The sequence below is a fragment of the Diadema antillarum genome, unplaced genomic scaffold, assembly GCF_040938485.1.
Source record: "Diadema antillarum isolate AM-2024a unplaced genomic scaffold, OU_Dant_1.0 seq00000382_RagTag, whole genome shotgun sequence".
In the NCBI taxonomy this organism is placed as follows: domain Eukaryota; kingdom Metazoa; phylum Echinodermata; class Echinoidea; order Diadematoida; family Diadematidae; genus Diadema; species Diadema antillarum.
The window spans coordinates 377,568-441,333 of record NW_027271380.1 but is presented as its reverse complement, the minus strand read 5'-3'; the positions used below and the strand labels follow the sequence as shown (position 1 = coordinate 441,333).

The 63,766-nt window shown below is 37.0% G+C and overlaps 1 protein-coding gene across 1 annotated transcript; it reads right to left on the bottom strand.

Moving 5' to 3' along the window:
* Nucleotides 1-3,345: 3,345 nt before the first annotated feature.
* LOC139731634 (uncharacterized) lies at nt 3,346-18,533 on the bottom strand. The gene is made up of 3 exons (XM_071642525.1): nt 18,035-18,533; nt 3,753-3,937; nt 3,346-3,483 (listed from the first exon to the last, which is right to left on the bottom strand). Exons 1-3 carry the CDS (start codon nt 18,531-18,533, stop codon nt 3,346-3,348), a joined length of 822 nt encoding a protein of 273 aa, XP_071498626.1.
* Between the last annotated feature and the right edge of the window lie 45,233 nt (nt 18,534-63,766).

The window sequence follows — 63,766 nt, the reverse complement described above, 5'->3', positions numbered from 1 at the left end:
ATGAAAGGCATTATGCAAACTGCACATTGGTTTATGCAAAGTCATGATTCACTTCTTTTTATCTCGGTAATGCAATCTACACTCTATATAGGTATCGTATGTAGCACTTCAAGATATTGGAATAAATTGATCTTGAGCGTCAAATCCACTTGTTGTGCACTGATTAATGTTCATACCATAAAAACTTATCAGATGGCATCACGAATAATAATTATGTTTTGACGCATGCGTGAATGTTGTCAGTCTATCCGTGTTGGAAACTGTTACAAAATTACCGTGGTAGTTAAGTGACACGACCTAAAAATGCATAGGGTCCTCATGCAGTACATAATACACGTGCGCTCGCTATGCATATGTCGTTTATACTTATATTGACACCATTAACCACGTACAATATATATAGATATAATATATATATATATATATATATATATATACGTGTGTGTGTGTATGTGTGTGTGTATATATATATATACATATATATATATGTGTGTGTATATATATATATATATGTGTGTGTGTGTGTGTGTGTGTGTGTGTGTGTGTGTGTGTGTGTGTTTGTGTGTATATATAGGTGTATAGGCCTATATATAGTATGTGTTGTGTCATCAAGTCGGAGATCATAACAGGAAGAGAAAAAGCACCCGAACGCATGTAAAGCCTACTTTGGCAATAATCGACCTTTACAGTTATCAACATATAATTAAAAGAAATAAAAAAAAAGTTTTGCTTGTATCGTATAGAGCAAATCATATATTGATTTTAAACTTAAAATTTGACAACTTCATATCTGACAAATATAATCAGTGTATGATTATGTATATGAAGAGTTTGTTCGCAAAAACCGATAAGTCCATTTTTGGAGATTTTGAAGTACGCTCTCTGTCATAAAGTACAAAATAATACCTTTTAAATGATATATTGGTCACTACACATAAAGGTACATTTTTGAAGTTATGGTCAAAAGAAGCAAAAGTTTTCTTATTATTTTCTTTATCTTTCTTGACCTTTAATCGCAAATATCTCCATTTGGCAAATATGGACATATCGGTTTTTGCAAAGAAATTCTTCATATATATATATATATATATATATATATATATATATATGGTATATTCATAAATATGATATTTCCAACATTATGGCTTTTGAGATGATGCATTACGTATTTTCCCATATAAGAATACAACAAAAAATCAATTTAACAAAGTTATCATGTATATAATATTTGAACAGTGGATGATATCATATTCATGGAAACAGATAAATGATTTACTTTAAATGCATACCATTGTTTTTCTTGATGATAACAAATAAATACATTATAGGCATATGTATGTATGTATGTATGTATATATATATATATATATATATATATATATATATAATATTTAACTAATTAAGTACGGTATGAATATACATATTCATACCGTACTTAATTAATTTTATTGCACAGTAAGGCAGGACGCTTGGCTACATGAATAATTGATTCCTTAGTATTTATTACACATTTCAATGAAACAGGCCGCTATAACTCAGTGATTGGCACATTGCATGAACACGAGTATAAGATACATTGTGATTATCCAAATGTAAATGGATTGACATTATTTTCAAAATAATGATAAATTATGTACATCAGTGACAAACAATGGCCTTTTCGACACAGGGAAAAATACAAAAGACGTAATGCCCACATTATTTTGCTTGGAAAGCACAAAATTCCATCACGGAGAGGTTAGAAATCGTAAAAGAAGATTTGTACAATATGATATAGTAATAAAAATGGCAAAAAAAAAATCAATATGCATGCTTCATAAAAAACCCAAACTTTGTTCAGTTCTTCCCATAATGCATCAATATTTCCCTGATATATTACAAGTTGCCATTTATTATCAAAACCCACTATTTCAGTATTAAAGACGTTATATACAAAACTATCCAACATGCGCCTCTCTGCGTCCTTAACACAGACATATTGAAATAATTGAGAAACGATCAAACTTCATTATCACTGGAAACATAAATCCGTCATATTATACGTTACAATTAATGCCTCACGTTGGAACCATACTCAGACATCATCAAAAAAAAAAAAAACGTAAACTGGAGTGAGCATAATTATTTTGTAAGCATTTGCTTTTTCTTATTGTTATTCATTCCTTTCAATTCAACTTTGATATAAACTTCTTTCTTTCTTTCTTTTCCACTAGAATATCCAAAGAAATATGTGATATATGACAAACATTTTATCGAATGATACACAGGTAGCAAATAATAACAACACTCGGTGGTACCTGTTCTTTCTTTTTTTTTGTAAGTTCTTGTTGTTGTTGTATGTGCATTTTTTCTCCTTTCTTGTACTTCTAATGCCTTCTGTTTCACCATCCGCAAATCCTGCTTAAGACCTTTTAACACTCTTCCCATTGTTTGTCTTCGGTTTCTTTCTATATACGGTATTCTGAACATCCTGTTATTTTGTTTTCTTTTTACACTGTGAGTCTATTTATGTTTACAAAAATTACGAGCTAATTCCAAGACGGGGAAGGGGAGAGACAGGAAAATTGGCCGGAGGAAGTATGAGACATACAGATAGATTGAAAGAGAAAGAGAGAGAGAGAGAGAGAGAAAGAAAGAGAGAGAGATGGACAATAATAACTCTGATTTGCTCCGAATTTTTTCTCTCACACGAGTATGTAATTAATGTATACCTACAACCATGACAGCTCGTTTTGCGACTACACTATACACCGTGTAGCCCTCCAACTCAGCACATCGTTACGCAGTCTGGGAGTAGTTGTAACCAGTGGTTTACTTCAATAAGTGCAACGAACCCGAATGTTCGCCTTCCAGAGGAGATAGATATAAGGCATTTTTACAGTATGTTGGAATATGGACTGCGCATTACAATGTACTTGCTCAATACGTAAGTATAATTAATATATGGTATAGCTTGTAAGCAAGCAACCACGAAGCGACTTCTTTGTGTCCCTGCCTGTTGTATCACTAGTGACAAACAGAATCCGATGTATGCTTGTTAGACCTCCGCCATTGAACGCTAATCATGACTTTCGAGCAGAAAAAAAAAAAAACAGAATCAAAAGCGTCACTCCAAAACAGTCTGGTAAGGTACTTTAATAAACAAACCATTGTGGCAGTAGTCATTGGAGATATGGACATTTTGCTTTCCTGGACATAACAGTGTTGTCTCCAACTTTTACTACGATAGTAGCTTATTGGCTGTAAGGCACATAATTTGTTTTAATAGAGTCTTTGTGAGTATTGTCTGTATCACATTAATGTAATGCCCCTCTAAAAGAAAACAACTCAAGACGATGCAAAGAGTTACATGTGATCGGTTCCCGCCAGGTAGTACTTGGAGCCAAGGGCCTGTTTTTCTCGCTCAAGCTGTTCCTGGTCCGATCTCTCCCGCTCGGTCATCTTCTTCAGTTTCATCCGCCGATTCTGGAACCAAATCTTGACCTAGCGAAATGACAGATAAGACAGGTGAATGAATGTGTGTAAGCAAGCACCATGGGACAGACAGCTTTAAGTATGTTAAGACATCTTAAAATCTTTATTGCAACTGGCAAAGGCATAGTAAATATATGGCGACCGCGCTCGCTCCGGACGCAGTTATTATGTATCATGTGTTCAGCATACTAGTACTCGCGCGCAACTGGGACAGCACAGCTTAATCAGTTAATGGCGGGTGCTCTGCAAGGTCAGATTGGTCCATAGGGTTCACTGACCTGTCTCTCGGAAAGATGTAGGGCCTCGGCGATTCTGGTCCGTCTGTCCCTCGTCAGGTACATGTTCTCCTGGAACGCCTTCTCCAGCTCGATGATCTGCAGCTTCGAGTACGGCCGCCGCTTGGTGCGCCTGACCGAACTGGACGATGAGGGCGGGACCCAGCCACTCCCATGATTCGATGAGGCTGTGACGAGAGATATAGATCGATAATTATGCAAAGCACTTTGGTTTATTCGTTGTAGTAATCATTGTTGGACTGAGAATGATAGCTGGACTGAAAATGATTGCTAGAGACTTATTCCGTGTGTGATGGGACTACAAGGGGATCAGAAGATTTTGTTTTAATGGAAAAACTACGAGACGGCTATACCCCTCTTTTCCCGGTTGAGTGGGCCCAAATGGACTCCTTGGAAAGAATAGAGCATGCTGTCACTGGATGTAACCATAATATTCGTATTTTATGTTTTCAGGAGTGTATTATTGTTCTGTCTGGTCTATAGTAGTCCTCAGTTCTCCACTGTGAATACTATCATAATTATACTACTCGTGCATTTACTCGTTCTTAATGTGTGGACTGATGTACTGTGTAGCACTATTGAGGCAAGCAGATGCTGAAGACTCCATGTGAATCGTACGAGCGAACGATGTTCATTGTGAGTGAATGCAGCACATATCCCCCGGATCGTCATTCAGTCCAGTGCACTACAATCCCTATGTTGTTTCTTACGCCTTATATACATTGGTAATATGATATACGAGAGATTTAAATCAAATCAATATCTTGATATTTGTTTCGTAATGTTACACACGTACACGTTTCTACATGCGTTCAATATTACCTTGAGTGTGTTAGGTTTCTTTCGTTATGTTCTCCATAACGAAGATTTCACCTTAAAGGGGATGGCTAGTACCTGATTAGTGGGAATCAGTGGGAATGCTGGGGGTGATTGTTCCAATCCTTGTGGGATTCATTTAAGAGTACATTATACCTATTGTTCTGTGAAAATTATTTGCTTCAGAATGGTCTCATGTTCAAGTAATATGTAGTTTAATGTTTCCAGGTTAGCATGCCTGTACAGTGTCGGAGCGATCGTCAACGGCCTGTTAACATCGCCCCGATACTGTACAGGCATGCTAACCTGGAAACATTAAACTGCACATTACTTGAATATGAGACCATTCTGAAGCAAATAATTTTCACACAACAATTATAATGTACCTTTAATGAATCCCACAAGGATTAATTGGAATAATCATCCCCACTAGCATTCAAACTGATTCCCACTGATACTAGCCATCCCCTTTAATGGTGTGTTGGTGGATTTTTTTTTCTTTCTCTCTCTTTCTCTCCCTCTCTTTCTCCGAGTGGACTGGTTATATTATCATTACATAGTAACTACCAGCACTATTTGCCTCTTTGCAATGGTATGATTTTTTTCCTCGTCTATTCTCATAATATACTCCTCTTCAGTTATGGCGTAGTATCGAAAATCTCTTTTGTCATGCTCCGTTCATACAACGATGTCCACATCAATTTATGATTAGCATGCAGCGCAAAAAAAAAAATGCCATCTGCACTCTTGAAGAGGGAAAATCAAAGGATAAACATATGAAAAGGGCAACAGTTGACCCAAAAAATAAAGATAATGAATATCCAGCGATTCTGAGCATACGGCTTCATTCCACTCAGGCACAATAAACCCTTGTGGTGGTGATTTTGGCTTTTTAAATTGCTCGCAGTTAGAACGCACTCTCAGTTGAGGTGTATTATACTTTCCAGCTCAAGGTTTGTTTCTTTTTTTTTTCCAGTTTTGGTTTTGTTTTGTTTTTTGTTTGTTTGGTTGTTTCTTTCTTCTTTTTTTTTTTTTTGGGGGGGGGTATCTCTATTGGTGGATATTCCTGTATGTTGTTGTTCTTCAATGTATACATTTACACAGGTTCTTAGAAATCATTGACATTGAAAATATTATAAATAACGCACATTCGCATACTTTTCAATAACATTGTCTGCTCGTCTCGCGATAAGACGCCAAATTAATGTGACTTTTCTTTTGGATTCTTGTCAAGAGCGAAGTGAAGGTATCATTAATGTTATTGTCATATGTGACCCTGCAACACAAAACGAACAAAAAGTCGCCAGACGTGGATTTTTTTTTTTAGTTAAGGGCAGATTCCGAAGCAGACTCTGAGCTTTAAAATTATGTATAACGCAATTCAAATGGACTCCCCTAACCTACCTAAATACTGGAAAGAAAGCACACACTCTGGAAAAGTGTGAACTGAGAAAAGAGGCTCCGAAGTACAGGGTCTATTCAAGCGCTTTTAAAATCTTTCAAATATCCGTGCTAGCTGTGCGATGAAAGGGACAAAACACAGGATGTCAACCACCGGAGCAACAACAATGAAGAAATTATCAGATTAAGCTGAAATTGAGAATGTACTATTAACACATTATGTCCATGACTAAGGCTAATTTTCACAGAAGTACTTCGAAGCATTATCTTATCAAAAGTTATTAGACTTGAAAGTGAAGAGTGTGTAAAGGATTTCAAGAAATGAAGGGGGGCTCTACAGTCTAATACAAACCTGATCCTTCTACTCTCCCCAAAGAAGGGGTTGTAGAAAAACTGCTGAAAACACACTTTCCCATTCGTGTTATGGTCCAAAACTTAAGAATAATGTAAAATAAAGATAGCTCTTTAAGAAAATATGAAAAACTCAAGATTAATTTAGTTGACCCATTTCACATGTTTTGAGTCCTCACGTAAAATCAAGGGGTGTGACTTTTTGTTTGTTTTGTGATGCAAGGTCACATAGTTTCTTGTCCATTAAACGTAAGCAATAACTTTGACGTTAGCGTGTTTTTTTTTTTTTTGTCATAAGGAAAAGTTGATTAACTTTACTAATATGCGCTGAAAACTGAAATCTTCACAAGGCAATTTCGGGGTTGGCTACAGCTCACAATACCTTGAGTACTTCGTGTAGTACCTTGCTTGATTGGTGATTTAGTTACTTAGCATAGGGTGATTCTCATTTTTTTTATGGCTGTCCATTATAAGGACGAATTCCCGGAAAAGAAAAACCGTTCTCACATGTGCAAAATTGCTTATTAAAATCGATCTCTCGTCGACTGAGTTTTTACTACGCATTCTAGGCCATGTTTGCGTCCGCTCAATTTACGACGCAGCGAGTCACGCCTATACTTGATGCAGTGATCATGAAGTATGGGGCGGCATTTTACTTTGTTTGACTATAGGCAGCGTCTCCGCGTCATTCAAATCTGCTTTGCAACATGACGCGGGGAGTGATCTATGAGGAGAACGGTCAGCACAGTCGTTGTCTAAAGCTCCGCGTCGCAAATCTAAAGCTACATAATATTAAATACATTGCTGCGACGCATGTATTGTCGGCAGTGTTTGATAGCTATCTTCATCTTCTTATGAGATGTATCATCATCCTGTTGGACTGGCTTTCTGTGGACCGCCTTGGAGATCGAGAACGTCATTTAACAATTTGTGTGCTACATTTATAACCTGTCCATAAGTTTGTGTGTTCAATTTGTACGCTTTTGACACATTGGCACACATTAATGGTTAAGAGGTATCCAACAAGTAGCTGTTTTGGCTTTCATTTACGTCGCAAACCCAAGCATTGATATTCTTTCTTTAGAAAATTCAGCGGAAGATTTGGGTCCCACTCGATAGTTTCCACGAAATCCAGTTGCCCAGAACGAATTACTTTGGTAACTAATCCCTTTACTGCAACAATTACAAAATATAATGTTTTATGGAATTGTTTCCTATTATATCCGTTACTTTCCTTCCGAATATCTATCATACTTCAGTTTGTGTAAATGGAATGGTTAATAAAACATTTATTATAGTATAAGATACGCCATTTGGTCAAGATCTTGATATATCATCATTCCTGTAACAAATGCGAACATAATATGCAGTGCATGTTCAAGTCACATCAGTTTAACCCTCTAACTTAATATGTGAATTAATCCCTTATAATTTATTATATACAACGCTGTGCATTTTTCTAAGCAATCAGCACTCATTGCACACAAAAGGTTAAGTCGTATTCAAAGTAGGGGTTTTTCCTGGATGTTTTTGCCGTATGAGAACGGAAAATTTAAACGTTCGACTGGTACGAGTGAGGACAGGTGCCTTACATCACTTCTTACTGTGGAATGGAAAGATGTATTTTATTGTTTGACTTTCTCCTAATCTACAAACCAACACTGATGCATATAACAGAGGGGATAGGAAACTTTGCAGGTACCAAACAAACGCTCTGCAAAGACCTGTTGTGCAGTATAAAAAGAAACAAAAGCAAAAACCAAAGCAAAACAAAAATAGAAAAGAACAAAATTCTGATCTGAGTTAAAAATTGCTGGTAGGCGCATCATCTTAGGATTTCAATGTATACAGAGCAAAGGGAAGAATAGTACATGGAGTACAAATGGTCGCGTATTGTGGATGCAGTTTAAAAACAGCACTGAACATGCTTCGAAAAGGTTTTTCCCCTTTCAGTGGTGTTTAAACTCGTTACGATAATGTTTAATGATTCCCATTCATCCCTCTATACTGCTTCCCGTGGTTTTAATGTTTTAGCTGCTGTAGATTGCGGCTATACATGTCGCTTTCTTGTTAGCATTCCGTATGCATGTTCGTGTACAACAACAACATGGGCTATTCGAGAACAATTAGTCCTCAGAGTCATGACAACTCGCTTTCCAGAAGCAGTCAGATGATTAGGAGAGCTGAAGAAAAGAATAATCGGCTGCTCTAAAGTCTATCATCGATATGATATGCAAATGAGCTCTGATATCGACCAATCGCAGAGAGAGGGGGACAAGGCTATTACTGTCGGAAACAGTGCTTGTTTATGTAGTTTTTAAGAAATATAAAACGCGCTCTCGATCATTTCGTGTATTTTTGCTTTCAATTTCTGCTGGATATTTTTTTTTTTGTCACGAAAAACGTTATTTGAAAACAAACAAACAAACAAACAAATTTACCTCAAGACATGTGTTAATTACACCAGAATCGTTGGAAGGACCCGTAAGTGCAACACAATAACGAAAACGTGATATACACGGAAGAGCTGATTGTGAGTATATCTGCAGTCATATTGCTCTCAGGAGCCTTTTCCGTTCACACGCCCTGCCCTTCAAGTTGTTATTGTTGAGCGATTGTCCCTAACCCTGGCAAGAAAGTGGGGCAACTCGGAAATTTGTAATGACGTTGAGTTCTTTGATTGACAAAATTAGAAAAAAAAAATGAACTTAGCTGATTTATCTCCAAGCACATAAAAACCCATATATCATACATCATGCAACTGTCGAAACCTCATTATGTATGTATTTGTAAATGTATTATTATAATGGCTATATGATCATTACATCAATGGGTCTGCGTTAGTTTATCTAATTGTTGTATATTAGGTAAATGGACACACCCATTGCGTGTAATCTCTCTGGTCATTTCGTATTTAAACATATAAGACTTTCTTTACCTCTACAAACGCTTTGTTGAATACAGTGCACAACTGTCTAAAACAGTTTGTTTATTATGCGTCATTTATTCTTGTTAAATAAAGAGAAAGCATTTTTTTCGTTCGCTCATTCGTTCCTAGCTCTTCGTGCGAACGATTGCTCACGTACATTTGCTGTGTGATTTCACTGCTTATACCCCATGATATTTAGAAATAGCCAAAGCAAGCTGATACGTATACGTGAACGTCACATTATGTGACCGGCATAATTATCACGTAACAAAACTCCACAACAAAGTTCTGAGGTTTCAAATCCTTATATGAAACGATATTGCCCCAAATATGAAATACAGTGCCCTCCCGTTATAACAATCACCGTTATAACGAAATTCAGGTTACAACGAAATAAAGATTCAGACCACAGCATTATGCTTTCTTTTTTATTGTATAATCGTTCGGTTAAAGCGAAATTTCGATACATAGAAAATTGCCGGCCCAGAGGACTTCGTTATTACGGTAGTCCACTGCAGTCCTTAAAAAAAAAATCGCCTTTGCAGAATGGCAGTCTTCTATAATGAAGAGACTTCAGAACTTTCCTGTGCGAATAAGGAAACAAAACAAACACAAACACGTCACAAACAGCAGTGAATGGATTGATATACAAACAAACACTACATGACAGTCAATTTCAACGGCTTTTCTGTTTAGATCACACGCCAAACCTTTGCGAAAGTGTTTTTTATATTCTGATTTCAGATAAGCGAGCTAGGCAGGTGACACAAAATGAATTAAAGCTATAAAATTGCCAAGGCCATCCCAGCTCGTATCAGCGAGACTTTCAACTTTATTATACTTTATATGAGTGCACTCCATTCGCACTCTCTCAATGCTATACGTTTGGTGACCCTCACCTCAAAATGTATACTTTCGAAAAGTGCGCCTTACACGGTGAGAAACTACTACACCAAAGTTATATTACTGTTCGTGTTTTGTTTTGCTTCGTCGTGTTTTGTTTTTGTTTTTTCAGGGGTGGGGGTAGGGGGTTAACGTCTTTAAAAAAAAAAATGCTGCTCGTTCATCCTGTACTCAGACCTCGGTAGGGCGTATCAGGTATCCAGATATAATACGAGACTCGATACCCGTGTAGTGAAAGAAGCGGGCTTGCAGGTTGGCGATGTGCTTGTTATCAGGACGCCAAATGCCGACACACAATATCACAATTACTGATAAAACTTAACGTCTGTAACATGATGGCCCTGGAGTATCAGCTTTCATTAAAATGAGCGTCCTTATAGCAATTGCATTCTCCTCCAGTAGGTGCATAGTACATGCAATGCAAAGCTTCGCGGGGAAAAAAAAAAAACTACACCCAAGATACTCTATACGTTTTATGGCATTGTCAAGAGCACGGAGTCTACGGTGGGAGGCTAGAAAAGGTAACTATAAAAATGTTATACACTTCATAAACCGATGTGCAGAGCAATGAGTGTTAAGTGATATGGATCTAATGAGGAATTACGACCATTAACGTCAAATAGTGTAGTAGCGGTGTGTCAAAGTTAATATACCGTATTCAAGACACACCTGTTCATGTAAACGGGCGCGTTCATAAAACTATAGGAGCTTATTAGCTGATATCCTTTAGTACATCAATACCACGTTTAAGTGCCGCAGGCTATAAAATTAAGGGGGAACACACTAAATAGATAAATCTGGATTTATTACTGCCAATCTACAGACAGGTTTTGTGTAATTGCGACAAATTACGATCTAATTACAAAGCATTATGATGGTCATAGAGAATAAAAGCCAGCATTTTTTCATCGTTGAGCAGTGATTTATCGGTGCGACTTTATGTTTCAGGTTATTTGTTTTATCATTCTTTTTTTTTTCTTTATTTTACTTTTATGGCTCGTGTACTCCTGTAAACGTTATAACATTTGGTTATGACGTTCGTATTCTTTTACGCTGGAAATGAAAACATCTACTTATTCAGGGTGTCTGGCCCATTTTTTTTTTTTTTTTTTTACGTTTTGCTTTTCCTAGATTGATTTTGTCTCTGTACACACTCCGATAGATTATCGAGACTTAAGGAGGAAGGGAGGAGAAACGTAAGATTTTAGAATTTTTCCTTTATTCGACAGTGTTTTACTAAGAATTTGAAACAAGTGGAAGAAACTCGTATGTGTTGAGATGCTTGTGGGATAGCATACCTGCAGTGTCTGGAAGCTAAAAACAAGACATTAATACATGCTTGAGTGACACAGCTTTTAGTAAATAGAGAGAATGTCATTATTGTCCGAGACCTTGAATCAGCATGATGCATTGTAAGAACAAATTAGCAAGATGTAGAAAGTTGAATGCATTTTTTTTTTCAGAAACATGTATTACTCTGTGATGCAGGGGAAGTGAAGGGGAAGTGTATTGTTACCATGATTAGGCGTTGGTTGATTCTAATGAAGCCTGAACCGTGCTTTCGAGGGGATCGGGTAATTTCTTTTTATTTCATGGGTTTTTGTTTGTTTATTCAGTCTAAATCTTTAATTCAATCCAATTCATTACTTCAACTCCCATTCAGAATTTGACATATTCTATTGACTGATTTGAATGCATCCAGGAACTTAATCTTTAGGTAAAGTTCACAGTGTAAAGTTCTGAATACATATGATATTTATTTTTGGTTACTACTGTTTGACTAGATTATGTTTACTACCAATGTAATTTGTGGAAAAACTTGATGAATTAAATATCGAAGAGGTTCATACTGATCAGCTTTCACATCTGATGGTTACATGAACTGCAAAGTATGTTCTTGGGCCTACAATTCGATTGTCAGTCCTAGAAAAATCATATACAATTTCAATTTACTCCCCGTAGTGTTTACACTTCATCAATCAGTTTAATGTTAGATGTCTGCGACTCACAAAATATGCAAAACGACGCATCCATTTAAAAGTGAATACCAGCCAACAAAAAAAAAAAATAGAAATGAAAATAATCACCAGTATTTCGTTGGGTATGTACAGGGCATGACACAAATATACTGCGAGATGAAAATCATTCTGACAGCAAATTGAATAAAGTCTGGTAGGTCAATCTGAAATACACTTAAAGGGGATGGCTAGTAACCGATCAGTGGGAATCAAAGAGAATGCTGAGGGATGATTGTTCCAATCCTTGTGGGATTCATTTAAGAGTACATTATATATCTACTGTTGTGTGAAAATTATTTGCTTCAGAATGGTCTCATATTTAAGTAATGTAAAGATTAATGCCCCGTCACTGACCAGGGACGCTTACCTGGAAACATTAAACTGCAAATTACTTGAATATGAGACCATTCTGAGGCAAATAATTTTCACACAAGAATAGATATATAATGTACTCTTAAATGAACCCCACAAGGATTGGAACAATCATCCTCCAGCATTCCCACTGATTCCCACTGATCAGTTACTAGCCATCCCCTTTAACGGAGAGCACCCAAGAAGCCTTGAAATTCAACAGTAATCTATTTTTTTTCTCAGTTTCTTGATTGGATTGGATGGGATTGGATTGGATTGGATTGGATTGGATTGGATTAGATTGGATTGGATTGGATTAGATTAGATTGGATTGGATTTGATTGGATTGGAATGGATTGGATTGGATTATGGTTTATTGAAACAAACATCCAAAGTAGTAGCCCGACAGGTAAATCATAATGCATCACATTATTTCAACAATGACAAATACCGATTACATTAACATGACAAATATACAGCTTCATTTCAGTCATCATCATTATCATCATCAAATCCCTGTTCTTCTTTTTCTCTTTCTCTTCTCGTGTTCCTATTTTTTTTTCTTCTTCTTCAGCATTTCTCCTTTTTTTCTCTCTTCTTTTTCTTGTTTTCGAGCATTATTCTTTAGATGTAGAAACTTGGACCACGCATTCCTTCCGATTTGACGTCCGTTTTATTGTCCATAAAAGAAAGATTTAGTTTTCCTACCTAATGCCACTCACACACACGCCGTCTCAAGCAAAGAATGGCGTCATTAATGATATCAATGAGCAAGAACGCATTGTGCTACGACAAGGGATAACGTCATGCATGTCGATATGAGGGTAAGCACTAAATCCCTCTGGTACATTCCACCGGGTCATTGCCACACATGAAAGTTTCATTACACAGGAGACTGCCGTTATCATATCAATTTTTTGAGGAAGTATTTTATGTTAACTGAATGAATTCTTCATTTCACGACTGAAAATTGGGTCCACGCCATTTCTCGGAAGAGTATCAGCCTTGTCACGTGGTATCAGCGTCTGGCTCTGTGAAACTTTACTTTCAGACGTGAAGACTTTCAGCCACTATTCTGTTGTATTGCACATACAAGGATTACGCAAAATAAAAACTTGCACGTCTTAATATCAGCACGTGTGTCACATGATCAACTTTTGATGTGATGTAAGTGTAACACAATATCTGCTTCATGCGTAGACAGGAATTCAAGGCTCAAATTACTGACGAAAAATAGACGACGTCAAAAAAAAAGATATTGGAAATGTGTTTCAACATAACCCTAAATCCATCTTTTGGTATTAAGAAAGGTCTTCCTTGTTATACAATTGCAACTTATACAATTGCAACTGATTACATCTGAAAAGGAAAGAATCATATTAAAGTGGAAGAAGCATAGACGTCTTAAAATCATTTGTAGTAAACTCTGAAAATCATCACTTGGAGCTTACATATATTCTACAAGCTTCTGCTTTTTATTATGTTCCTCATTATTACATATCATTCGTATTTGCTTATAACATATTTGCTTACTTCCATCTCAAATTCACTATTTTGTGCTGTACGTCTCACTTCATATCAACTAGAATATAAAGTTAATGTGGAATATTATACAATAAATGGATATTGTATTGATCACATATATTTTTCCAACTTTATTTTCACAATTCACATGCTGCTTCATACCAAATACATGCATGATAATGAAAAATACATTATGAAAAACTAAAATTAACACCAAAAACTATGGTATCTTGATCTTCCAAAGAGTAGTTAACGAACAATCGCCTCACAAACATATTTAACCTTTATAACAAGAATAACACAGAGAAAAGCATAATATATTATGTCCAGCAGTTTTTACTTAAATTAGAATCACTTAAGCTTGTATAAATCTCTTGTTTTCAGCTTCCAAACACTGCGTGTATGCTATCGCATAAAAATCTTAAGACATTTGTGTTTCTTCCACTTGTTTCAAACTTTCATTGAAATACTATGGAATTATTATAAAGGTAACGATTTTAGAACCTTCTCTTTTTCCTCCTTCCCCATTTTTAAAAGTCTCGACAAGCTTTGAGAACCACAGGACATTCTTTGATAGCAAAGGATATAAATCTTTATCTTGAAGTAATTTGAAAAAGGTGAAATGTTTTGAAGCTGTAAGTTAAGCTCAGCAGAAACTTTTATAAAAGGTGATGACATCTCTGGATCATAGTCGAAAAAATATCGTAGCCATTGGTAGCTGATTTCAATGACCGGGAAACTCTTTGATTTTGTCACCATACAAAGCTTTAACACTTCGTTGGCTTGTTTGTTTGTTTATTTGTTAGTTGGTTGGTTCGTTGGTTTGTTGTTGATTTTTCTTTCTTTGAGTTTACTGTATTAATCGTAAAAACATGTCAATATGGAGTGGAGATTCTGTGCATGAAAAAATAATTAATGAAAAATTTGTAATGTTTATTTTACTTCAAAGAAAAAAAAAATCTACACTATCTTCCTTGTTCCACCGTACCAATGGTACAGGGCCAATACCTTCATTTCTTCATTTCTCCGTTTTCAACACCATCATTAAAAGTAGATCTGAAGATAAAGTTCCCTGACGAAACACACAATTAATAGGAGAACGTGAGTCAACGTACATGACGTAATGTCGTCAATTTTTACAACTACGTAATGAGGTCATGCATACAAGTGGCATTAAAGCTGTCTCAAATTTTCTTTTCAATCCGCTACAATTAAATAAAGGCGTGTTTTCATTTGCCGCTATATAAAGATAAAAGTGATTGCTAAATTACAAAAATAATGCAAAATGGGGAACAGCCATCCCGATTGAAGCAGTCCACTGGTTACAAAATCTTTATAAAGTTGTATAAATAGAAAAAAAAAAGTTCTGTACTATAAATGTAAATTGAATGCTTCGGAAGCATTTCGTCTGAAATATGTTAAATATAAGAAAGAAATATAAGAAATGGTAACAATTATATTAAGACAAGAACGGATTGTTCATTTCTTATCACAAATAAATTCAAATAAAATGATACACAGGATTTATGAAAGATAATACAGTTCTGAATAACTTTCAAATCAATAAAATTTCTTACTCAAGATATGAGAATATAGTTGCTGAGGACAATAATGATAAAGTAAAGAATTTTAATGATTATCTTGTTAGTATCTATTGGGCCCAAGTTAGCTAAATATGTTCCACGTGTTAACAACTTTTTGAAGAAGGTCTTGGTAATGTAAATATCAACTCTTTAGTTTGTTGTTGTTGTTGTTGTTTTTGCCCCAATAAATTCCCACATAAAAAGATTGAAAATATAGACAATGATATAAAAATAGAAAGAACACTTGGGTAGACGAAGTAGATAATTTACTGGAACGGAGCGTCTTTCCCAGTATGTTGAAACAAGCCAGTGGGTTGTCCCACGAAATATGAAAATAGCAGAGGTTATCCCAGTGTTTAAAAAAATGGCCACGTTTTAGGATCTTGTTAATGATATTCTATACCATTAATCTCTCCTGTTTCTAGAACACTCGAAAAATTGCTTATACACGAACTTTTTTTTCCTTTTTGGTGCACTTTTATATCTTATCAAGCTCAAAAATGTGTTTTTCGCCAGAAACATAACACGGCCGGTGCTATTATAGATTCTTTCGGCAATTGATAATTATATGCACGCCACTGGTACATACCGCGACCTGTCCAAGGCTCATGAGCTCATTATTCTAAAAATCTAAATGTTGTAGGTCCAAAAAATAGGTCCTCTTTTAGAAGTTTGAATCAAAATCAAATTTAAGTGGTCCACAACCACAGGGCAATCAACGCTAACTTACAGCCCTGAAAAATCTCTCCTTTTTTTTTGGATAATTTGCATTCATTTCTATAATATTCATTTATTTATACATAGTGTTCTTTCGTTGTAGGTCTCAATTTATCAGTGGTAGATGTATGATTACTCACAGTGTATCCATTGTACGTACCGGCATGAACTAAGAAATTTCAGGATGGAGTTATTCGCTATTCTCCCCCATCAACCGACACACCCCTATTCTTAATGATGAAAACCACCAAATAGATTAACATAAAAAAGAGGAAAATATTCCCCATAGAACGATACAAAACTGACAAAAATTGGATAAGAAATAAGAAAGATATGACATTTTGAAATTTCAGGTTTTTTTCGGAAAACATTTCTTGACCATTACTTATGAATATTGAAATCAGCAAGTTTACAATCTCATGCTCTCACAATTTCTTGTTATATTTCGTATACAGAAATGACAAAAAATTTCATAATTCAGCTGTATGAATATAAAACTTGCCTCAAAACCACCCAAAATAAAAAAGAAAAAATGTTACTCTGATATATCTTGGTAGGGAACATTATTTTACTTGTATTATCTAGAAATTACATATTTTCCGTATTTCATATTTAACACATATGAAAAACATGGAGGGTATGGCATTATCAACATGCTCCTTTAATATTCATAAGAAATGGTCAAGAAGTGTTTTCCGGGAAAAATGCCATTTCAAAATGTCATATCATTTTATCTTCTCAGATTTTGGTAATTTTCTGTAGTTCTGTAGGGAATGATTTTCTCTTTCTTTTGAACTTTATACATATTTTTTGTGGAATTCCTCTTTTTAAATAGCATGGCGAGTTGGGTTGAAAGCAAAGATGAATTTGGAATTGCTCTTTGTTTTAGACCTTTGATACGTATATTAAGCTGAAGAGAGTCTCAGATTAAGTTATCTTGCGGCAATTATCCTCCTCTGATCTTTAGAATCTCCACAAATGAACATTTATGATCAATGCATCGCCCTAGGTCTACAGTCTCATGCGTAAAATCCGAACCTAAACGGCTCATACCCTCGAAAGCTTCACTCGAGAATGTGGACACAGTGCAGTCGTTTCTATTTTACAGGTAATTATCTATGAGATGAAAGTGTGATTTGGATAAAAGAACAGCCCCCCCCCCCCCCGCCACACGCACACACATACACACTCACACCTTAGAAATAAAAACATCCCGTGGCCTTTGCATAATGACACAGATATTTATTCGGTCAGGTGTAATGACGAATGATGGATTGTGTAGAGAGAGAGAGAGAGAGAGAGCGAGGAGAGAAAGTTTAATTGCAAAAACAGACGAATCTTTTTATATCGAATTGAGATAAATGAGAGAGTAAAGCTTCTGAATAATAAAGAAAGTAATCAAAGTGTATGTGATGATTTTAATGATATATCAAAAATGTCTATTGTTATTCAAAAGGTTCTTCTCTATTTCACGAAGACATCATTATAAAAGCATTGAAAGTGACATCTATCTGTTTTTACATTTAAACTCTTCATAATTATCATATCAAATATTGTGTACTGGGTTATGTGGCTGATCTGAATAGTTTATCAAACAGAACTATAAGTCTAGGGTTCGTGTTGTATGAATGAGAAAGGATTTAGCACAAGTCAGCTTTCTGTAGGACTTACCGAAGGCGCCGTGCCGGTGTGCTATACCATACGTCGGGCCGGGCGCACCACCAACGGCAGCGGCAGTTGCTGACGCCACGGCCGACATGAGCGGCTCGCGGTGCTGCACAGATGCACTTCCCGCCACAACGGCCGCGTTGAGCATGGAAGGGGTCGACGGGGACACCGCGTGGTGGAAATGGCCGTGCGCTGGAAAACTCGACGCCCGGGCCTGCGAATGCGTGTGCGAAGTCGGCGAGGAGAAGTCAAAGTAGCTGCCCGCCGAGAAGTCGTCCGTATACGACGGGATGGCTACACTGGAACTGTCATGGTTGTTGTAATAGGGGTATCGGTGGGCAAGCGTCATCGTGGTCGCGTGAGGTGTAGGCAGATGGCTGGTGCTCTCCGTTCGCGGGCTGACGAACGGCGAGGAAATCGTAGGCGACGCCGATGATGACGAGCGCTGCACGGTCATGGTCGTTGTGTTTGGAGCCCAGGGCTCTGTCATATAGTTCTGCATGATAACGAAGTATAAGGTTCTTGCTCTTTCGTAATGGCGATGTTAGTTTGCTATCTTCTTTGTTTAGCAGGTGCTTACCATATCACTATTTTTAGAAGTTTAAGGCAACATTGCAAGTCTCGCGAGAAAGACGGGTGCAGCTGACACAGCTATCACTAAAACACTATTCCTGCTCTACTAGTAATGAAGGACATCAATGTGAGAGCTTCTTTGATGCAGTTCCAGGAAGAGTTTCAACCTTGAAGCCCTATTTCTCATCAAATTGCGACAGAGTGGTCCTTGTTTTGCTTGCTAGTTTGTGTTTTGGAGCTGAAAATTTTGCTGAAGATTCGGCCTACTCTGACTGAAAGCAAGAAGCGGAGATGCACTTCTCTGAAGTGGCGTGCATTCTCTGACAGCACCCGATATTACCTCGAGAGGTTTTATCACGAGAATGAGTATTTGACCCACTCTGTCGCTTCAAGTGTAAGAGGGCTTCACAAAGTTGCTGGCTCCCAGACCTGTGACGTTGGTAACAGACTGAACAGGTACGGAGATGCGCTGTGAACTAGCTTTGGAATGCTGCTTGGGCTCGATGAATTATGAGGGTAAAAACTCTCTCTCTCTCTCTTGTCGCGTCTGGAAGTTCAATTCATCACAAGACCTACAGTACACTGTAGCTCATTTCCAACAGTACGTTGTCTGTTTCTTATTGTTCTTCTTGTTGTGTTTTCCTAATTGCCCCAACATTCGTTGTAACAGGTGTACCTTCTGCAGCAATGTAAGAAGTTGGATGAAGATTAAGTTGTTGTTGTTGTTGTTGTTTTTCTGTGCAAACCTATACAATCTATGATGCTGAAAATACAGCATAATCATGATAATAACGCAACCACAGCAACAAGCAAAATATGAAGATGAATACAAAATTTAGTGGCAAGAATAGTTAATACTTAAAACAAGATTTGGTCTTTTAAAAAACGGAAGTAAATACTGATCGGTGATAAGGGATATAGATCTTGATCGTGTCAACAAACCATGTCCAAATAAGGAAAAATATATTTAGATATAAAATCAAATTGATAAAAATCAATATTACGTTTGGTCAAGTAATTATCCATGTACATGACAATAGATGAAATGAAGGAAAATAACATTTGTTCTTGTATAGAACAGATGGAGTGCAGTTTAGTAGGTCTTCCATGAGTGCTAGATTTTAATGCATAATGTCATGATACATCATGGATATATAAAAAAAGTGAGTGGAATATTGTAACAGGTGTATTTTTTTTTTCGATATAAGCATGTATATGATAGCATTAAATGAAGGTGAAGAAAAAAGATTGCGACTGTCATTAAGAAGAGAATCCCACACGTCTAGAATGCTGCATCTTACACTTGTTGTTGTCGTTGTTGTTGTTGTTGTTGTTGTTGTTGTTGTTGTTGTTGTTGTTGTTTTCAAACAGGTGCAGTACCCGGCTTCAATGGAGTTGTAGTAAAGGGAGAACTCCGAATAATTTTTAGACTTATACAATTGAACAATTATAAATCTGTCATCGTGGGTACAGAGTTTTATAATTAAAGGTGACTTGTATAAGGAAGAAGAAATTTATAGCAGATCACAATATTCAAGGATGATGACATGGCAGCTTCACTATGATAATGCGTTAGTGGGGACTGAAGGAAGCAGAACAAAAGAAGAAAGCGTGCATAAATTCTACACAGGTGACTTTCTTAAGCAAGCGGTGTTGTAGTGGAATTACACTGCTACATTTCTGAAATACATCAGCCTCTAATCATGTATTAGTGAAGCTGCTATGTCATCATCCTTGTTCAGCGCAATGGTTTCCCTGTTCAAGGACCACAATTAATATCCCGCAAATCTAAACATGGAACTGTCGATTTATGTACTACATGATGTAAAAATATGGAAATCTCCGATAGACTTCGCCTTTTATTTCCTTCTTCTGTCGAATGCTCTGTAATAGTGCCTTGTAAGTTGCCTACTGTTCAGCTGAATATTGCAGAGACTGTACTGCACATACGTGTGACTATACATGATAATGTGTAAGAAGATCATATCGTATGGATGCTGTAAACGTCAGACAAACATCTTTAATATCACTTTTATTTATGTTAAAGATACATTAATATCTTTTATATTGATATCTTGTTTTATATTTTTAACTTTGAAATATTTCCGCGTTTGCAAAATGCTTTAATGCATCATGTGCATGGTACCTACATTACATTCAAAAGTAATGAGCTAGCAGCACATACATTTTAGATGATGTGTTATTTCTACATGTTACTGTTGAGTGAATCACTTTTAGCAATCTCTGCTTTTCGGTGGATCTCTCTTTTATTAAGACAACACGATCTGCATGCTTTGCAAAGATGTTTTACCCATATCCTTCATTTGTCCCCCCCCCCCCCCAATATTATTGAGTAAATCTGATTCGAGGATTGCTTCGATCTCATTTTTTCTGTAAATGCACTTTATATTTTTTATTTGTTTCTGCTTTCCTTTGTGTTACGTAATTCTATGTTTTATATGATGGTATATTTTCATGTACATGTATGATATGTATTTATGTAATATGTCATTTTACCTCGTGATGCGCGGACACGAGGAAGAACAGCCGTTTTGGCTGAATCATGTGCCGCGCAGAAATAAATAGATGAGGTGAAATGTAATTGTAGGCAAGCATATATATATATATATATATATATATATATATATATATATATATATACAAGCTCTTGGTGGTTGGTTATCACATGCAGTCTAATGGCCTTCATTTTCACATCTCAATGGATTGACAGTGTGTGTGTGCGTCTGCTGTTGTTGAGCCTGTTGTTGATAATAATTATCATACCAAAGAATCTCTGCTTATGCTACCTTCTTCATAAATTGCAAAATGACACGGGTGAATTATTCAAATCTATGACAAAAGAAGACTGTAAGAATTTGTAAAACTTCTGTAACACATAATGAGCATTCATGTCATCAATTAAATGTTCTCAAACTAGACGATATCATTAAATTTCCTTCATACGGCAACATTTAGGACTATAAAAAAACATAGTACAAGATAAGCATCTATTCATATCCAACACGCAATTACCCGCAATAATTGTCTCTTGAGTAAAAAAAAAAAATCATATCTAAACCTACTTCATGCACGGAATACGCTCTATAACCATCTTAAGCATCTCCCCCTTTTTTTATTAAAGCCTTCTAAAAGATGATAGCTAGGCCTATATAGATATTTTTCTTTAAACTTAATAATCGAACTCATATAATCTAACACTGACGCAGAGTAGCAGAGCATACTACTGATAGGAACTGTCGCATAGTCTTCTTCTTCTTATCGTATGACATAATTATGCGTACTTAGAAAGGTAAGCCCAGACTGCAAATTCACGCTAGGGCGTCGCCTGTTGAGTCTTTCATTCCCTCGAGGCCACCGGGGGCCCGTTGCATAAAAGTTACAATTATGGTAACTTTGCCATCCAATGGTAACTACCATGGTAACAATGCTCAACAGCCAATCAATATCAAGAATTCCGTGGAAGTTACCATTGGATGGCAAAGTTACCATAATTGTAACTTTTATGCAACGGGCCCCTGGACAACATCTAACGAGGGGTCTAAGGGGGCAGTCATGCCACCATGCAGCACAGTCTGGTCATAAAAACCTCAGTCGCAGACTGGACTGTCTATTAACTGCCACCGATGGGGGTGATGGGCTCTCTTGGCATGGGTTGAGCGGATCCTATAGTCATGTTATATTATGTCGATTCTAAATTATTTCTTTTTTCAGTAAACTTAAACCACGTCATTCATAAATCTTCCCCCATGCACTTTGATTCTATTTTCTTTTGAATGTAAGTCCTTGAGAACATTTCCTTAATTGTTTGTTATGACATAAGGGCTTTCATTTCCCCAAGGATTGTTGAGTTGTTGTTGTTTTTTTTTTTCATGACGGCTTCTGCAATAGTTTTAGCTATCTCTTAGAAGAGATATGCAATGATATGCTTTATCTTGTATTTAAAAGATTCATTAAATGTTTGTATTTCTTCTTTAAAAAAAGGTTAACTTTACTAAAATGGCGTAATCATCTGTCATCATTGTATGTCGCTTTAAAATTGTTTTTTACGAGAAAGGTCGCAGAAATTATTTGAAATTGAAATTATTTAGTGTTGTTGCTTGTTTGAGTTTTTCGCATTTTTGTCAGTTTGTTTTGTATTATGCTAGTTGGGAACGTTCATATTCATACGGTCTATAAAAAAAAATGATGATAGTTGAATTTGTATCAAAGTGAATTGGTGTTACAAGTTCGTTAAAACAAAATTGGCGTCAATAGTGAAATAAGAACACAAATGCCAACAAGTAGGCCTATACAGTCTCAGCTTTTCATTTCAGAGTGTGTGCAAATGTGAAAGCCTGGAGCTTGAGTCCATTTATTGAATTAGTGCATTTTTCAAATAACTTTTTTGACCGCTTTTCATTGTTCCTCTTTCTTGGAACATTGAAACAAGGTGACTCATTCGTATTAGTGATAAGTAAAGTTTGCCATTGCATTACAGATGTATAAGTGTAAAGAAAAATTGTTGAAATTGTAACGAAACAATCACACCTTCTATGCCTAGTGCCATATTTATACAAGAGCCACTTTTAAACATCTTAAATAAGTCAATCATCAGACAAAGCAAAATAAAACCTTTCCAGCGATACCTTAATTGTTACTTAACATGGGATATTCAGGAAGTCAGTCATGAAGACCTTGTATCTGAAATTTTGGTGAAAAAGACGTTTTTGAATTAATGGTCAAATAATCGGTCCTGTCCAAAACCTAACTTTCATACCCCAAAAATGAAGGCACCACGGTAAGTCAAAAGAAAGGCTATCCCATTTGCTATAGTATTTTGGCCACCATGTTTCTTTTTTTTTTGGGGGGGGGGGGGGGCTCTCCTGAACATTTGACATTTTTATAGATACGAGGTCTTGTCGCCCCGGCGACGCGATGCTATTTTCATTACTTTTCTGCAGCTTTAATCGCAAATATGTCAAATTACCTAGAATTTGCAATCAAACTAGTCTTGGTAAAATGTTAAATGAAATTGCTGAAAATTGACTGTAATGTAAAGCAATGGCATGCAGAGAATGACTCAAATCAAACCAAATCTAATCAAAACATCAGTTTAATCAAGAATGGCCCTGATTAAGGAATGGCCACTATAATCTATACGTAATTCATGATATTGTTTGTCACTTGATGTCTTGTGATTTTGATACAAGTACGATATCCGACCTAGAGATAGTTTTATTGGTCAGATGTGAACACGGAACGGTACCCGGAAAATGACGTAAAGGTTAAGTATAAGAAACTCTAATCACCGACAACCCGAACTTGAACCAGAAAACGACCTTGGACAGATTCCGTTTTGCTTTGTCTTAACCCTTATCATCCTTCTCTCTCTCTCTCTCTCTCTTCCTCACTTTTTTTCAATTTCCTCTCCCCATCCCCCCCCCCCCCATCTTTGCTTGAGAGCATCAGTGATCACGTGTACATTCTACTGGAAGGAGGAGATGGCCAAACCTTAGACACCCCAAGGAGCTAATTCACAGAGCAAGTTTGTCTGAATCGCCCACGGTCTAATGCGCCATTTCTCATCCTTCAGGCAATATATTACTAAACGCATCCATGCCTCTACAATATTTTGCTATCGGGTTTAGGAGAAAGAATGGCGTTTATTCCAGTGACGTTGAACGGTAGTTATGCCGTTCTGTTTCTCAAATAGCCAAATTTAGCCAGTAGGCCTAGATACCAACAGGTTGTATATACGACCTACGGCATGGAAAAGGCTACATTTGACTCCTTGGGCTGGGAAACGAACCATCGGAGTACCAGCACTATTTGGCGCTTGCCCTTTCTCACTGGTTCGTCAGTACCGAGGCCTCCATGACCCCAACGAACGAATTGGACGTGCCCGTATAATTCATCTTTTAGGATGAAGGTTGAAGGGGGAAAGGGTTTAAAGGTTGGATTAATGTACACAAAGTATACTAATATATATATATATATATATATATATATATATATATATAAGAAGATAGAGAGGTTTAGACTTCTGTAAATTAAAAGGGAAAACCTCTCGTTTGCAATATGTCTGTGCTTGTGATATCTATGTTTATTCATCAACATACAAAAATGCACACATACACATATAATAACGTATTCTTTGTGTGCGCGTGTGTGAGGGCATCCCTGCGAGAATAATCAATGCATTGCAGAAGAACAGTCACGTGTATCAGAAACCAGCCTGCTCCAAAAATAGAATGTTGCTAGTGCATGGTTTACATATCACAAATGAATACAAAAAAAAAGGACAGAATTGTTTTATCATTATAGATTACGATGAATATCAAAGTTTTATCAGAAAATTCGAAACAGCCGGGTGGGAACTGCAAATGCAAATTCTCAACACATGTTGTTCTACTTAAAAGGGATCTACATGTATGTACCCAAAAAAAAAAAAACAGCAAAGACACAAAGAAAAGCAACACGAGAAATGCACCTTTGACTATACGATAAAACTGCTTCCAGTCTTCTTTGTGTCAATGCTTTGGTTTATCTTTCCATTGATGTTCTTACCAGAGGGGCCCACATTCTACAAGCTCTGCCTTTTTAGTGGGTCCCTCCATTTTTTGCACTTTCTGTGGTGTTATACTTCTTTTTGACCACTCCAGTTTTCTTGAAAATGTATGATTGCTGCAAGTTTCCACAATAATTTTATAGTATTTTCATTGTACGATGTTTTAGTTACCTTATTCTCTGTTACCAAAGAAATTGAAATATATGTGTTTTCGTCTAAAAATTGAATAAACTTTGAGTTGAATTAAATTGAATTGAAATAGAATGAATTGAATTGAATTGAACCGAATTGAACTGAATTGAAATGAGCTGCCTCATCGGTATGCTCCCGAAAAATTCTTGTGAGTGAGAAAATCTCGTCTCAACTCCCGCCAACCTCTGAGCAAGGTCAGGAGAGTTCACTCGAACTGTGCCGTCCTAAAAATCAATCCAGGCCAAGATAATTCTGCGAAGCCGACGATGGAATCGTCCTTGACAGCGAAAGGCACGACAACGACCAGTTAGGTTCCCCATATATTCGGAACAAAGATCGCAGAAAAGCACCAATTAAAGTGGTGTTTGAATGATAAACACTCTTGACTAAACCAGTGGACACTGGTCAATAGCACATTTTGGGAAAAAACAATGGGGTAATGACGCTATGATGTGATAGCACAAAAGTCTCCCACTGACCTTTACACCAAGTTTCTCTCACTGTCTTTGCTTTTATCAACCTATAAAAGAGCATAACCGCATGCTTAGACGAGAAGAATTCTGTCATTGAGTCCTAATAACATAACCATACTAAGGTTTTAGTTAGTGAATTCTCGGACACAAACATGATTTCAAAACAGTTTGGATACAAAATATGGGGCTGCTGATTTTTATACATCCGGTACTGCAACTTTATCTACCGAGATAATATAATATCACTATATAGTGAAGCATTGCAATTATCTTACACAAACAACAACATAGATTAGTTCAGAGGAAAAATAATTAGAATTAATTCGCCATTGAAACAAACAACAACAAGGATTTTGGCTCAAAAAGATTCCAAGACCGGGGTCCGAGACAGGTAAAAGCAGAACTGGATTTAATTTGAGATATTTTTATAACAACACGTGCGATGAATGGCTGATCGCGAACCACCATGAACTCCAGAGGTACATCCTACATTCACGAAGCAAGAATTGCCTCTCCATTGAACACATCAAAATGAATGAAGAGATATCTATGGTTATAAAAAAGAACATATGCTTAAATCCGAAACGAACGAGGTTTTGTTGGCAGCTCTGAAATCGTAAATCCATTAAAAAACACAGTCATTAATATATCTTACTAGTACAAAAAGAAGCACCATTTTGATGTTTCTTTGACAAAGTCATTATAAGGACATAGTACCATCATGTGAAATGGAACATCAAATCAGAATTTATGTGGAGGATGAATGCATAAATGTAGTCATAATATGAAATTTTTACTGCGTACGTGGTTCTATGGGCACTTCAATTGAAGAGAACAGAACTTTCATTTTCATGCAAGAAAAGCGATGTGGTCTCATATTCACGACTGAGCTGCAGGAAGAGCGTTCAGAACTCTCCTGCGCTTATAACGTTAAGCTGATAATAAATGGAGCAATGGAGCGATGGACATGGAAGACAATGTTGTCTATATTCTTAAGAAATTTGTTGGTATTCAGCAGTGCGTGAGGAGAGCATATCTTTCATCTGTTGAAGTTATTTAGGAGGTTGGTAAATGCCGGACTCTGTGTAAAATTAGCCAATTGCAAGTTTTCAAGCTAAAGCCGCGATTCCGTCGCACGAGTGAGATACAAAAGTCAGATCAATCGTGGATATCCTGCATCCACATTGAAAGGAGATTTTCTATGTTTTATTAATGTATGTGCAATTTCTGTTTAAGCCTTACTTCCGTCCTTAATTTGGTGTACCCTTAAAGGACTTCTTAAAGTAAGGGTGCAGAGCGAACTGCGTTCCCGAACCTGAAGGTAGAGATGTTCTCATGAATGATTCCGTGCTCATCATCACATCGAACTTTGAGAGGAGCGTCGCCCTGACTTAAGACGCTATCAGCTGATACAGTGATCGAGGAGTTTGGTCTGCGCTGCTTGATGACAACGACAACAAACATATCAAACCCGTTTGTTTCTTCTCCAAGAAAATGAATCGTCATCGGCAAAGGTATACTACGGTGGCGGCAGAAAAACTAAGTTTTTCTTCTGTCTGTACCAGCGCAACACTTCGAACTTTAGGTAGTGGAAGCCATTTCTATAGTGACCTATACATTGACCTCACCCCGTTAAATTCTTGTAACGCTTCCAGCAGAGAAACTAGCGTCTTTTTTTCTAGAGCTTTACATTGCAGCCTTAAATGGGTATCTCATTGGCTTGTAGACAAGGTGGCGACTGGTGGCGACACGAGTCTCACTGCTCGTGGAGTGATTACGTATAGACGTCTCCGTGACGTCTCCTGGAGACCAAACTGGAATCAAGGGAGTCACGAGAGAATCGAATATGTTCTTCTTTTGTTTTGTTTGTTTGTATGTTTTTGTTGTTGCTGTTGTTGTTTGTTTGTTGGTTGGTTGGTTGGTTGGTTTTTGTTTTGTTTTGTTTTTTCTTTGTTTTTTCTTCTTCTTTTTTTAGGGGGGGGGGGGACTTTTTCCAGTCTCCAGCCAGGCAATAGTCGCGGAGACTTGTACTCGAAATACCGCGACCTAGCGTAACCCTATGATACATGACCGACCTGAGCTTATCAGGGCAATTACCCCCGGGCTAAATAAAGGTTAGTGAAAAGGTTAAAAAGAAAGATTAGGGTTAGGGTTAGGGTTAGGGTTAGGTTTAGGGTAGAGTTTAGATTAGGGTTAGGATTAGGAGGATTAGAATTAGTTCAGGATTAGAATTAGGATTAGGGTCAGGGGAAAGTTCCGGGGTAATTGCCCAGGGGGTAATTGGCCTGGACCCGACCTGAAACGTCACCGCGACCTCCGGGGATAAGTTATCTCGTTATTTGGAGACTTCTCGGACGTAGCCGTGGAGTCGCCTTCTTGGTGAAAGCGCAAGCCATTCCTAGGTCTTTAGATTCCCAAGAGTTGCAGTAGCAGCGTCTGATCAGGCACAGCGATCCCGGCTAAGTCTCCTCCTCCTCCTTCCTCTTTACAACCCACTGGTAAATTATACATAAAGCACAAAAGGTAACTTATCAGAAGACGCGTTGTCACGAGCTTCAGTGATGTCATGTGGCCGCATCGACGATTTGGGTGAACAATAACAAACTCGAACTTACAAGCGTTAAAAAAAATCATAAAAGAATAGATCAATCAATGAAAAAAAGTAATTCTATTGTGTGCATGTATAATGTGTCGGTGCACTCGTTTAGATTCTTCTCTTTCCACAAGGATCTGTGAAGAAAGAAATTGCATTTTTATCAATCACCTTTTCTTCAAAGCTTTGTACTGAAAAATCAACCGGGTTATCATGATTTTTTTTTTTGAAAAGGGGGAGGAATTTGTAAAGAAATTGTATTTTTATTAATCACCTTTTCTTTAAAACCTTATACTGAAAAATTAACTGAAGTTATCATAATTTAACAAGAAGGGGAAGAATTTTGTTTTTGCTAATTTTACTTCTTTCAATTCTTGTTGACATGCTTTGTTTCGTTTTATCATATTTTATTATATTTTTCAGTTAGGCTCCGTTATTTTGAAAGGGGCTTCCGAGAGTTTCCCCATGTCATGGCATTTCATACAACTTTCAAGTGCGTTTCTCTTCAGCGTCTAAAATCTCCTTAAACTTTATTGGAAAGGTCGTTAAATACTTTGCCAGGTATATGTGGCCATACATCATTTCTGTTTGTTGAACAGGGGGAGGGGTCAGTACATTTATCTCCGTTCAACGCTACTTTTGTTTTTAATCTTTGTTTTCTTATATCCAGTACCCATACTAGTTCTTCTGTACAATACTTAATCTTTGATTTGATTTGATTTGATTTGATTCGATTTGATTTGATTTGATTTGATTTGATTTGATTTGATTTGATTTGATTTGTGTGTGATAATCTCCAGCGTGATACTGAGTAGGAAATGAGTATAATAATCTAGTATATCCCCATGAAATAAGTTCAAAATAGTCCATCAATTTACACTACTATATAGAAAGGAAAGGTTGACTTGTAGCACGAGTGTGTACTCAACAAGTGTGTGATATACACATGCATATCAGTACACCGCATTGCAGAAGGGCGTAGTGAGAAACAGTAAGAAAACAGAGCAATGAATACAATTCGTCTGTTTTGTTGTGAGTTAGATACTGAGGCTAGGAAGGTTTAGGTTTTACTGTCACCACGACTGTTAGGATTTATAAAGGGTACATGATGTTTTCACAATATTGCTATATTCATGAAAGTGTCATATGCACTTTTAAAGGAAACCAAAACCCAAAGAGAAACGTAAATTGAGTGAAAGCAGCAATATTATATAGAGCACATCAGTGAAAGTTTTAGGAAAATAGGACAGTCGATGCAAAAGTTATGAATTTTAAAAGTTGTGGTGTTGGAACCACTGGATAAGGAGACTACTTGAGTTTATGATATCATGTGTGGACAACAACATAAAGAAAATATAAAGAAAATTCATCATGCTTTCATTTTTCTAGCGTAATAAAGAGCACTTGACTAACCGCTTTTAGAAAACAGGGGGAATAATTACTGCCCTTAACATATGTCAGTACCAAGTTGATGGAATGTGTAATTTTCATGAGAAATGAATATTTGTAGAATTCCCTTTTTATATTTCTCTTTATATTGTTGTCCACACATGACGACATGAACTCTAGTAGTCTCCTTATCCAGTCATTAAAACACTAAAACTTTACAAATTAATAACTTTGCATCGATTGTCCGATTTTTCAGAAACTTTCACTGACGTGTTCTACTAATGTTGCTGATTTCACTCAATCCACATTGCTCTTGGGTTTTGGTTTCCTTTAAGCAAAAGTTGAAGCTGAATCATGAAGAGGAACCATTGTTTGCTATGGGATCGCTCAGTCTCCGAAAAAAGAAAATCGTAAATTCTACAAGTTGTGCATTTTGCCAACCTGATACCTTTAAAAAAGAACCGCGCCCATTATACCCATTTGAACCATCATAACCTCAGTCGCTGTCTCTTTCAATGTCTTTACTTGTCAATAAATTTTTACTTACTGTTGCATCAGCCACTCTAAGCCTTATAGGGCATACAGATACATAAGTCTTTTTTGAATAATTTTCCTCAGTTATATGGCCTAAATAGATACCAGTGCTCTATGTTTCTATATACATGATTTTATTCTAGGACCTACGACAGAACAAATTTGCTTTGAAATGATATCAATTTCCTCCTAATTGTGTAAGATTGTAGTCCAATACTATTGCAGACAGACCATTATGTTCATTTTTATGTCAGAAAAGTTATACATTCAGATGACGCTTCCACCTAATTTGTACTTTTTGATGTTTGCATTGTACGATCGCATCCTTTTAGTATAGCATTTTCTCGAAAAAATATGAAATAGATAGAAATTCAAATTCAAATTCAAACACCGAAACTGGAATTGAAATTTCAACACGTTCCCTCTTTCACTGGTTCACCACGATGAGCTTTGAAAATCTGAGACATAATTATCTAAACTGAGTGTGCTCTTATACAGCTGGTCACGCACTCGATTTCTGGAAATACGGGTTTTATAAGGCAGCATAAAAGTTAGTATCACGTCAGAACTGGTGTAAAAAAAAAATATCTCGGGGTACGAAGCAAGAATAATGGGAGTCGACCGACCTTTCATATTGAAATAAAACACACACACACACACACACACACACACACACACACACACATACATACACACGCGCGCACGCGCGCAAATGACTCTTAACTCCATTCAGCCTACCACAGTTGTAAATTGAAGCCAAAAAAAAAAAATGATTGCAATATCATGGATTCACTGCCCTTTAATGGATCGTGACCCACAATCCCGATCTGTGCTAAATATCAGAGGAGTAATATAAGCGGAGATTTTTATCTAAACAGTTGTAGATGAATCAACTTTGTACCAATTTTGACTTAGGTTCAGTTCTCAAGAAGAAATCAATTCCATAATTTATCTGTTATTTTAAATCAGTTAAGAAATCAGGGAGTTTTGACAGTCTAAAATTTCAAAATTTTTGGAAAACATTTCTTAATTATTTGTCAAGAATATTCAAATTAGCAAGTTGATGATGTCATACTCTCACAATAAAATTTCTTATTCATTTCATATACACAGAAATTACGAAAATCTTATATTTCAGGTGTATGAAACATGAAACTTGCCTTGAAACCACGAAAGCAAAAAGAACAAAATAATGTTAACCCTGATGTATTTTCTAATTGGAATATGTTTTTACCTGTATAGCTAAAAAATATGTGTGTTTTCAGAATTTCAAATGATACGTACATAAAGAATCGTGACAGCATGACATGATTAACTCGTATGAACTGGTCAAGAAATGTTTTCCGAAAAGGAAATGGAATTTTAAAATGTCATATCTTCTTTATTTCTTATCTGATATTTGTCATTTTTGGAACGTTCAGTAAGATTTTTTTCCCCTTTCTTTTAGAGTCTATTGAATTTGGGGTGGAATTTCTCTTCAAGCTTTAGTTGTTTATTATAGTCATTTGAGTGGCAGTGATTTCACAAACATGAGCTTCCATGAAAGAGGGAACACACGTGAAGTTGATACCATACCTCGTGACTTTGTCGTTCCTTGAATATCTAAGAGGCCTTGTTGTTTTGCCAATGTTTGCTCAAAGTCGATCAAGGGCAAAGCGTCCTTGAGACTTATGCTATAATAATATAGGTCTTTTGTATACATCGACGTCTGTCGAATGCATTTGCAGTAGGCCTAATAGACGAAGCGCAGAGGACTATACGCTTCGGTTTTCAAACTACTGAATGTAGATATACAGTGTTCATTTTTGCATGTATCTGTGTGTCTGTGTACACTGGATGTGTGTATGTGTATAACATTATGTGTGTTTGGGAAAAAAAGAACAACAACATATGAGCATAGTTTTCCTGCCCAATTTCATCAGATTTGCATTCAAAGGCAGCAAAGGAGTAAAGGCGTTAAAATCGATGCGATTTTTGTCGTTGTTATGCTCTGCTTTCGCGGTTCATTTTAATTCTTTGAGCATTTGGTTTCGTTTCATGACATTTTTTTAGATTGTATTTCATTCGCTTAAGAGGAAAATTCATTCAGTTTAATGACTCAGAGTTGGCATTCATTTTCGCTCCATCTGGACAGACGTTCACCTTCGACCCGCACATCAATTTCAATTTCAATTTCATTCATAAGAACATAACTTCGCACTTTGAACGTTCGAATTCAATCAACGTAAACAAGTTTCTTCCCGTTTCTACGTGTCCCTTTTTATTTATTGGATTATGTGATTACATTTTCTTTTCAAAGTTTTATTCATTTAGTTAATTTCAGTTGTATATGCATTTTCTTCTGTCAACCTTTCTTCCACTTTCAATATATCCCCTAACAGTCAGACCGTATGAATGTAACATTTAGGGAATGGCCATATCTCAGAATTTCTTTAATATGTCCGCATCCATATTTACATGTTTGATTCCATTCCTACCTTCCCCCTTTCCATATCATAAGTTGCAACACTCGACTCCGCTGTAGCCCTGTTTCATCCAAGAGTATCTCAAATGATAATAGTCTTGCTTATTGTCAAATGCTTCATCCACTAATTCTGCCCGTATTTGAGATATCCATGATACGCTACTCTAGCAGCCGCTGAAGTTGCATAATTATATAAAAATTTGATAAATATGATGCACATAATGCAAGCAATCAGCTTGTACAATTAAGGTAAAAGTCCCAATGCAAGGTGCATCAAATTTGCATAGTCAAAAGAATGAGAAACAACAAAGAACATAAGCAACTTCAAAAATATTGCCCATATATTGGGCATTTTTTATTAAAAGCCCTGATATGCTTTCTGGTGTCGCTGCCTGTAACTTTATCGTGCCAAAGAAAATTAGTTGGATATGGAGAGAACTCCTGAAAAGAATGACTCTTAAAATACAGTCCCCTAATCAAGATTATAGTACAATAAGTAATATCTGCATCTCAAGTATAGTCCGACAACCGATGCCACAGTATCCAACAGCTTTGAAAGTATGTGTGTGTGTGTGTGTGTGTGTGTGCATTTATCTCTGAAACACAAATGCGATCACGAAACATGTAAAAGAAAAACTCGTTCTTTAATAGCATATTCAAAGGTTAACATCTTGTTTCATTTTGACCAATATAGTACAGAAAGGTTTCTTTTACAAGGACTTGATTGGTCCTATAGTCTAATATGTAATTCTCAAACTTGTTTAAAACATAACTTTGAACAGTCCTATTTGGACTACATGGGTATCACAGAAACATTTAATGTCACGATTAGAGGAAGCCATAACAAATTAGTATGACTTCTATTAAAATCGATGTGAAAATGTCAGATGTCTCCATGTTGCATTTTCGTAGTTGGTATGACATGAAAAGGTATACCTGGTGGATAAAAATACTGAACTTCAGCGGGTAAAACGACTGCAGTACAATAGGTTGTTAATCCTGATGTTTCGTTAGTTGTTTTTTTTTTATCTATGTGCTTTTTAGTTGTTTTTGGCTAAACAGTCTTTAGATGCTGCTTTAAGTGACCAAGTCTTTGCTGTTGATTTCGTTCTTTCTGGAGATTTGCGAAGTCCCAACTATTAGATACATTATGCATGTGTATGAGTATACATATGTATATAAACATTATAAACATACATGTATGGATATAATATATATATATATATATATATATATATATATATATATATATATGTGTGTGTGGGTGTGTGTGGGTGTGTGTGTATACTATACTAGTATACACAATATCTTTATAAAATTCCACGAGTATTTGTTGATTCATCTGTATGGTTGGTTGGTTGGTTGGTTTGAATACACAAATCTTTTTTTTATCGTTATGTTAATAAAAATATAATATAATACTTGAAACGATATCAGCGCATTTTCCATACAGCAAAATCGTGTCTCAAACAAAGGATGAAGGTGTTCCGAGAACAGGCACGAGTAAAGTGAAGATCCGAGACAGGATTCATTGTTTTTATGATTGTCTTGTAGCGTCGTCGTTGTGTAATGTCCCTTGTTCGCACGCAACTGCTAGTAATATGAGCTGCTTTCGTGCGCAAAGAAATTAGGTTTACAATCGTGGGGCTACCTCGACATTCAATTTTATTACGGGTATAAATGTAACGTTAGCAGTGTCTTGCATTTTCTGTTTTTTGTATTGCTGTTGCTGTTATTGTTTTTGTTTTTGTAAAGGGGCAGGTAGGGTCTTTAGAGGAGCGTGAAGGAAAGTATTTTTAGCAAGAATTGCAGATCATTTCGCTTTTGTTTATGCTCGTTGAGACGAAAATAGATACAATATACCATGACACGCAATGCAACTGCAGGTTGAATGTACTGTCATTATGATTATGCTTTCTTGAAAAAAAAATAAGTCTACTGTATTTAAATATGCATGGTATATAAATCGTTTTTAAACAATACTTTAAATCCATTAAAGCCACTGTTTAGCATTTGCAGATAAAATAAAACAATTTGAGTTCTTTAATATCCTTCACAAATGTGAATTAGGGATAAAAAGCAACGAATGTTTAGTATTGCTAAATGAAAAAAGGAAGAAAATGTGAACGGTAGTTTTATTAAACTGATTCCTAGAATAAACTATACAATCATGGTTTATTGAGAAAAGTAATGATATCTCCCTATATTTGCGGTTTTATTGCCAAGTTCTTATATGGTCAGATGGTAGGATGCTTTGTGATACAACATTTTGTGTTATATTTTGGCGGAAAAAGAAGAATGAAAATAAATGAATTGAATTGAGTTGAAAATTGAATTGAGTTTCATAACATTCTTTGGATACAGTAAAGATTCAATTTCATTCAGTTTAGAGAGAAAGTCATTCATTTTAAGGACTCAAAGTTGCCATTCAATTTCGCTCCAGCTTCATAGAAGGTTAATTCCGTCCCACGACTAATTTCAATTTCATTCATGGGACCACAACTTTGCACTTTGGAGCAAGTTTCTTCCCGTTCTTTTTGTTTTTACATTGGACTTTGTGATTTCATTTTCATTTCAAAGTTTCATTTAATCAGTTGATTTCAATTGTACATGTCATTTTTTGTAAACCTTTCTTCGTCTTTCAATATATCCCCTAACAGTATGAATGTAAAATTTAGGGTTTGGACATATCTCAGAATGTCTTGTATGTCCGCATCCATATTCCATGTGAGTGAAGGAAAGTATATTTTCAGCAAACATTTGAGATCATTTCGATTTTGTTATGCTCATTGAGACGAAAATAGATACAACATACCATGACACGCAATGCAACTGCAGGTTGAATGTACTGTCATTATGATTATACTTTCTTGAAAAAAAAATGAATTCTACTGTATTTTGTCATACATGGTAAAGAAAACGTTTTTAAACAATGCTTTAAATCCATTAAAGCCACTGTTTAGCATTTGCAGGTAAAACAAGGAGCTTTAGTGTTTTAATATCTTCCTCAAGTGTGAGTTAGGGATAAAATGCAACGAATGTTAAGTATTGTTAAATAAACCCTTCAAAAAAAATTTGGAAATCTGAGTTTGATCAATCATTTCTCATTTGCCTTAGCAATGATTCATTTGTGCTTAGTACCACAGAAAGATTGTTTAATTTTCTTTAAAATGATACCATACTTGTTATGATTATCGTATACATGGAGGTGCAGTGCTTACAAATATGAGGTAAAGTCAGAATTTAAAAGTTGCAAAATGGCCCAATTTTTGACGTTCTTAATGGAGTTTCCTCGTTATGAGTAAGTTCCCCATTGTTTCTTTGGTGTTCATTTACTGTAACGTCAGCATTTTTATTATACATGTATGCGTTCGACCAAAGAGATAAACAAACACACACACACACACACACACACAAACACAAACGATTATGGCTCAAACCATTAAACTATCTCACAGAACCTCGCCACATTAACCACGACAAAGACATAAAGAAGTGAAATGGCATGGTCTTGGTTTTATTGGAGTTCCATCTTTATTTTGTCTTCATTTTGTCGTTATTTTTGTCCTTACTTTATGTTTACTTCGTCGTTATAATTGTCAATGAACATGATCGGGGCTCAGTATCTGGTGGACGACCCAAGTGCTTGCACCACTGCTTGGCACCGTGTCCTCATGCTGTTGATTAGCTTCATGATTCGCTGCTGAGGAATGGCGTACCTGATGGAGTCCTGCCAATGTCGTTGCATTTGTGACCCTCTTCCCCACAGCTCGGCCAAGTTGATCCCAAAGATGTTCTATGGGGTTGAGGTCGGGACTGCATGCAGGCCAGTCCATTCTAGTGATGCCCTCTCTCTCTCTCGAGAAAGTTGCGCACAAGTCTCGCTCTATTATGTGGTCTTGCGTTGTCATCTTTTTGAAGCATCTCAGCTTCAATTTGCCCTATTGCGCGGGCTTCTTGAACATTGCTTACACGTGGCATGATGTACAACCATAAAACTTGATGAACTATCAAAATTGCCTGGCATGGCACCACTGAAAACTTGAATGTGAAGTAAAGATGTCTATTGAAATTTGCCTCCATGGCTGACCAGTTGAGAACAAAATACATAACACAAAAGAACATGTTCTCTATTTACTCTTTACGACCATTCTCATTCATAAGGACAGTTTTTGTTCATTTTGCAGCTTTTCAATGCAGACCTTATCAGACACTTTTGAGCACAGCCCTTTACTTGACAGCATAATCATAATGAGTAGGATGTCATTTCAAAGAGAATTTAATTATCTTTCCATTGATATCAAACATGTATTGTATAGTGCTTACAAACTGGAGAAATTTACAACTGAAGTCAGATTTCCAAACTTTTTTGAAGGGTTTACAAAAAAGAAAAATGTGAACGGTAGTTGTATTAAACTTATTCCTAGAATAAACTATACAATTATGGTTTATTGAGAAAAATAATGATATCTCCCTATATTTTCGGTTTTATTGCCAAATTTTTATATGGTAGGCTGCTTTTTTATACAAATGAACTACACATAGTCTATGCATCAAATGTGATATTTCGGGGGAGTTGTTTTGTTTTGTTTTGTTTTGTTTTTTGTTCTGTTGTTTTTTCTTTTTTCTTTTTTGCTCCAAAATGTATATAGTGGCTTTAATGGTTACTTGCTACGTCGAACATGGAACCCGGTGTTCTATTGTTCGGGCATCGCCATAATCTGTGTCTTTTATACACCTTTGTGTCACGTATGCTGCTGCTAATCTTTTGTCATACAATGCAGTGGCTGCGGAACAGGGGAGGGGGTACTTTCTAATACGTGTACCATTTCAGATGTACAATGAATCATTCACGTGAGCAAATTCAGCATTGTTCAGTGCACCTACATGATTATAATTCATTATTCAAAGTCTGGTGGTGTAGGGCTCGGGTTCCTACATAAAACGCCACGCGTATTTACTAAATTGAAAACTGCATAATTCATGCATGGGTCTACCTTGACACGGCCGTCGGTTGCAACTCCTTCCACCCCCACCCCTCCCTTATTCTTTACGTAAGGTAGTGAAGAAAAACATATGAAAAATGTACAAATGTACTTCTTTATCGGGAGTGGCCTCTTCAGTGGTAGCAATGTTCTTCCAAATTACCCCAGCATTGCAAGGTACACATTAGTACATCAGATGTGTCGAGATATACAACGTTCGTATTTTCCACAGTACGAAAGTTTCCCCTATCATTACAAGGTTAACTATAAAACTTATTAACTCATGACATATTTCAAAGATAGGATGCAATGTTTCGATTCTAAAAGGACTTTATTTTTTTTTTTTCACTCCAGCCATCATGCAAAAAGAATTGGACTCGGGACATCAAGTAGCATTTGAAAAAATGATAAATTAGATATGAAAGTGGTACAATATTCTCTGTTATCATTATTATTCACAAACACGCTCTATTTTTATCCCAGTAAAGCTGTTAAAATAGAATAATGAAATGAAAGCGAAAGGTATTCGGCTCTATGATACTCCAGAGGACGTGGTATAGAGCAACAACATGAGTGGTGTACATTTCCATGGGCACAGAACCAGCGGAATATTGATTTGTTAATTTTGCATGCCGTTGGGCGTTGGTAGGGGAACAAAGTGCTGAGTCAACACGACATGGCGAGGATGCTCAGTAAAATGGTCTACCGCTAGCTCAGCTGTCTGCGTTGTGGCGGTGTTCTATGGGCCAGAATAAATCTCTCGTTATATAGATGGATTGTTGTTCGTTAACTTTAATTTATGGATTGTTGGCAGTCGTATATTTAGATGCTCTCCCGTCTTTTAAATGAAAGCACCCAATGTCTTCCGGAATTCAGACTTGGACCTACACCGTCGCCGAATACATGTACAGCCGCCGATACAGTTCTAGAAACGTGAGTCAAATGCATATTTACACGTCAATTTCTTTAGATAATCTTCTGAATATCTTGTATTTTTTTATGAATCATGAACTGCTTTGACCAGTAGGCACTACACTTATATTCTTGGAGAAGCAATCAATAGTTTTAAAAACTGTGGTTGTCAATTGCCCCTTCATTGGAATTCAAGTATCTCCAGAATATGCTAAATCTTTTACCACCATTCAGTTGTTGTATGTTTAACAGGAAAGGAAGGAAAAAATAAAAAAAAACAACTTTGCTTGTTTATTTATTTTGATTGTTTGCTTACTTTTTTTACATGAGCTGAAAATCATTTCTCTTTTTGACGTCCATCGTGACAAAGGATATATATATATATATATATATATAATTCAGTTCAATTCAATTCAATTCATTTATGTTCATTCTTCTCTTTTTCCAACAGAACACAACACAGTATAAATTAGGAATTATATCACAAACGTATACATACAACTGTGCAAATGATATCAAATGATAAAGTTATATATATATATACTATATATATATATATATATATATATATATATATATATATATATAATGAATCTGTTTCCAATACACAAGACGCAATTTAGTTTTCTAAGACGACGTTTCCGGACTGATGACATTCTTAGACCAAACCTGATAGGCCTACATGTGATTTTTTATATATTATCGTGATGGGAAATTGCATCACATGCTACCATTTTATACCGAAAACAAAACGCAGTGATTTATCTATCACGACGGGCAATATTTCGATATTTCGGTACTCTGCAACTCGTTTAAGACCCAGTAATGTGGGGATTCGTGTATGACCCGAGTCATTTACTGCCCACCGGTGTACGCATACGAGAACCACGAATAGCACGAAATATGTCCATCAAAGAGCAGGCTTATCGGTAACGGTTGTCTCCAATGAAAATCATTCTTACTATGAAACATAGAAATGAGTGACAAAGCTGTGTACAATTCGTTACGGGGATTCTTGTACAATATCCTAGCCATTGCTAGCTCTGCTAGCCTTCCAACCCCATCAAGTGTCTTCACGCCGCGGTCGGGTCGTCAAAGTGAGAAGGGAAAAAGGAAAGAGGTCCGTTCTAATGTCAGTAATAAAAATTTTACTCGTTCTCCTCACTCACTCTTCCTGTTAACCTTTTTTTATGTTAGGTGTTGCAGTTGTTATTTTTGTTTGTTTGTTTGCTTATATGTTTGTTTGTTTGTTTGTTTGTTTTATCTATGCCTGCAGTGTCAACATCTTGTTCAAGTCGGAGGAATCATACGTCATGAATATGTCTCTCTTGAGAAGACTAGCTCTCATTCTAGCCATGGTTCAGTGCACAAGAGCAACCGTTACGCAGAGCATCAATTACCTCGGTAGGCAACGAACTTTGATATTCATTCATTGTGCGGTTGTATTGCTGATGCATTTCTGCTGTACATTATGTAAAGGCAATGAAGATAAAAATTTTTGTTAACAATTGATGTTTATGTATATGTATGGCTCCAACAATGTATGTATATATCCATGTACATGTATGTTCATGTACAATGATAATACAGGAATCAATAAATCAAATCAAATCAAATATTATTCCTCCTGTTTAAATTAAAAAAAAAAGATCATAATGATGCTTATACAGAGCTGATGTTTTAGTCGCTAGTATTCTCTCTGAGCGAGATATGTACGTACTAGTGTTTGATCTGGTTTATAGCAGGCCGGGTGAAAATGAGGGAAAGTATCGCTTGCTGCGTCATCTCAATGTCTTAAGTATCTCAATGCGCTTTACAGACTATTATAACCCCGGTCACTAGATACATTATTTCCAACCAGCACTGGCAGTGCTCACTCTCCACTCCCTGGGGAACATTCCAACCAGTCACGGCCATTTTACATGGCTGCGACTGAGAATAAGTACCCAAATCCTCATCCCTTTTTTTTTCATTCTAATTGGTTTTATTCGTACCAGTCCGTAAAGATAATATAAAGTTTTAGTAAGCATGCAATAATGGTTTCGTACCAGAGCAGAGCGGGCTCTGAAAAATTCGAACGAGCCGTTAGTTTGACTCGACGTGGTACCGCGAGAATCAATATACACGTATTGTACGAAACCATTATTGCATGATTACTATTAAAGACATGAGAGCACTTTGGGGCGAGTAAGTCTCACAGTGTTAGTTATATGAAAGGTACTTTAACCTGAAACACAAACTAAGACAAGGAAACTAAGGGAAACTTTTGAGGTACCAAAACTTTATGATTATCTTTAACCTTGAAGAAAAATTCAGAGTTGATGTTTAAGACTTCAAACTATTTTTGGTTTTATGGTGTATTCACATCCCCTGAAGTTTAATTCTCGTCTTTCGGAAATAATAGGCCCCTATATTATGTTAAGCATGTGGTAATAATTGCTACTCGAACCCCTTTTCTATATCAATCTGATTAGATGCTGTTTTCCTCTTTCTTTCTTTCTCTTTTTGTGCTTACCCCATCAATAATACAATAATACAATAATGATATTCATTTTGCAAACTTCTTCTTCTGCCTTTTGAGTGGGCTTCCAACCTGTTTTGTTATGCCTCCGCCACGAAGTGGTGCCGGAGGCATTATGTTTTCGGGTTGCCCGTCCGTCCGTCCGTCCGTCCGTCCGTCCGTCCGTCCGTCCGTAATGAATTTTGTGGACAGGGTAACTACCAAAACCTTTCGAGGTATCCTAATGAAATTTGGCATGTATGTGTATTAGGGGGTGAAGTTGTGCCTATCAACTTTTGGGTGCACATGCTCAAGGTCAAAGGTCAAAAGGTCAAGGTCAAATACGTAAAATTTCACTATTTCCCCCATATCTATGCAATGCCTGAAGATATTTTCTTGAAACTTAGTGTATACATGTATTACCCAATTAAGATTCTCTGGTGAAAGTTTGGGGTCATGAAGTCAAAAGGTCAAAGGTAAAAAGGTCAAGTAAAATGTTAAAATTTCACTTTTTTCTCTGTATCTTGGAAATTGTTCAAGGTATCTTCATGGAACATAGTATATATGCATGTACTGACTGGCAGTGGTTATCTAGGGAATTTAGGGTTCATGGGGTCAAAGGTCAGGGGTCAAAGGTCAAGGGCAATACTTCAAAATTTTACTATTTTCCTTATATTTATGCAATGCCAGCAGGATTATTATTTTTTTAACTTGATGTATGCATGTATAACCCAATAGAGATTCTCTGGGATTTTTTTTTGCCAAGAAGGTCAAAGGTCAAAAGGTCAAAGATCAAGTGAAAGTGCTGAACTTACTTCATTCTCCATATCTCTGAAGTGGCTCAAGTTATCTTGAAACTTAATACATATTTATGTATGTTCTGCCTGACAGTGATTCTCTTATAAAAAATCAAAGGCGAGATGAAAATGATTACTGTTCAATGCAGAAATTGCACTTTTTCTCCATACCTTGAAAATTACTCAGTGCATAAACTTATGAAAGGGTCAAAGTCAAGTTAAAGTTCTTAAATCCCCAAATACATGCTCTCCTATTCATCCAATTAAACATAGGGCAAGGAAGGTAAACATTCAATACATTTGTGACAAACATGTCATTTTAATATTTTGCCAATTTTGTGAAAATGTAATCACACATTGTCCACATGTACTGTAGACTTATTAGGAGAATCATGCATTATGGCGGAGGCATACCAGTCGCCATAGCGACATTTCTAGTTTTGTTTTGTTTTTGGTCTCAACCCTTTTTTCTACCGATCTCCCCCCCCCCCCCCCGAGAGGACCACATTCTACATGCGTTGTTTGTTTGTTTTTTTTTCAGTGGGTTATTACATGCCCTTTCAGGCTATTACCCCAATACCCCATTATCTTAAACAGTAATGGCCCTCTCTCCATCCCTTCAAAGTATTCTTAATCGATATTTCATTTCAAAATATCATTGAAAGTAATATTATAGGATTTTTCAAATTTTGCCCTACCGGTTACCTCTCAAATTAATATTTTACTCACTGATCCCCAATTTATAGATTGTTTATTTCATTTCATATTGATAAGATCCTTTTCAAACTTCCAAACTACATACCATCCCACATACATATTACACACATACTATTATTGTGCATGCATACACACGAGCAAAGCGAAAGCAAAAACCCAAACACGCATACACACACACACACAAACTCAATATTAACACCTGCACGCAGTCATAATCAGGGGTGGATCCAGGAATTCTGCAAAGGGGAGGCGCCTTTACAAAATGAAAGGGGCGCGCGCCCCCATTGTTTCCTTGTATTTCATTTGTTTTAATAAAAATAAAGAGGGGGCGCCTCCCCCCCCCCCCCCATGGTTCTGCCACTAATAATCACATACATTCAGAGACAATGAGTAAACTCCATTACTCACACATGAATGGACAACACGAAGGTGCACACTCGTGAAATACATTCGTATTGATCCCCAGTATTGATATAGGCCTAAGCGCATCCCAAACTGCACCTAATTTACTTAATTCACCCACTGCACACTTTCATAGCCTCGAACTCTCCTCCTTTTGTTATTACTCTCCTCCCCCATTCGCTTCCAATTGTTCCAATTTATGAAATTAATGTTCACAATTCAAGGTTCAATAGCAATTTGTCTATCTCTGTGCTAGTATAATGCTCCTTTTTGTCTATTTTTTTCCTGAGGCTTCTACCATTATCACGCATTTAGCAGACTCCTGCACTTTTTTGTCTCTCTCTCTGCAACTGGAAATGAAAGTGTAGGCCTATTGCTGATTTCTTTGATTTCACTATATTTGTTAAAATACTTTAAAGATTATTGTGATAATTATGCATTGTGAATAGGCGTATATACATTTTCGTTCAAGATATATTATAATTAAGTGTACCATTATGTAAGATTTTTCATGCAAACAAAAAATAAAAAACAGTACAGAAATGAAATCATGCTGAAACTGAATTGATGTACCATTCACCACCCCTTCCCTTAATTTCTTTACCGCATTTAATCTTCCTAGTATATTTTTATTATTTGAAACAGAAACAACGGACCTGATCTTGAACAATTCGTCGACGGAAGTCATACAATCGGTAAACTACCCCGAAAACTATGTCGATTATTACACAGGTCTCTGGAGAGCCACAGCGCCTCCTGATCACATCCTGCTCGTCCAATTTACCGCGTTTTCTCTCGAGAGTAGGTAAGTGCTTTACACCAGTTTCGTTGTCTCTTTGTTTAGTTTCCTCGTAAATGTGCACTTACCCATGGTGTAAAACGAAGACACACATACGAACTTTACATTTAAACCAAGGATACACAGAGAACCAAGGACATCCTCGGTACACAGACCATTCAAAACGGTCTTCTTTTGCATGTTTTTGCATGTAGGGGTACATGTTTATAGGTCCTCGATTGGCATTATTGTAATTAGTCCTCGGTTGGATGGTAATATACGAATGACTCCTCGGTTGACAAGAGTCCTACTGACACACAGGTCCTCAGTTATGTGGTAAAATTCTTATGGGTAAAACAGGTCCTCGGTTTCCAGCATAAACGCGCTTGTGTGTGTAAGTATGAAGAAGAGTATCTTATGAGTGTGTATGGCATAGAATACACAGTAGGCAAGGAAGGGCAATGAATTCGAGTCATGAAATCTTTAGTATTCATGACGGAAGAGATGGCCTCTTTCAATGAATGGTCATCATACCATGCACTTTACAGCATATTGCTCCTGTGTGGGGTGTACAAAAGAGAGTTAAACAAGAAACAGAGGTGTTCCAATCGCGAAAGCAACAAATGGCAGCGATAACACTTTCTGCTCATTTATAGGCCTATGTTTTGCTGTTGTTGTTGTTGCTGCTGCTGCTGCTGTTGCTGTTGTTTTCGGGGGGAGGGCTTGCCTACTTGCTTAGTTATCCTATTTGCGAAACTTGTTTCAACTTTCATGAAATAGTAACTGCAGATGTCATCAATCAAGGAAAAGAATGGAAGCACGGTGGTTATAGTACGTTATTCCCGAGATTTGTTATTTAATAGGTTCGTTATTGAGGTCTTTAATTCGGAAGTGAAATAAGGTTCGTAATCCCACATACCCACACACAGAGACGTATGTACAAGCACAGGCAAACATACACGATATGGCCCTATATACTTATTGACAAACAAGAAAGCAATCCTAAAATTGTCTTACCATGGTTACTGATGAAAATCAAAAGTACTTTAGCCATCTCCCTTGTACATTTTCAGAATGTGGCATACTTACTAGTCTATTTTTGAAAAAAAAAATGCTATTTCTCATTTCAGATCTACATACCTTGAAATAACGAACATCATATAATTTTCGTATAATCTAAGTAGATATAGTGCTACATAATTATATGATATCTTTCTCAGTAGAGAGACAACTCTGAATTTCACTGCACATCTAATACAATTAAATTCTTTTCAATTCAGTTCTGTTCTTCTTTATACTTCTTATATCAGGTTAAAGCAAGAATAATATGAGCACATAATATTTCGCTTTGTCAATAGCAAACAAAGAAAATAAAGCGCATATGCACATAATGAGTTGATGAATTACATACTGCATCCTCAGCATCAAAATTTATGTTTCGGGTCGTTCAAATATTAAAAAAGTAAGACGTGACCTATGTAAAAGCAAGCTTGTTTGGCTGTAAGCCCTAAAAGATCAGCGGATGTGAATAAATGAAAAAAAAAGAGAAAGTGTTAACTGGTGGATAAGAAAATGTACGCCAGTTGAAAACAATTATGATAATACCCAGTAGAGAATATATCTGATAACAGAATACATAATCTAAGGGTGGAATGTGACTTTGACCTACAGTAGTTTTATTTTGCGTTCAGAGTAAAACGTATTATGTAATTTAATATGGATGAGACAATACAAATGGAACTTGTCAAATTCAGAAGAAAAATATACAGAAATTTGCCAATTTGAGAAATTCAATAATTAGCTTTAAATTTAGCGATGGAGAGACACTGAAAAATCCTGCAATAAAAATGCACAATTATGTATGATGCAAAACAGACTTCAAAAAAAGAAATTTTTGTTTCGAGTATTTTATAGACTAGATGATAATAAAGGGCATGATTAGAAAAATCTATATCATCAACAATAGATAATAATCATTTTTTTAATTCTAATCGTTACATTTACATTGCGATAATTACAGAAATCAAATCAAATGAAATAAAAATAGCATGAAAGTATAGTAATGTGGTGTCCTGGAATTGCATGAGTTGAGTAATCAAAGCGAAGGTTGTTCATAGTTCAATCCATAATGCGTTCCTTGTTTCCATATCATGTAATCGACATCTGCAGTTACGATTTTGTGGTAATTGGATCTGGTCATGACCCTGAGAACAGCTCGAGTGTTCTAGCCAGTCTCTCGGGCCATGAACTCCCGCCTGACATCCGCTCACCTACAAGGTTTCTCTGGATTCGTTTCACCACCGACTATTCGATCGTCTTTACTGGTTTCTCTTTAAATCTCACATCACAGCTTCTTGAAGGTAAGCAGAAAAAACAAAAGCAACATGAACTTTCGTTCGAAAGCTTCTTCCTTTTCTTCTCTTTCTTCTTCTTCTTCTCCTCCTGGTTCAGCTTGGTTCCTTCAAATTTCTGAAGATTCTTGAGGGTGAGTAGAAAAACAAAAACATCATGACTTTTTTTTTTTATAAAACTTCTTCCTTTTCTTCTTCTCTTCTTCTTCTTCTTTTTCTCCTGTTTTAGCCTGGTCATTCAAATTGCTAAAGATTCTTGCAAACTGTGTGATTCTTGGAATTTCACATCACAAATTCCTAAAGGCGAGCAAAAAACCACACTTTTGATCCAATGGCAGCCTGAGCTATGAAGGGAACAAAAATAAAATGACTTGTGTACCAAGGGACTTTGACTAAATATCACTTGAGTAAACAAATTTTCAAGTTCAATTCATTGTTACTAATGAAATTTATTTTCTTTTTCTTTTTTCCTTTTTGCTTCAACGACTTGCTTCATTAATTTAAAAGAATAATCAGTATAATATACTCAAAGCTTTATAATCTTGTTAAGCTTATGTTTTTAAAGCCCCGCCTATACGCACTCACAACAAACCCGCGATCACATACTTGATTAATGACAGTGACTTGAGGAATGAGATCCTTCGCCCACTTGGAGGCTACATTTGTGTATGTGTGTGTGACTGACTGTCTGTCTGTCCCTTTTGTTTTTGAGTGAGTGTACTCTTGTTGTTCGCTCCAGTTTTCTGGACCTAATTTCATGTTAAAAGAAAAAAAACGATACTTGGGAGAGATTGACTGATTCTTTTAAGGTAATAAATCACAGCTTTAAACAACAAGAAGAACGAAAAATGCCGTGATAGAAAGTGTTATCATTATTTAGACGTTTTTAGATCAATGTTTCGCTCTTGAGTGATTGTTTCATATACTCGTACCTATTTTCAAATCAGATTCGTCCACGGCGCTGGCTTCGACGACGCCCGAAAATGCAAATTCGCCAACTGCGCGAGAGTCATTTGCCTCCGACGCAGCAGTAGCCACATCAAATTTTTTGAGCGTGAAATATTCGACAATGTTAGAGTCGACCCCGTCGACGTCGAGGTTTGAAATGACCGACGACTCTTTGGCAACCGATCTAACGACAACCAGTGGTGAATTTTATCAAGACGTAACGAAGACCGAGCCATCTTCGACTTTGGATCAGGTCACCACTGACGAGACCTCCACAACCGATTCATCTCCCTCTCCGACTCATTCGACGCTGGGGACAGGATCCTCTGGAGATTCTTCGACGTCGTATTCAACGACACAGCCATCGACCACTGCGATGAGGTTGACCTCTGATTCGATGACGACGGAACAGCACTCTGCAAGTTTAGAATCACTGGTCACGGCATACGGGACAGTGGAATTCACAACTACGAGTGAAGCCGTTGACCCATCATCGTCCACTGGACCTCGGTCCAGTTTGCAATCAGCTACCATGACCACAGGTCGCCCGTCAACAAATTCTGAAACACCAGACACATTTGCCACAACGACTGCGTTATCTTCTCCGTCCTATCCTCAAACTTTTCGTGTTAGCCCTCTGACATCAGATTTATCAAGCACAAAAGAGGCGACAACTACCAACGTCGAACAAACATTCCGATATGAAACTTCTGAAATAGCGACGACGCGCGATGCTACAACTGTCAGTGATTCCATCGCGCATGTGTCCACTTTCACAGCGCATTCGGCCAACGGAACTAACGATGAAGTAACCTCTGACAGCTCACCAACATTACCAGGAACGTCGGAATTATTTGCAACAACGACCCCATCCGGTACAATGACGGTTCCTGTTAGCCATTTGACATCAGATTTACCTAGCGCTGAACAGGCGACAACTACCGACGTCGGACAAACACTCCGACATGAAACTTTTGAAGTCTCGACGACGCGTAGTGCAGCTGCGAGGGTCAGTGATTCCACCGCCCATGTGTCCACTTTCACACCGGATACAACCGACAGAACTGACGAAGTAACCTTTGACAGCATCGTGACGTCGGTCTCTACATCCACGCCGCCAAGCAGAGCGAATGTCTACAGAGTGCAGTATTTCCGTCGCTCTGTGCCCGCCGAGTTTAGCATCACAGTCTTTTCGGATACTTCGTCGGCAGTGGAGTGCGGATGGCGATGCCTGTCAGCCGCCGACTGCGACTCCTTCGCGTTCATGGAGACGACCCTAACATGTCGACTCAGCAGGCACGCCGATGTGAAGGGAGTCCTCTACGCCGACTTCAGCTCAAACTTTTACATTCAAGCTAGTGCTTACTCGTGATTCTACAGCGGACAAAAATAAATGTGGAACCAACAACATTTTCGTCCTTAATTATCTAGTTCATGGTTGCTCTTGTACAGCACAGCAGCAATGATGCATATTCTTGCGTAGGAGTCCCGTCTCTTTGCATTTCCATTCATAAGGTGAAACAGGTGCAGAGAAAGTAGCCTGAACAGCAATTACAACACACTGGTATATGTACACACGTACACAATCACGCGAGCACAGACGCGTAGAGATACAGATATTTATTTAATTTTTATTCGAGAAGACCACAAAGTTTACAAATATATATTCAACAGTGTTACAGTGCAAAGAAGTACACATGTAGGTCTTATCATACAAAATTCTCCTTGATCAACTTGATCAAATTAAAAAAAAAAAAATCTGCGTAATTGCACAAAATAGACACACACACACACACACTTTTTTGTGTTATATATATATATATATATATATGTCTTGATCAACTTAAGCCAATCCATATCTGCTTCATTACACAAGCACTTGTGCTACTGAATCACACGCACACATACAACACACACACACACACACACACACACACACACACACACACACATGCACACATCTGATGGCTTTGAAGTGAAGATGTTTGTTAGCGTAATGTTGTCATTAGAATAATGTGAAGACTGGAGTTAGAGATCAGTTACCCACGACAAGGTGGACTTCCCTTTTGTGAATCCTTACATAAGGTTCTTTTTTTTTTACTTGACTATGACGTCAGACCAGACTGATGGTCTGATGAAGGCAAAGTGTCAGGATATGAGGAATTTTTTCTTTTTTAATTGGAGAGTTTTTAGTTTTAGCATTTGTATTAGCACCCTGTATTGCATATTATGATTGACATGTTGTCCTGTATTGTTCATTCTTTTGTTTTTAACCAGTTGTGCAAGTTGTGGAAATAAAATAAATGAAATGAAATAAATGAAAATTTGTATTTTGTACTCATCCCGTCATGGGCAAAAATGGGATTGGGTAATTGCAAATTATGAGTTTCAAATCGACTTGCTTTTCGACGCTGTTTGATCTATTTGAAACAAATTACAGCACTATTTCAATTTTGTTCTTCCTTTATTCGTCTTTGTCTTTTTAGGGGTGCGGCCTATTAAAAATAAAAGACAATATAAACTGTAGACTATTCGAGTTGAGAAGGTACCGTTTAGTTTTTAGCATGCTCAACCAAGATGTTTTCTTGTTGTTGTTGATAGAATTTCTAGGATATCATTAAACATTTTCCACAATGGCAAACATTATGTGAAGGCGAAATTAAAGTTTGCATTGAGCAAGTGCCGTCACTTCAGGTCATATGCTCTGCTTTGGAGTCCACGTTATTTGAAAGATTTCGATTTATAAAATTCACTTATCAAATGATGTCAAATTTGGAATGAGAATTAAATCATAAGAAGTGACGAAATGGGGAGTACATTGTATATTATTTTGCTGGAGTTTCTAAATTAATGGGATTCCTTTTTAGGTTAGGGAATTTTAACGACAACCAAGCCCTACTATTGCAGACTTTAACGACTTTGAACAAATTTCCCTTTCACAAGTCTATTGTGTCACAACTTTCACAGCTCCATAATTTTCATCATGATTTTCATGATTTTCACCTAAGCAATTACTGTCAAAATTTCCTAGATACGATGCTTGTCAGATGATTTATACCATGCATTACGAATATAATGTGAGGCTAAGTGACTCATTTTCGAGCATAATAGACGTTACTTTTTTATTGATATGTCACAAAATGACATAAAGAGTACCAAGAGTACGCCAGACATGACAATCTCCATTCCCATTAAATCACATTAATTTAATTTCACAGTTTATATGGAATACGAGACTTCTCAGGACAGTTCTTAAGCATGAGCTAAAAGATTGATTACATGTGACTTGTGTCTTTTTAAAACGTAATCATAGCTCAATGACATATCGGTATTTATCCTTAAGTCCTGTGCTTCACTTTTTCATTCAGAATATGTTATCAGCACATTTTCACTCAAACTTACATTGCTGATTCTGGGAAGAGAAATATTTATGCTTTATCACTCCCCCCCCCCCCCAAAAAAAAAAAAAAATTGTTTAACTTCAGTTATCGTTTCCCACGGAGACCTTGGACCTTTCTTCTTCTTCTTTTTTAAGTGACAGGCATATCTTCGTTTGACAAGAATCATGCATTGGCGGAAAACATAAACATGATCGAACTTGGAAACATGGGCAGGAAATGAAGTGGAGTGAAGTGGGAAGGGGTATCTCCTCCCACATGAGGAGCTTTTGCATTTCTAGAATTGAACTATTACACGTTCTGGTGCACTCTTTCGGTGGAATGTTTTCAGACAATCACGAAGCATGCAACGTTTGCTAACAATTTACCATATACATTTCCGCAGTCTACATGTATTTTCATTTTTGGGTGCACATCCCCGGAGTTATCATTTCTATTTTTTTTTTTTTTTTGAGGGGGTGGTACAAAATAATTTGTTTGCACCCATCCCCCCTCCCACCGACACGCACACCACACACACACACACACACACCCACATACACACACACACATACACACACACATATACACACACACACACACACACATACACACACACATATACACACACACACACACACACACACACACACACACATTTTCATTGGGGACTGCATGGAAGCAACTTCCTCTGATGAGGGAGGTGAGACGAACCATGGATCCTCCCTGCTCCGATCGACGCCCTTGTACGTACCAGGGAGGTGATCTCATCTCCCTGAATGTACATAAAGGTTTAGATGGATCCTAGGGTCCATGGTTTAAGCGTGCTTACGTCTGTAATGATAGGCATGCCACTCCTTGTGACGTGCCATCTTCGAAATATGATCCTATTTCCGCTCATAAAACCAAGGTCACGGTTCCCGAGGAGAAACTCCAAAGAGGGAGAGGGAATTGATGGGTATTGCAGCTGTAGTTACATTCGAAAGGGCGTTGATATAACTCCAGAAATTGGTGGAAAAAGAACTGGGCATGTGATGGAGAATGTTATACAGTCCGAAGATGCAACCCTGGAATAGTAGTCTTCTTCTTCTTCTTCTTCGTCTTCTTCTTCTTCTTCTTCTTTTTCTTCTCCTCCTCCTCCTCCTCCTACTACTACTACTCCTTTTTGGTGCTAGGTGACCCATTTTCTTTAAGGGCAGGTGAAGATTCGACTATATCCAGTTAAATAGTAGAATAGTAATAATGAAGATAGTATCGTTAATAATAATGTTAACAATAGCAATAATGATAATAATGATGATAATAATAATAATGATAATAAAAACATAAATAGTAATAATAATGATAATAATAATTGTAATAATAATAAAATAATAATAAAAATAACGTATTCTCTCTATTCTCTATTTTATATAGAGAATAGAGTCACCTTGTTTACTTTCAGAATTATTGTTGACTCTGAGGAAGACGAATGTATCGTCGAAAATTTGGTCTGAATAAATAGCACTGTTGGACTGTCAAAATGCATTACCACTCTACTTCTTTGTCTTTTCTATACTGGTACTAACACGCGGACTAAGAGTATCATCATATATATATTATATATATATATATATATATATATATATATATATATATATATAAGGTAAAGTGGGTTCGGCCTCGTACGTTGTGGGTGCTGCATTATCTTTATGCATAGGTGTGACGGAGGAATGACTGCTCGCCGACGTTGCAGTATGTTCACTAGTAGCCTCTAATTCTCCCGAGCTTTCGAGTCGACCGAGTTTATTCAAGGGCTTGGGACGTAAACACAAAAGCAGAAAAGCTGCAACCAATCTGCATACATTTGAACAGAATAAGGCAAAAACGGGGCAAGGTAAAAAAGTCAAAACAAAATCAAAAGAAAATCAAACAGAATATAGACAGCAACATGACATTCACTACAACGGAGCGGCAATATTGTGACCTACACTGGCAGTGAAAATAATGGAACAGTAGTAGCTGTTCAAATGTATGCAAATTGGTTGCTTTTCTGCTTTTGTGTTTACGTCCCAAGCCCTTGAAAAAGGCCGTTAACTCGGTCGAAAGCTCGGGAGAATTAAAGGCTACTAGTGAACATACTGCAACGTCTGCGAGCAGTCATTCCTCCGTCACACCATATACACATAGATTAGGAAAGTAACTCGTCATGTAGCTGATTTGGTGACATGCAATCTTTTGTGTATTTTGCCAGCCTTCCCAAGACACGGACTTTAATTGCAGCGTTTAAAGGAAGAAGCAAAGCTTCACATAACGTACTCAGCCTTGACTTTGGCAATGTATGATTTAATTATTTGTGCATATATATACATTGTAGTTTCAATAGTTCAAGACCAAATTTGATACAGTCATCAGAGCCTGCTTTCGAACATAATCATGATAGTTTCTCATCAATTGTCATGCCTTCGAATTCGACTGAAAACACACATACACACACATACATACATACATACAGACATACATACATACATACATACATATACGCACACACGTATGAAACATTTCAACGGCAATTACCTATGCATGGATGATTAAGGACATACGGTTCGATTACAACCATAGGATACATCAAGTAAACGATAGCATCGCTCGATCGATATGACCTTCATGACCGACGAGCGACAATATCGATAACCGTTTGATCACACATTTTCCACACTTGACGCCATAAAGATGAATAGCACATCATCAAAAACAGGTCAATTTATTCAAGAGAACTCTCTGTGATGAAAATGTTGATGAAGATTCGTTGATCTGGGTGAGTGTTATCAATCCCCACCCCCTCTTTTTTCTCTTTTGTTTTGTTTTTGTTGGCTATTGGTGAATCCAGCTGTTTGATTAAAATTCCAAGGTAACCATAGAATATGTAAAAAAAAAACTTACTACAATCAGTCAGTCAGTCAGTCATAATTCATCTACTCCCATTATCAATTCCCTGCTCTTAGGAATGGTTATACATGTATTCAAACACGCCGACATGACTCGGAGACGAACTTTCAATGAAGAAATGTGCTGGCGCCATCACCATAATACTGGAGCTGCTCCCGCCACGGTTGTGCGGAGAATCGACTTTTCGCTGCGTATACTCCACTGTACTTCTTTGACTAGACTATCTACTAAGTATTGGTATACATACCATGAATACGAATTGAAGCGTGACCGATACAACATTATGAGCTCATACACGGGTATAAAGTCGACACATTACTATACCCGCTTCCTGTCTGGCATAGTACATTCAACTCCCCTCAATATGCTGAGTATTGATGATTTGGGGGAGGGGCGTCACATTATTTGAGTGGTGTTCATAGACGCATGAACTAATGGGTGTCTCCTTTCAGAACAAAATAAAAAGGTGAAAAGGTTATCACTGAAAAACCCTGGGAACAAAGTGTCTTAACAATTAAATGCATTCATAAAATGGATTGATGATATATTTCTATCAATATGTATTATTTCATTTCATTTCACTTCACTTCATTTAATTCCATTTCATTTATTTCATCTCCAACAAAAATGCAATTACACTAAAGCATTTAGATATGTACAATTACACAAATCCAGTGTAACAATGTAGTCAAGGAAATGCTGTTTACTGGAATAAGATAAATGATGAAATTTATGACAGACAGAATCAAAAGGATTTCTTCTACCAAAAATCCAGCAAAATGTTCTGTTGGGTGGTTTTTTTTTTTCAGAGTTACTAAGAAGCATAAAGTTAACATTTTGAAGATTTAGAGGGAAATTATTGGCACATATGCATCATACAGTCAAATTATCATCTATTCAATATCTAAGGTATGTTATTAATATATCACAATCGGAATAAGAGAGGAACACATTCGAATTAGGAGCATAAAAAAAAAAAATATTTGATGAAATCTAAATATCAGAGATATAGAGAACGAAAAAAAAAAATGCCCGAGCTGGCTTCATGAGTTACAGCCCACAATTGACATTATATTTTTGTATAATAGATGTGATTACGTTCATTGACATGAACAAATTGTTCACAATTTGTTGGAAAATTCCAGAGATGGTATTTTCTTTTCTTCTTGCGAAAAATGATGGTTACGAACATAACCTATGGGGCCATCAGTCAAATCATCATTACGTTTTATTGTTTTAAAACAGGATTATTATGGGATTTTCCTAATTCTTATCAATGGCTGCATCAATGATTTTCCAAGTATTTCAAATACTGCATCATGGTTTATATATATATATATATATATATATATATATATATATTATATATATATAATATCTGAGAAGGATATGGACAAAAACGTGACAGTACGTGCTTTACACTAAATTTCATGAAAATACCTTCCCGTAGTGACGAAATACGATGGAAATTTGTGAAATGTTAAATTTTTACCTTTTAACAATGACATTTGACCTTGAACATGATAATAATTGTGTGCCCTCGAGTTGATAGTCACAGCTTCGTCCATTCATTTATACATACGCAACGTTTCATTTGGATGCCTTAACCCTTGACTTAAAACGGTACATTGATCTCGTCATCCACAAAGTCGCTTACGGACAGACTGAAGGTATGTGACCGCATTGAACACAAACACACACACACACGCACACACACACTTAAATGATATGGCGAGGAGATGGGGGACATTATTTGATAGTAGGCAAGAACATTTCTTCTTTTTTTTTACGTTCCTTTCATTGATTAAAACCGGAAAAGATAACACAACTCCCTCAAATATTCCTTTTAGAAGAGCTATACTGCAGCGGAATACTACCTGTATATGATTCAAAGAAAAACCCACGTCCATATGATTAAAAGAATGAGATACCCAAGTCCAACAAACAAAAGTACCCTTCCACAAGTAACGTGAATTGTGATTGCGTTAATTATGTTCTTGTATTTACAATGTTGCCTTATTACTATTCATAGGAAATAAAAAATGGAAAAAAAATATTACGTTTTTTGTTTCTTCAGCTTGCTTGTAATGACTTGATACAGACTTGGGTCGTTTATTATATTTAGCTTTTCGATTATTAATTGCAGCTCAAGTACCTGATATCTTATTTCTTTCTTTTGAGTTGATGTTGTTTTCACATCATTATTAATTATATATATATATATATATATATATATATATATATATATATTGACATATAATGGTCTTATTTAACTAGGCTGACGTCATTCGTGACATTGCACCCAAGACGGCGCTAGCATTATCATTATCCACGCATTACACCTGATTCAAATGGAACAGCCGGGAAGATATTACACCTTGCCCAAGGATGCACACGAAGAGCGGAATTAAATCCAGCTTCTCACGTAATACTCAGCCGCCATACCACAACGATTTCTCCATTATGCACATCACAGTCTGTTTATTTATTCTTTTGTGTGTGTGGCAGAAATCATTTCTCACCGTCGGTCTCGTGGTTTTATCATAATTGTTGTAGTTTGTATATTCGTTTGTTCCCTTTTGTTTGGTTATTTATTCATAAGTCAGTTCCAGCGCACATATACAATTTCACTGTCTCGCTGAATGACATCAGTGTTTTCATCAAAAGGTCCGTACAATTGGCAACTCTTTGACGCGTCCATCCATCCGAACGCTTGACAACTCGTCAGATGTATGCATGACATTCCGCACGCTACGTAGGAGTTGACCGGTGCTAACGTCTGAAGTAAGACATTCGGTGAAAGTCCCTTGTCAATGTATTGCCGTTTGAAAATACTGGATCTCACGAGAGGAGTCATTCCTGTTGACACACAAAATGATACGTTATGTATATGTAGCCTTTGAGCCATTCCATTATTCTGAATTTCATAAAACGATGAGTATTTTTCCCAGGATAATGTTGGTGGTGCAAATACAAATCACGATTGAAATTCAAAAGTAGACTGGAAGAGTTAACTTGTTCTTTTTTGTTTTCAATCTAGTTCTGTTGAAGATTGCCGTTGATCAATAATGACATGAACCCATCTAAATATCAAATAATGTTCGCAGAAAGTGTAATAAGAAACAAACAAAAATAAAGGCCTTCAAACACCCATACATTTTCTATACAATGTACAGATAGAGAAATATAAATGAAAATGTAACTTCACTCTTCTATGATACAGTTGACGATGTGTCATATCGACTCGTGATATCGATAATTGAATGAGAACTGGTCGCATGTCTACTGTTGAAATGATGACCCTTTAAAAAAAATAAAACATACCTTGTGTGGTTGGGATAGGTTGTGAGGTTAGTGCCGTTGTTGTTGGCAACGTTGTTATTAGCGGCGTTGTTGTTGGTGGTGACGTTGTCGTGGTTGGGATAGGTTGTGTGGTCGGTGTTGTTGTTGGCATTGTTGTTGTTGGTGGTGACGTTGTCGTGGTTGAGATAGGTTGTGTGGTAGGTGCTGCTGTTGTTGTTTGCGACGTTGTTGTTAGCGGCATTGTTGTTGGTGTCGTTGTGGTTGGCAGTATCGTTGTGGTGGGCAGCTTTGTTGTAGTCTGCAGGGTTGTTGCAATGGGCGGTCTTATGGTGGTTGGCGATTCGGTTGTCGCTGCCGTCGTTGATGACGGGGTAGTGGTCATTTCTGCCGATGTTGTGGTACCTGCTGTCGACACTGTTGTGGTTTGTGGTTGTGTTGTTGGTTTAGTGGTAGTCGCCTCTTCAGTAGTTGTTACAGTGGTAGTCGGCTTGAAAGTGGTTGCTATTCACAAGAGAGAACCATTTGATACATTGTAATTTATGTATACATTATGGTACATTACCTTCGCACAGTTGCATCCCAAATTAATATCGCTTGCAGCAAACGCATTTAATGTGCAAAAGCAAAAAAAAAAATGTAATCACATGGTTTGTTTTAATGCTGTGATACGATTCCCTTTTGTAATGAACTATAATTCTTGGATCCGTAAATTTCCCAAATGAAAAAAAGAAATAAACAACAACAAATAAGAAAAGATATGATAAGAGTTAGATAATCATAATTGATACCAAAATGACGAAAATGGTGATAGTTTTTGTGGAGATGAGGATTGGGCTTTTAACTTTTTGCGAGATACCAATAAACCACTTATAAAATGATACAGAGCATACCATTCTAGAGGGAATCAAAATTTATTAGATGAAAATCGTTTTTTTAAATAGCTGAGACATCCAAAAACAAATTAAAACAAAGATATTGTAATAAAAGTTGGGTTACACCTTTTATAAGCCATGGTCTATTCCGGATATCTCGGCCATTTCAAAACCAGTTTTCATCAAATGAACGTTGAATCCCTCTTTGAATGACAAACTCTTTCATATCTCATGGTTTCTCATTATCTCACTCAAAAGAGTTAAAAACCTGAAATTAGCTCTCAACCAAAACTATACGATCCCACAAGGGGTTAAACATTTGCAAACACCTTCCTGATTTGAAGTATGTCTCTCTCTCTCTCTCTTTTTTTACTTCTTTTTACTGTCTGAGCCTACATAACAGATGGAATGAAACTGACTGCATTTTACGTGTTTCTCAACATACCGCTTAAAATAATTTCGTAGTCTTCGCATCTCAGACGCTCAAGTTCTTGCACTCCAACATTTGCGTAGGCGACAGTGCTCGTATAGCCGTACACAAGTATGGCAAACGGTGATCCTTGGTTCGACTGGCTGATTCGATAAGTGTAGGCCTGTAAGCCGGTTAAGGTGTACGAGCACATGCCGTCGGTTCCGGTCGCAGAGTATTGGTAAGAGGTTACAGTGGAGAGAAAATAACCAGCTGCCTGGCGGGCCACAGATACAGTGCTTATACCGGAACAGGAGGTGATGATGGTGTAGTAGTGTGATAGAGTAAAGCCGTAGGTACTTGCACCGTTAATGCGGATGTAGGAGGTCACGGTCGTGTACTGCTCTTCCGGCGGTATGACCACCATGGCAGTCGTTCCTTTCATATACTGCACAACCTGCACGGGTTTATCGCTCGTGATTCGGAGAACGACATTTAAGGTGACATCCTGGGAGTGCGTCTGACCTTGGTTCAGTGTTGTCGGCACGCCCCCAACGTTGACCGCGGTATTATCTCGACCGGCTGTGACCTGGACGTAATAACCGCTTGTTGGGATGTTATAGAATGGCGGAACGTTGTGGATGTTCCCCCATCGATCGTACGGCACCAGCTGCTCCATGATGAAGTCGCACGACCCGCTGCTCTGCTCGGGGCTATAGGCGCATGTGCATCCGGTCGTTACCGCAACCGACCTGTTGGCGACCACTCTCGACCCGGTGAAATCATTCGTGTCTGTGGTGATAACCGCTTGGTACCAAGCAGGAATGGTTATGTCCAAATCCTGTCCCGCAGGATAGGCCACTCCGTTGTAGATGAAGGCAGCAGTGGGTGTTAGACGGACAAATGTATCCTCACCCGTTGTTGCTATGACAACCTGACCGAGGCCAGGACCCGCCCTTACCACCAGAAAATACTCCTGACCGAGGTAAGCCGTGGGTATGTTGGACGTGGCGCCGTAGGTAGGGGCCGCTGTCTGTAAAAATGTGCGATAAATATAAAGCATAAGAATCTTTATCGTGTTTTAGCAACAGATCGCCATTATGAAATGAATAGATGAATAATGTTATCATGGATACAGTCATGTCTTGCAGTCAGAAGACCAGTGAAAACTGAACAGCATATTAAAAGGTGATGACAACAATCAGTAATTTAGAAAGAGAGAGTGATGCACCTTAACACATGAAAACAACAAAATCTGATCACAGGAATTCATGTCGGAACAAACTGAAAACATCGCTTCACCTACACAAAGGCACACAATGATCACATGTTCGCCATTGGACAGGCTGGGTGGAAATCGATACACAAAACAGGAAAAAAGAATGCAAGAAACACAAATATGCGCAGCAGAATTTATCATTAGTTAAGCAATATGAATGTCCTATGCTTGTTATTATTACTATTATCATTCCTGCTACGTCTGTTATCGATATTATTGTTATTGTCATTATCATCATCATTATTATCATTATCATTATCATTATTTTAATTACTAAACGAATCTTCCTCCAACTTGCAATTGATAAAACAAAAATTGTCTTCGGAATATGGAAATATCGACGTATTGAATATTGAGCACCGTTAATGGTCAATATGGGAAGTGTGGTATCAGCATTTGTCTCCGCTGCATGTCTGAATCTTCAAAATGGTCCTCTCCCTGTGTATTACAATAGGGGAAGCAATCAATGTTTCTGGAACGTTTCGTGACTAGCTTCAAACTAATTATCCTAATTGCTACTATTGTGATATTACAAGAAATATGTCCTACTTCTCGTTATGCCGGGTTACTATATAACACTAGAAATGTCGCTATGGCGACAGGTATGCCTCCGCCAATTTGCATTATTCTGTCAATAGTATACAGTATATCTTGAAAATATCAGACAACAGTTTCACAAGATTAGCAAGAAATTGCAGTTACATGTTGATGGCATACCACAAATTTGTTGAGAGGTGCATTCCTTGAACTACGTACATTTTTATGTGGACTAAGTCTTTGCAGAGTGCTATTATTTGGGAATTTAGAAAAGTTTAAAGGTGATGGCTAGTAACTGATCAGTGGGAATGCTGGGGGATGATTGTTCCAATTCTTGAGGGATTTATTCAAGAGTACATTATATATCTCCTGTTGTGCGAAAATTATTTGCTTCAAAACAATCTCAAATTCAAATAATGTGCAGTTAATGCCCTGTCACTGTACAGGCATGCTAACCTGGAAACATTAAACTGCACATTACTTGAATAGAAGACCATTCTGAAGCAAATTAATTTTCACAAAACAATAGATATAATGTACTCTTAAATGAATCCCACAGGGATTGGAACAATCATCCCCCTGCGTTCCCGCTGTTTTCTACTTATCAGTTACTAGCTATCCCCTTTAATGATTGACCTTGCTGTGCATTTTTAAGGTCCAGTTTTAGTAATGTAAGGCATCATTACAATCTTCAACAAAAATAGCTACATTTTCAAAAGCTTGAGCAATTTATCTTTGACTCTATGCTTGACATCTAGTCTTGTATCCACACATATGTATCTTTCATGGGGATATTTTTAGCCATTCTGTACAAAAAAAGACGGAAAAACTAGTGACATTTCAGTACTACATAGAATCCTGACAATAAAAATTATACTAAGGATGCTTGACAAGACTACCACTAGCTGCTTGTCATTTTATTTTGCAAAAAAGTAGCAACTGCTTACAAGCAATTGCTTCAGGCACAATTACAAGCTTGTCAAGCAAAAGATCAGGCCTAAGTAATAGCTTAAATCAACTTTTGCCTGTAATTAAACCTTGTGATTGCCCTGCACAAGCTAATGTTTGCGATTCAACAAAAGGACGTCATGCCTGTGAGGACATGAGAACAAAGGTGGGTATAATAGCATGTATATGAAAGGTGTGTGTATTTCCTGACATAGCAGAAGAGCTATAGAATAACAGTCATAAATGCAAACACACACACACACACACACACACACATGCACAAGAAAACACACCTACTGGCTGAATCTCATCACTTCCCCAACTGCTTCTTAAAGGGACGCAGTCCTCACGAAATTTAAAAAAATATGTTGTTGTTGGTACCTCCAATGAACTACTTTCATCAAAAACAAACTTTCAAATCACCAAATAAGCTCGTACATTTCGGTTAAAAAAGTGTGACTCTGCAAATGAGCAAGTCTTGGCGGAGAGTCATACGTCATCGATGCACAACTCTTTCCAGCAGTGTTCTGCTCGTCATCCCTAGTTATTTATAAATACGTGTTTACTATTTATTTTCATATCAATTGTATATATAAATAAGCTTGAAATATTTTGTTTGAAATAATAAAACCGCATATTGTCACATTTTATGGAAAAATCAGATATGATCATTATGAACACTTAAATTGGTTTTCTGAGGCACGGCTGTCAACTTGAGAGTAGGGCATCAATAACGTTGCACCTTTTGGCAGGCTCTTACACGATTGCTTGCAGGAATTATTTTTTAAAATTCGCGTATGGAGACAATTTTTGATGTCCATGCGTATAAAGTGGTGAAAGGTTATATTTTTTACTCTTTTTGATTATCAGTACAGTGAAAATCTAGGACTGCTTCCCTTTAAGTAATTCAGAGCTGTCAGGTTGCACATTGAGAGAGGTCTCCCTGCTTTCCACAGATGTCAGATGTCCTACCCATTTCTAGTCACATTTTGTATGCTAAGCAGTGGACCCTCCCCTTCTGTTGAGGTAAAACAGTTTCATTCCATATCTCTGAAGAAATTTCTTCATAGATTTATGCTTTTCCTGCAGAACTTTGGCTCTTATTTTATGAATATGAAAGTGATGTTTAAAAGCAAACATCCCAGTTAAGCAAAAGCTCAAGCTCACTTTACAGAACCTAGAAAACCACAGACAATTGCTAGAAAAAAAGAAGAAAAAGTTCTGTTTTATGTACACATAATCAAGCAAATGCTTGGTCCCAGAGCAATAGTTTATGGGCAGTAAGAAATTACTTGTGCTTGTTGGCAAAAGCATTTGTTATCTTTTATGCATTCGGCCTACTCCAAATCCTATTTGTGCTGCAATTTAAGATATTGCATTCATGATGCTCATTCCATGCTAAATGTAAATGACTATTGCTAGACCTACACATGTAAGTTTAACCCTATATTCTAAGGTTGCAAATCCTAGTGCTGTTCTGTAAGGAGTCTAAGACTACTGAAACTGAAGACTGCTATCTGCTATTGTTGATGTGCTGATCCAATTACGGTTCATATCTATTTCTTTTTGGATTAAGATTCTCTTTAAATCCTATATGTGCTGCAAAAGACATTGCATTCATGGGTGCCTCTTACGTGCTGAATACAAATGACTCTTGCTAGACCCTAATTTTAATCCTACCATGTTGTTAGGTTGCCTATCCTAGTGCCGTTCTGTAGGGAGTAACAATTCTAGTGTTGAGGCTTTTCCTCGGTTCACTGATACTCCTGATACTAGGCACCGTGTTTCTTATTTATCACATGTGTATGACCAGGAAATCTGTATTCGTACGTCCTACTAGGGCTGTTGGACTGCAGCCACAATCTTCGAAACGTACTAGCCCAGAATTCTTCTCTCAGGTCATATTCACAGGTTATACTCACTTGCAGGATCAGAAGTTGTAGAACAAGGTGCAGAGACTTCACTCGGCTCAGGATCAGCAGTTCTTGAAACGGTGTAACAACTGTGAACAGCTCAGGATCAATTGACTATGTGTCATGATCTTCCCACATTTATATTGTCTGGAAGAATCCTAGACACATTTCCAATTTCCAATCACACATCTTCCCGGTAAAATGCACCAATCATCATGAAGAGGCATTGCTGTCACTTGCATTTGTCTCTTAATATGCAAAATAGGATTCACTGCTCCTCAGACACTCAGTGAGCCAGCCAATGACAGCGTTCCTCCAATCATACATCTTCCCGGTAAAATAGACCAATCAGCATGAAGAAGCATTGCTATCACTTGCATTCAATGCTACTGTATGCAAAGTAGGATTCAATGTTCTCCAGAATGTTACCATGTTCAGTGAGTCAGCCAATCACAGCTTTCATCCAATCATACATCTTCCCGGTAAAATAGACCAATCAGCATGAAGAAACATTGTTATCACCTGCATTCAATGCTATTGTATGCAAAGTTGGATTCAATGTTCTCCAGAATGTTACCATGTTCAGTGAGTCAGCCAATCACAGGTTTCATCCAATCATACATCTTCCCGGTAAAATAGACCAATCAGCATGAAGAAACATTGCTATCACCTGCATTCAATGCTATTGTATGCAAAGTAGGATGCAATGTTCCCCAGAATTTCACCATGTTCAGTGAGTCAGCCAATCACAGCTTTCATCCAATCATACATCTTCCCGGTAAAATAGACCAATTAGCATGAAGAAGCATTGTTATCACTTACATTCAATGCTATATTGTATGCAAAGTAGGATTCAATGTTCCCCAGAATTTTATCATGTTCAGAGAGCCAGCCAATCATACATTTTCCCGGTAAAATAGACAATAAACACAAAAAATCATTGCTATCACTTGCATTGGTCTATTTTACCAGGAAAATGTATGATTTGATGAA

What these genes read in the sequence shown, in the direction of transcription:
- LOC139731634 (XM_071642525.1), bottom strand. Translation starts at nt 18,533, where the DNA reads ATGCAGAACTATATGACAGAGCCCTGGGCTCCAAACACAACGACCATG. An exon ending in ACACCGGCACGGCGCCTTCG is followed by an intron (nt 3,938 to 18,034) that starts GTAAGTCCTACA and finishes CTCTCGTCACAG; the next exon opens with CCTCATCGAATCATGGGAGT. An exon ending in TACATCTTTCCGAGAGACAG is followed by an intron (nt 3,484 to 3,752) that starts GTCAGTGAACCC and finishes TCATTTCGCTAG; the next exon opens with GTCAAGATTTGGTTCCAGAA.